Here is a 72,089-nt window from a genome sequence, read left to right as displayed (position 1 = left end):
CTTGGAACAGAACATCCTCTATAATCTTTCTGGTAACTGAATTGGTGATTGAATTCCGCAAAGAAATGCCAGTATCACCAAAGTAAAAACACAAGTGTTAGAGCAGAGAAACACTATAAGCACTCAGCATTCAGCAGACTAGAATCCAATTTTACTTTCAAAGCTCAAAAATAAACTAACTCTCTATGGCAATGTTTATATAAGTAGGCCTGTGTCTCATTCTCCCTTGTGTGTGGGTGGAAATAAAAAATAAACTCTCCGGAACAGACACCAGGAAGAATCATAATTTCTGTGCATACTATGACAATATTTTCTGTACCAAAAATTAGGTCATGTCAGCAATGACTTTTCAGAAAGAGTTAATAGGAACCGTCCATTGGATTGTAGAGAAACCAAGGGAGTTCCAGAAAAAATCTGCTTCAGCTTTATTGACTATGCTAAAGCCTTTGACTGTGTGGATCACAACAAGCTGAGGAAAATTCTTAAAGTGATGGAAATACCAGACCACCTTACCTGCCTCCTGAGAAACCTGTATGCAGGTCAAGAAGCAACAGTTAGAACTGGACATGGAAGAACTGACTGGCTCAAAATCGGGAAAGGAGTATATCAAGGCTGCATATTATCATCCTGCTTATTTAACTTATATGCAGAGTACATCATGTAAAATGACAGGCTGGATGATTCCCAAGCTGAAATCAAGGTTGCTGGGAGAAATATCAATTACCTCTGATATGCAAATGATACCACTCTAATGGCAGAAAGTGAAGAGGAACTAAAGAGCCTATTGATGAGGGTGAAAGAGGAGAGTGAAAAAGCTGGCTTAAAACTCAACATTCAAAAAACTAAGATCATGGCATCCGGTCTCATTACTTCATGGCAAATAGATGGGAGAAAAGTGGAAAGAGTGACAGATTTTATTTTCTTGGGCTCCAAAATCACTGCAGATGGTGACTGCAGCCATGAAATTAAAAGATGCTTGCTCCATGGAAGGAAAGTTATGACAAACCTGTATATTAGACAGTGTATTAAAAACCAAAGACATCACTTGGCCAGTGAAGGTCTATATATTCAAAACTATGGTTTTTCCAATAGTCATGTACAGATGTGAGAGTTGGACCATAAAGAAGGCTGAGTGACAAAGAACTGATGCTTTTGAATTGTGGTGATGGAGAAGACTCTTGAGAGTCCCTTGGACAGCAAGGAGATCAAACCAGTCAATCCTAAAGGAAATCAACCCTGAATATTCATTGGAAGGACTGATGCTGAAGCTCAATCTCCAATACTGTGGCCACCTGATGTGAAGAACCCACTCATTGGAAAAGACCCTGATGCTGGGAAAGACTGAGGACAGGAGGAGAAGGGGCCGACAGAGGATGAGATGGCTGTATGGCCTGACACAATGAGTAAGAGTTTGAGCGAACTCCAGGAGATAGTGAAGGACAGGATAGTTTGGCATTCTGCAGTCCATGAGGCCGCAAAGAGTCAGACAGGCCTGAGCAACTGAACAATAGCAACAGCAGCAATAGGAACTAGAGCTAATGATCGAGGTGTTATGAGAATTTGTGCCAATATTATGTTTCTACATAGGGAAAAACCAGGTATGATTCATGTGAGCTAAAAGTTCATTTAAAGTGCACAATTCAGTGGTTTTTAGTAATTCACAGTGCTGTGTAGCCATCACCACTATCTGATTCCAGAACATCTTCATCACCCTGCAAAGAAGCCCCTTACTTATCAGCAGACACTCTCCAGTTTTCATTCTCTCTAGTTCCTAGCAACCACTTATCTGTTTATACGGATTTGCCTATTCTGGGCATTTTGAAGAAATCGAATCTTGTAATATGCGGCCTTCTGATTCTGGCTTCTTTCACTTAGCATAATATTTTCAAGGTTTGTTAAAAAAAAAATAAGGTTTGTTTAAACTGTAGCATCTATCAGAATTTCTTTCCATTTTATGGCCAAGTAATACTTCATTTCAAAGGAGAAAAGGAAAGATATAAGCATCTGAACGCAGAGTTCCCAAGAATAACAAGGAGAGATAAGAAAGCCTTCCTCAGCGATCAATGCAAAGAAATAGAGGAAAACAACAGAATGGGAAAGCCAAGAGATCTCTTCAAGAAAATTAGAGATATCAAGGGAACATTTCACGCAAAGATGGGCTCGATAAAGGACAGAAATGACATGGACCTAACAGAAGCAGACAATATTAAGAAGAGGTGGCGAGAATACACAGAAGAACTGTACAAAAAAGATCTTCATGACCAAGATAATCACAATGGTGCAATCACTTACCTAGAGCCAGACATCTTGGAATGTGAATTCAAGTGGACTTTAGGAAGCATCACTATGAACAAAGCTAGTGGAGGTGATGGAATTCCAGTTGAGCTATTTCAAATCCTGAAAGATGATGCTGTGAAAGTGCTGTAATCATTATGCCAGCAAATTTGGAAAACTCAGCAGTGGCCACAGGACTGGAAAAGGTCAGTTTTCATTCTAATCCCTAAGAAAGGCAATGCCAAAGAATGCTCAAACTACTCCACAATGGCACTCATCTCACACACTAGTAGAGGCATGCTCAAAATTCTCCAAGCCAGGCTTCAGCAATATGTGAACCGTGAACTTCCAGATGTTCAAGCTGGTTTTAGAAAAAGCAGAGGCACCAGAGAGCAAATTGCCAACATCCGCTGGATCATGGAGAAAGCAAGAGAGTTCCAGAAAAACATCTATTTCTGCTTCATTGACTATGCCAAAGCCTTTGACTGTGTGGATCACAATAAACTGTGGAAAATTCTGAAAGAGATGGGAATACTAAACCACCTGACCTGCCTCTTGAGAAATCTGTATGCAGGTCAGGAAGCAGCAGTTAGAACTGGACATGGAACAACAGACTGGTTCCAAATAGGAAAAGGAGTACATCAAGGCTGTATATTGTCACCCCACTTATTTAACTTACATGCAGAGTACATCATGAGGAACGCTGGGCTGGAAGAAGCACAAGCTGGAATCAAGATTGCCGGGAGAAATATCAATAACCTCAGATAGCAGATGACACCACCCTTATGGCAGAAAGTGAAGAGGAACTCAAAAGCCTCTTGATTAAAGTGAAAGAGGAGAGTGAACAAGTTGGCTTGAAGCTCAACATTCAGAAAACAAGGATCATGGCATCTGGTCCCATCACTTCATGGGAAATAGATGGGGAAACAGTGGAAACAGTGTCAGACTTTATTTTTTTGGGCTCCAAAATCACTGCGGATGCTGATGCAGCCATGAAATTAAAAGACGCTTACTCCTTGGAAGGAAAGTTATGACCAACCTAGACAGCATATTAAAAAGCAGAGACATTACTTTGCCAACCAAGGTCCGTCTAGTCAAGGCTATAGTTTTTCCCGTGGTCATGTATGGATGTGAGAGTTGGACTGTGAAGAAAGCTGATCGCCGAAGAAGTGATGCTTTTGAAATGTGGCGCTGGAGAAGACTCTTGAGAGTCCCTTGGACTGAACGGAGATCCAACCAGTCCATCCTAAAGGAGATCAGTCCTGAGTGTTCATTGACAAGACTGATGTTGAAGCTGAAACTCCAATACTTTGGCCACCTCATGCAAAGAATTGACTCACTGGAAAAGACTCTGATGCTGGGAGGGATTGGGGGCAGGAGGAGAAGGGGACGACAGAGAATGAGATGGTTGGATGGCATCACTGACTCGATGGACATGAGTTCGAGTCAACTCTGGGAGTTGGTGATGGACAGGGAGGCCTGGCGTGCTGTGATTCATGGGGTCGCAAAGAGTCAGACACAACTGAGCGACTGAACTGAACTGAATACTTCATTATATGGATATGCCACATTTTATTTATCTAGATTTTATTTATCATGTCCTAGCATTTCTATCGGAGAAGGCAATGGCAAGCCACTCAAGTACTCTTGCCTAGAAAATCCCATGGATGGAGCAGCCTGGTAGGCTGCAGCCCATGGGGTCACTAAGGGTTGGACACGACTGAGCGACTTCACTTTCACACATTGGAGAAGGAAATGGCAACCCACTCCAGTGTTCTTGCCTGGAGAATCCCAGGGATGGGGGAGCCTGATGGGCTTCCGTCTGTGGTGTCATACAGAGTCGGACACGACTGAAGTGACTTAGCAGCAGCAGCAGCAGCATTTCTATATGAATTTTAAAGTCAACTTATTAATTACTACAAACATTCTGTTAGGATTATGATTGTCATTGTTTCAATCTATAGATCAATTTGGGGAGAAATGAGAACTTAATAAAATTAACTCTTCCAATTTATGAATATAGGATTGTTGTTTAGTTCCTCAATCGTGTCTGACTCTTTTGCAACCCTGCGGACCGTAGCTTGTCATGCTCCACTGTCCCTGGGAATTCCCAGGCAAGAATACTGGAGTGGATTGCCATTTTCTTCTCCAGGGGATCGTCCCAACTGAGGGTTCAAACCTAAGTCTTTTGCATTGCAGGTGGGTTCTTTACTGCTGAGCCACCAGGGAAGCCTGAACATGGGATTGCTCTCCAATTATTTCAGTCTCTAATGTCTCAGTTTTCAACATAGAGATAATATGTGTTATTTATTACATTTATCCTTAGGTAGTTTAATATTGTTTGTTATTGTACATAGTATTGTTTTAAAATGTATTTCTAGGTTCTTGTTGCTGGTGTAAATAAATATATTTGATTTTGGTGTATTGACAATGTACCCTACAACATTACTAAATTCACTGAGTCATTTTAACATTTTCTATATATTTATTAGAATTTTGTACATACTCAGTCCTGTTGTCTGTGAATAAAAACAGTTACACCTTTTTCTTTCCAGACTTTTTGCCTTGTATTTTGTTCTGTTACTTTATTGAGCTGGCTAGAATTTCCAGTATAGTGTGAGCGGAGGAACAGGATTAGGTGTCCTTGCTTCATTCCTGATCTTAGGAGGAAAGATTTGATTCTTTCACCATTAAATACCATGTTACATGTAGATTTTTCATACATGTTCTTTATCAAAATGAGATATTCTTTTCTATTTCATTTTGTTGAGAGTTTTAAATTACGGAGTCACACTGAAATTTGTTAAAAGTTTTTTCTACATCTATTGAGATGGTCATGTGGTTTAGCTTTGCTTTTAATGTAGTCAATTAAATTTGATTTTTACATGCATGTTTATGAGGGATACTGATCTTTGGTTTTCCTATAATGCTTTTGTCAGATCTTGGTATCCGGTTCTACAGATCATAGATCAGTAGTGTTTTCATCTCCTCTATTTCCCATGAGTGTACAAGATTGTTATTATTTCCTCCTTAAATGTTAGAAGTCATCAGTAAGGCAGGTTGGAATCTCTGAAACAAAGGTGAGCTGGAGTTTGAGTGTGAAAGATATTTGCTGGTGCTTAACACCTCTATTGGGAGAAGGCAATGGCTCCCCACTCCAGGGTTCTTGCCTGGAGAATCCCAGGGGTGGGGGGGCCTAGTGGGCTGCCGTCTATGGGGTCACACAGAGTCGGACACAACTGAAGCGACTTAGCAGCAGCAGCAACAGCAACACCTCTACTGGGAGAGTGAGAAGTATGGGGTGAAACTAGAAGTTAAACTTCAACAAATACTCTGCGAACTTCAACTGGCAGGCAGGGGTCTTTGGAGCCAGTGCTGCTTGTTAGGATGTTAGGCCAAATATTTTTACCTTTCCTTGAAGGTTGCTTTGAGAAGATCATGACAATTGGTGGGGAGTGCTTTGCAGACAGGTGGGCCCCCTCAGTGCCAGCCAGTCAGTATCTGCATGGTGTCCTCAGCTCTCTGAGATAACCAGTGTCCATGAGCCTTCTGCCTCTTGCTCCTCAGTCCAGCAAGTGCTGGGCTGGTGGTGGGGCTCATGTCCTTTGCTTCCCTCTACTCTGGGATCATAATCCTGCGTTCTTAAAGTCAAAGAAACTCAGTGGCTTGTATTCCTTTATCAGTTTTATTGTTGTTTTCAATAGGAGAGTTGGTTTAAGGCCAATCCTCCAACAGGTTAGGAAGAAAAAAGATCTTAGTTTAGCTTTTGATAACCAGTTTCAAAGACATTTATTTTCATTATCTTTATTAGAGATTTATTTTTAACACTATTTTATCATTTTAAGGTATATTTTTCCTTAGTTGACTACAAAAGCTTAACAAACTTGGAAATTACAAAAGGCAGCTATAAACCTAGATCACCGTTCAGAATGTTGGGTAACGTAGGTCTCTTTTCAGATGTGCACTCCTCCCCCTCCCATCCCTATAATATCCCTTTTCAAAAAGTTGAATTAATCACATACACCAGTTTCATGGCAGCTTTCCTGACAGATCAGCGAAAACAGAAGAGCTTCATGATATCTTCCTGCACAAACCAGTTCTGCTCACAAACCTCAGTGGTGTTTGCATATTTGCATAGTGGGGCTCTGGTGGTCCACTCTGGGAACTCTCAGGATTCTTTATACCTACACATTCTTGCGGGTGGTGTGGGCTGGAAAGTCAAATTTGGGAAAGCTTCTAAGGTACTGTTTTTCAAGAAAGCATTTTTGGGATAAAAATTGGCTTTCTCAAATGAAAGGAAGCAGGAACTGGTATAGAGATGGGAGGAGGTCTTGATGTATTTCATTTTCGTGAAATTTTTGTACACTTACATTTTTGTACAGTGTACAGGGTACATTTTTGTACAATGCTAGGTATACAGAGAGTTGCCCTTGTGGTTCAGATAGTAAAGAATCTGCCTGCAGTGCAGGAGACCTCGGTTCCATCCCTGGGTTGGGAAGATCCCTTGGACAAGGGAATGGCTGCCCACTTCAGTATTCTTGACTGGGAAATCCCATAGACAGAGAACGCTGGCAGGCTACAGTCCATAGGGTTGCAAAGAGTTGGACACAACTGAGCGGTGAACACTTTCACTTCACTTTCAACATTCAGCATAACTGGTACTTTTCCTTTATTAACAGTCATCTCATTTTCAGCCCTACATTTCCCTGTGGAAGGAATCATTGCTTTATTTTGGAACTTTTGAAATAATGGCAGACATTTTGAATGCAGGAGCAGTAGCAATGGAATAAAAAAGAATTATCAGCAAGTGAGATTTCTAGTGTGGGTGTTGAAAACTAATGAAATGCTATATTATTCTGTGTTCTGCCTAAGAGAATTTGTAATATTCTTCTTTAGTTAAATTTGACTCTATTACTTATTATCATTGCAGAAATGTGAAGAATAAAAAGTTCAGAAGCCATTTGTGTTCAAATAGAGTGCAGTTAAAACGTCCCAGGCAAGCATTATAAGCTCATAAACAAGAGAGCTAGCAAGACGAAGAAATTCACGAAGCCAATGCTGTTATCACCTGCCAGATATGAGAAAGGCAACAGAAGATCAAAAAGAGAAGAAAAGTAAAAGAACAGTGTGACCATTAATTAGCAAATGGAAAAAGATAATTAGAGGCCCCACAGAAGCTGAATTACGGAAAATGCTTCTTCAGTTTTAACAAAGAAATTCCAGGCAGTGACAAGCTTTTAAACTTACAGTGAGGATTGATGAATAGAAAAGAACCGGTATTGGAATATTTCAGGGAACAAAGAAAAACGAGTCCAAGCTACAGGATGGAAACAGGCTCCTGGGCTGAGCAATTTCTGCTAAAGGGACAAGATGTCACTGTACTCTCTGCCCTCCTTTGTGCTTCCACAACTGTTTTGATTCTTCCATTTAGGGTGGGTAAATGTTTTTCTGGGAGAGAAAAACATTGCTGGTTTTTTTTTGCTGGTTGTTGGGTCACTGCCATCTGCCATAACCACATCCTCAAAAGATACACAAGCAAACAGATACCTTATAAATTCCCATTTTAAGATGCTTCTAATTGATCTTGCAATGATCTCGATTGAGGTCTAATGATTACTGTTACTATGAGCTCTGAACAAAGACCACAAAGCAAAGGAGAATGTCTTTTGGCCAGAACTGATTAAAGAAACATGAACAAAGCAAACTGTTCCTGACAGTAAAAATAGCTACCATTTCTTACGTGCCTAGCACAGGCAAGTCCTACACAAGTAATGTCTGATTTAATCATCATAACACTCTTACAATGTTTTATAATGATCCTTATTTAGTGGATGAGGAAACTACAGTTCAGAGAGACTGAATAGCTTGCTCAAGACCTCCTAGCTGATAAGTGGCAGAACTGGACTTGGCCGAGCTTCTACTGACACCAAACCCCACGCTCTTACGGGACACAACGTTCCTACTATTTGTGAGTCCCTTTACAACTTTCAGTGCTTTCACATAAGAAATGACAGCTAGAGAAATCTGATGACACATTGAAAAAGTTGCTACGATAAGAGAGAAAACAAAAGAGTGGAAATGAATCTTAAATCAGAGGTTAGATTCCAAAGTCCATGAGAAACACAAAAATAACTTATAGACAAAATTAACTTTGAGTGACTGTAATGGATTAAGCATGCTTTACACTATCTCCCTGATTGCAGCTTTAGACAGAATGTATAAAGCTATCTGAGAATGCTGAAGAGAAAATAACAGCATGCATATGGGGAGAAAAATTAAATCTTGAAGAATGACTGATACAGGGGTAGATTTTATTTTTTACTTTCTAGTTGGTGCAGTAAGACAAGAAAAAGACTTAAAGGCATACAGACTGAAAGGAAAGAAATAAAACTGATTTCATTCACAGATGACAAGACTATCCAAGTGGAAAATTCCAAAGGTGCTACCAAAAGGCTCCTAGGACTAATAAGTCAGTTTAGAATGGTTGCAAGATAGATGATCAATGTCCAAAATCAATTGTATCTCTCTCTACATAGCTTCAGAGAAGGCAATGGCAAGCCACTCCAGTACTATTGCCTAGAAAATCCCATGGATGGAGGAGCCTGGTAGGCTGCAGTCCATGGGGTCGCTAAGGGTCGGACACGACTGAGCGACTTCACTTTCACTTTTCACTTTCACACATTGGAGAAGGAAATGGCAATCCACTCCAGTGTTCTTGCCTGGAGAATCCCAGGGATGGGGGAACCTGGTGGGCTTCCGTCTATGGGGTCACACAGAGTCGGACACGACTGAAGTGACTTAGCAGCAGCAGCAGCAGCTACATAGCTTGAACAACTGGAAAGAGACATTTTTATTTTTTTAGACTCCGCATATAAATGACGTCACATGATGTTGACCCAACAGGTCAACACTGGAACCCAGCTTATGCAGAAGAAAAGGCTCCAATCAGTTTAGGATTCAGAAGGCAGATTTTTTTTTTCCATTAAAGAGGAAAATTTTTTTTCAGTTGATATTCACAGCTGTTCTCTTTGTTTTCTCTTTTGTGAATTTTTAATCTATTACTTAGTAATCTTTCAATATAGTTGGCCTGAGGAACAAATGCCATTTTTGGCAAAGGACACATGTCCCTGATCCTGTGCAAAAATGGATCATTTTTGGCCACTTATTTGGGGAAATAAAAGGTCATAAGATAAATGGGTTATTAAGAAAATGACTAACAGAGAGAACCTTTCAGACTAGTCGTCATTGCTGCAATCTGAAACCTCTCTTTACTCTGATTAAGGCCTCAGAAGAAGGAACGTGGGGCTCCTTCTAGGCTGATGGATGAGTTAGTTAGTGGAGACGTCAAGTGTTCAGTCGTCTACCATATATGTGGGTCTGGGTAGTTGCTGGCCACCATGACAGCTGGCTTCCACTATCAGATGAAGATACACAAAGTAAGATGACGTGAGAACGTTGTCAACTCTGAAAGCTCTTTTCTTGCAAAGGGACACGTTTTGTGACAGGGGATAGCACAGTCCTGAAAGAGAATGGTTGCACTAATTGTTCTGCCGCAGCAGTTTAAAATTTCTCACACATGGAATCGGTCCCCAGCAGAAGCATTCTTTTGGCCAGTGTAGAGATAAAAAACAGTTTCTCGATGTAGCTCAGTCTTTCTGCAGTGTGATCCACTTTCTTGGAATGTGACACTAAAGTTTTTGAGAATATTCTACTCATTTAAGGATAAATGTGATGTGCTATCTTGAAGCTTCATAGAAGTCACTGGGATGGTTTTAGTCTCTCCTTATCCCGAGTGGTCTTGTGCTCAGTGCTTAAACCCACAAGGTCAACAGTTCTTGGTCTTTTACTTGGAAAACCAGAAACCAGCTGTATCTCATCTTGGGCAGCATAACTGACTGAAAGGAAAATTCCAAAGATTCTACAAAAAGGCTCCTAGGCCTAACAAGTCAGTTTAGAATGGTTGCAAGACAGATGATCTATGTGCAAAGTCAAATGTATCTCTCTCCACATAGCTTGAACAACTGAAAGGATACATTTTCACAGATTCTTCTCCAAGTGTTCCTTCCATTTGAAGACGTGGTTCTAATCATCTACATAAGAGCAGAGGTGTTTCTGATGGTCCTGTGTTAGTTTACCTTGTGCTTTGAATTTCACCTGTTCTTTTCAGGGAAAATTTCCTTGGGAGTCATAAGGTAATGTGAAAAAGCAACAGATCTACATTGAAGAGTGAATGTTAAATAGAGAGAAACTGAACTTGATGCAGAGTATATGTTAGAGCCAAGTGAATGATGACTGTAAATGAGGGCATTTTCATGGCTCTCATATAAATTCTAAATCACTGATAAGAATTATTACAAAAGAAGCAGTTGATTGACCTACTTTCATGCTATAAAAATGGAATGAGTATATACAGCAAATTTTTTCTTTCGTATATCATTTTTATTAATTTTTAATGTAATCAGTGGTTATATCTGTACCATATATAAATGTTATTAGTGTCATAACTTGCGTGCACCATACACCTTCTTTTCCAGGATGCATGAGGCAGCCCTGGAACACACATGTGATCGTGTATGTACATATGTGTTAGATTTGCTTCTATCCTCATATGTAGCCATTCTCAAACACCTCAATATTATGAAACTACTCCCTTAATAGATGGAAAAACAGTGGAAACAGTGTCAGACTTTATTTTTTTGGGCTCCAAAATCACTGCAGATGCTGATTGCAGCCAGGAAATTAATAGACGCTTATTCCTTGGAAGGAAAGTTATGATCAACCTTGATAGCATATTAAAAAGCAAAGACATTACTTTGCCAACAAAGGTCCGTCTAGTTAAGGCTATGGTTTTTCCCGTGGTCATGTATGGATGTGAGAGTTGGACTGTGAAGAAAGCTGATTGCCGAAGAATTGATGCTTTTGAATTGTGGTGTTGGAGAAGACTCTTGAGAGTCCCTTATACTGCAAGGAGATCCAACCAGTCCATTCTAAGGGAGATCGATCCTGGGTGTTCATTGGAAGGACTGATGCTAAAGCTGAAACTGCAATACTTTGGCCACCTCATGCGACGAGTTGACTCACTGGAAAAGACTCTGATGCTGGGAAGGGTTGGGGGCAGAAGGAGAAGGGGATGACCGAGAATTAGATGGCTGGATGGCATCACCGACTCTGTGGACATGAGTTTGAGTGAACTCCAGGTGTTGGTGGTGGTCAGGGATGCCTGGCGTGCTGTGATTCATGGGGTCGCAGAGAGTCGGACACGACTGAGCGACTGAACTGAACTGAACTGAACTGAACTCCCTTAACGAAAGATACAGCTGCTGTGAACAGAATAGTATTATTTTAGTTGACTGGTGCTTCTTGGCTAAATTAATTGAATTAGATGTTTAAATAGGTGTAATTTTCGCTCTTCCAGACTAAATTGTCAAATCTGAATCTAATATCTTTCCATAAGTAAAAGTAACTTTTAAAAAATGAAGGAGGAAATGGCCTTTGCTATTTTAGAAATATAGCAATTGTATTTTGATAATCTTGAGCCAAAGAAAATGTATTCTTTTATATGTTCTAAGAGTCTGTTCTTTTCTTTAATTTTTAAATAGGCAGCTCAATTAGTGTAAGACCATCTTAAGGGGGAAAATTAACAAGTAATTGTACATTTAACAAAACAGAAATTCACTTTGGGGAGTATGATAGTTTTAGTTTTTCTGTGACTATGTTTTTTTTGGAAAGCAAGTAGAAAATTGAGAATAATTTCCTTTTACATGTCTCAATTGAACTGAGATTTTTATGAACAGTTAAGGTTGAGAGAGGTGATAAAATATTCTAATGAGATTAAAAAATACATGATGGTTAGATTGTCTATAAAATTTTTCTCTTTCATTTTGTAGACATGTAATTTTCAAATTTGAATAAAAGAAATTATAAAAGATTAAAAATCTTAATTGATATGTACGTTTTAACAGATCAAAAGATTAAAAGCAGTCTAGGTATTAGAAGAAGAAATTAAGGAAGTAATATAGGTTGTCATTTCTCTGGATTTGTATTATTGAAATGATCATCTTGGAAATTTATTTAGGTTATCTAATACAAGACATCTGTGTATAGAATATGACACCTAGCTGTCACAGTAAATCTTGTTTTCAAGATATTATATGATACTAGAAGTTTAAGGACATCAAGTGAAGAAGAACTAAAGAGCCTCATGATGAAAGTAAAAGAGGAGAGTGAAAAAGTTGGCTTAAAGCTCAACATTCAGAAAACTAAGATCATGGCATCCAGTCCCATCACGTCACAGCAAATAGATGGGGAAACAGTGGAAACAGTGGCAGACTTTATTTTGGGGGGCTCTAAAATCACTGCAGATGGTGACTGCAGCCATGAAATTAAAAGACGCTTACTCCTTGGAAGAAAAGTTATGAGCAACCTAAATAGCATATTAAAAAGCAGAGACATTACTTTGCCAACAAAGGTCAGTCTAGTCAAGGCTATGGTTTTTCCAATAGTCTTGTATGGATGTGAGAGTTGGACTATAAAGAAAACTGAGCACCAAAGAATTGATGCTTTTGAACTGTGGTGTTGGAGAAAACTCTTGAGAGTCCCTTGGACTGCAAGGAGATGCAACCAGTCCATCCTAAAAGAGATCAATCCTGAGTGTTCATTGGAAGGACTGATGCTGAAGCTGAAACTCCAACACTTTGGCCAGCTGATGCAAAGAACTGACTCATTTGAAAGGACCCTGATGCTGGGAAAGATTGAAGGCAGGAGGAAAAGGGGACAACAGAGGATGAGATGGTTGGATGGCATCACCGACTCAATGGACATGAGTTTGGGTAAACTCTGGGAGTTGGTGATGGACAGGAAATCCTGGCGTGGTACAGTCCATGGGGTTGCAAAGAGTTGGACATGACTAAGCGACTGAACTGAAAGACATCAACTGAGCATATGCAATCACCATACACTCTGACTTTATAAAAGTGTTCTAAATTCTCTTTATTTTAAAAAGCTAATCAAAATGTTACCTTTTTATTCTCTTAAGCTGGACACAAATGTGCACATTTTTTTCCCTTATTATTTGCAAATGGAGCCTGAAGTTGGTAACAGTTCAGATGCTTTGACTGAGGGAATGTTTGACTACTCATAATCAGGGAGTTTGTGAAAGTCATTTTTATATTACTTAACATTTTGTTATGAAAGTTTAAAAATGTATAGAAAAAATGAATTTTACAGCAATCCCCCAAATATTCACCACTTAGATTCTACAATTAACATTTTACTATACTGGATTTGGTTTGCAGGTGGTTTAGTGGTAAATAATCTGCCTGTCAAGCAGGGGACATGGGTTCCATCGCTGGGTCAGGAAGGTCCCCTGGAGAAGGAAATGGCAACCCACTCCAGTATTCTTGTTTTGGGAATCTCATGGACAGAGAAGCCTGAGGTCACAAAGAATCGGATACAACTTACTGGCTAAACAGCAACAGCATACTGGATTTATCACATTTCCATCTATCTAGCCAATGCCCTATCCATCCATCAATCCATTTTATTTTTTGCTGCATTTCAAAGAGTTGCAGACATCAATATATTTCCCCTCAAGCACTTCAGAATGCTAACATTAACTGGAGCTGTGAAAATCTTTTAACAGCAAAAGAATTAAAAATCATTTGTCTGGAGAGGAACATAAAGTCCTTGAATCCTTGGGGGACAAAAGATAAATTACAGTTTGGACACTTGGATGAATTTCAGTGTTTAATAGCTAAGGCCTAGAAAAATAAAGACAAATTGATGACACAACTTATGATAATGGTAAAAAAACAAACCTGTAAACCGTTAAAACTTTCACCAGCAGGAAGATGCCTTCAAAAGTCATTCATTCCCCAAGAGAGGCATTTTGTGCCAAGCCCAGCTCTGACAGGCCTGTAGAGGTTCCTTCTCCTACCCTACTCCCCCACATGTGGACAAATCTTGACAAAGGCAGAGAAATAGAAGAGCGCTTTCTACCTGCAAAAACAGAAGGTTGCTAGCTGACCTGGCTGTTGTTTCAGCATTAAGGATAATCTACTAACTAGTCAATTAACTCCTTAGTGAGTGGCAAGCTGCTACAGGCTAGTTCTAGTAACTTCTAGAAATGAAGCGCTGAAGAATGTAGAGTTCTTAGCTCCTGCAGTACCAAAATGCAAAGCAAAAGTGACTACATGACACAGAATTAGTTGATCTGGGCTCTCTGCATTCTAAACACATCGGGACCAGTCTGCGTTTAGGAGAAGATATTTTGTAAGCTTTGAGAATGCTAAGAGGCAAGTCATCCTGGGTATCAGTGTTGCTAATCCAGTGTCTGATTAACTGCATGCACAGAATTTTCACAGTGGATTTAACATTCAAAGAATTTCACAGAAATTCCATTTTGCAGTGTGCCGTGACCGACTCCTTTTAGTGTTGAAGATGGTCTCACAGAATTTTCCCTCTCTGATTGGTGCTTGATTTATAAAGTCTTGCCTTTTTTGGCCATGTCCAGGCAAGTCAAGAAGGTTCTCTTAAGCCCTAGCCTCCACTTGGAGCTCTTTTGGAAGCTGAGGGTGCAGAGCAGTGGTTCCTGCCTCAAACTGTTCCCTAAAGTGCTCCCCCTACCTCCTCCCACCTTTCCATCTCATCGTCCTAGCACCATGACAAGGATTTTAGCTCCTGATGACCTAGTTCAGGAAGGCCAGAGCGTGGCCACGGCAACTGTCTCTAACGGATCGGAGAAAGGGGCCTCTTCATCTCCAAGGTAACTGTCACTAAAGGGGGCTCTTGAGGCCATGGTGGACCACCTTCTGGAGGCATGGGGCCAAGGGAGGAACATTTGAATCAACAGTGGAGAGAGAGGGCCCCCGAGAAGTTTCCATCCTCTGCTGTACAGCCCTGCCCCCAGTATTTGCAAGGCCCACAGCCAGATACAAATGGAGGTTTGTATACCTTACGTCTAAACATCTAGAAGGTATTTTAAACAAAATGTGAACTCCTCTGAGTTTGACAAATATACCATTAGAAAGACCTGAAAGGCCGGGTTTGAATTCAGAATTCCTGGACTCCTCTGAGATCTGAGCTTGAACATGGCAGCACAGAAAGATAGATCCCTGGCCACACCCTGCAAGCTTCTCCTCTCTCCCTCCCTCCCACTCCCATCCTGTCCCACATGCCCTGGCCTCACTGTCCCAGCTCTACGCATGTGCCTACAAACTGTGGCCCCACGGTCACGTGTTAGGTCCAGGGAGCATGCGTACTGGGTGTGGTCCATTTTCTGGAACATAGACTCCAGGGGCACATCGGCTTAGCCCACTCATTCCTCACCTAGTGGGCAAGGATGCTACCCAGTGTTGGCCAGAGCAGGACACTTTAAAGCATGGGGCCCTCTTGCCTGGTCCAGTTTATAGGAGCTCTCGTGTATTGTTAGATGAAGCTTAGGGAATGGGAGGTGGGGAGGACCAGGCTCTACTTGGAGCTCATTAGTTCAGCGAACTGATATTTCTATGAGTGTGTTCTATATGCTTGTGATACAACTGCAAACAAGACAGGTGGAGTCACTCCCCTTGAATGGCTTTCAGCCTGAAGGTAGAGACATTACACAGTTAATCGTGTCAGTACTTTGATCACAAATGTATTGAGGGCTGTGGGGGAGAAACACGTGGAATCAAGAGAGTTTTCAACAAGAGGACTTGACTTGGTCTAGGAGGCAATCAGAGGAGGTTTTCTTAGGGAAGTGATGTTGAAAAGACACAGAGGATGAGTAAGTTATTCAAGAGGAGACCCGGGAGTGGGCGGGGGAAGGGTTTCATACAGAAGGAGCTCATAGGCAGGCAGCACTGAAGCAGGCATCTTCAAGCTGTGCTGTCAGTCAGGCAGGAGGGGGGGTGAACCTCAAGAGAAGGAAATGCCTGATGGGTAGCTCATCAGCAAACAGGAATGTGGCGAGAACTAAAGTGAGCTGTTTCTACCTGGACCAGACTCTGTGATCAACACACGGCATCTCCATTATCACTGAACATGACTGTGGCTCAGAGGGTCAGGCACTGTTGTCCTACGTTCATAGGGGAAAGATGATGTTCCGGGGCTAAGTAGTTTTCCCAAAGATGCACTTGTATTCAGGAATGGGACTGTATGCTCTGCAAGTACTTAAAAAAAAAACAAGTAACTCACTGAATTGGCTTTTGGTGAATTCTTCCTTCTTTCTTTAACAAAGGTAGAGATTGAGGCTCTGTTGAAAATAAATATCAGGGCAGTATGACAGTATGTTACAGGATATATGTTTATTGGGTTTTCTTTTTGCGTAACGAGACTCCTTTTAACACATCATTACCAAATTATTTGTAACCTGGAGATGAGGTATCAGTGTCTTGGGTGGTCCAGGAGCTATTTCCAAGGGTTTTTGGGTGATGTTTAAAAAGAAAGAAGAGCTATTCTCAGAAAGTGTGTTTTCTGACTTGAAAAGGTAAGTCAGGAGAGATGCAGGAAAGAGGGAAGAAAGAGAAAAAAAAATATCCTATTGACTTTTGTGTTTACAGATACACCCACATCCACACATGCACTCATAGAAATTTATGAGTTCTTCAGATTAGACCTTGAAATTGTGATCCATTTCTGGAACCTAGTGGGGCATGGTGCCAGCAGTAGCCCAGTTTCAGTACAGTTAATGTGGGTGTGAGTGTGGGGCAATCAGAACAGTGTAGAATGACTCTGATGGAGCATGGGGTCTTCAGTCAGACCACCTGTTTGAAACCTCACCCTGCTGCTGCTGCTGCTAAGTCGCTTCAGTCATGTCTGACTCTGTGCGACCCCATAGATGGCAGCCCACTAGGCTCACCCATCCCTGGGATTCTCCAGGCAAGAACACTGGAGTGGGTTGCCATTTCCTTCTCCAATGTGTGAAAGTGAAAAGTGAAGTCACTCAGTCGTGCCTGACTCTTAGTGACCCCATGGACTGTAGCCTACCAGGCTCCTCCGTCCATGGGATTTTCTAGTACTCTAGAGTACTGGAGTGGTTTGCCTTTGCCTTCTCCGGAAACCTCACCCTACCACTTGCCTTTTGAATGACTGTGGGCAAGGGATTTAACTTTGCCTAAATTCCTTGTCTGTAAAATGAAGTTAATTTACTTACTGCACAGGATTGTAGTAAAGTTTAAACGAAAGGAAATCATTCACATATAGTAGATTCCCTTGGATGCCTATTCAATCATTCTCTATTTCTTCCTTGCTGACAGATTACGGTTTTGTTTGGGGATTTGCAGAAGCGCAGGCTCAAGAAAGCTGAACTCCATCTCTGGGGCCCAGGAAGGCCAATTAAAATGATTTTTCTCCATTTGTTAGAGGTATATAGGAACTGATTCCTTCTGCTGTTTCTTCTGTGCCATGATGTTGGGAGCTGAGGGAGCCATTCTGAAATCATGAAGAGAATTAGCTAAGGACAAGCCAACCCATGGAGAATGGCAGACTAGAAAGGAGAGAAGAACCTGGTTGGTCAATGATACTGTTTAGCCCCTGAAGACATTTGATTTCTGGTCTTTTTGCACATAATACATGTCTGATTGAGATAATAAATGTCTTTGTTGTTTAGACATTTGATTTCTGGTCTTTTTGCACATAATACATGTCTGATTGAGATAATAAATGTCTTTGTTGTTTAGGCCAGTTTAAACTGGATTATGTATAAATGTTGCCCAAAGCACCCCAAGGGAACACCCCTGCATAGATCCCCTTAATGCATAGTGAAGATGTAGTTGTGAAGCACAGCCAATGAAAACTGCATCAGACTTGGAGACAGGAGACTTAGTTCTGGCTGTTCCTCACGACTGTTGCTAACATTAGTTCTCTCATCCTCTGAGCCCTTGAGTCTTCCTTGCCTAGACCTGTGGTACTGACCAGATTCTTCCTATCTGAGCTGATTTCACTCAAATCTGGGCATCTTCTCTGCCCAGATTCTTTCCTGAGGTGTTACCAGTTGAATCTCTTCCCCAGACATCTCCCCCACCCACCCTGCCCTAGAATTTCATCCCTTACCCGTGGTCTGCACAGTTCCTTCTCGATCAGCACTGCCCGCCTCCCACATCTGTGCCCTTTGCACCAGCTTTGCCTGTTTGGTTTATGTCTGAGTAAACAAAAAGGCAGAATTGCATTTTTAAACTACACAAAACTAAACATGAATGTGGGGAGCTAAGAAGTCACTCCCAATATTTGTAGCCTCTAGAATAAGATCCTCAAGTTGGGGAGAGGAGGGCTATTTTGTCAATGAAAGGACACTGTAGTGTCTGGAGGCACTTTGGTTGTTATAACTGGAGCACGCTACTGGCATGTACCGGGTCGAGGCCAGGGAGGCTATTAAACATCCCACAGTGCAGAGGACAGCCTCCCATGACAAAGAATTATCTGGTCCAAAATGTCAACAGTGCTGAGGCTGAGAATGCTTGCTCTAAAAAAATGAAAATTAAACAACAACAACATTACATTCCAAGGCTTTCACAGCTTTGAGCATTCCCACCCTCCTTCCTCCAATAGCAGAGACTCTGCACCCTCATGCTGAATGACTCTCTTGTATTCTATGTTACTCAGAAACTAGAGGAGGCATCCCAGACTCGAATATTACTTATCCAACTGGGCTTCCTCTGCATCCTTCTGGCTTTTAGAAAAGAACTGTATGAGTAATGAACGCTTACTTTGGGGACAAGAGCCTTTGATCTTCCAGGCCTTTTCCTGTTTCCCGAAGGATTTTACTCTCTCCTTCCTCCTCTTCAGCATAATTCTAAAATCATTTAACTTTGTCCTTAATCAAACTCTGTTTGTAATGTTAATAGACTCTAGCCTTAGGAAACTAGACCGTATCTTAGATTGATGCTGCCTCTGTTAAGGTTCAAACTTACAGTCTGCTTTGCTGTTGTGGAAATCTAACATCTTAACAGTGGGGGTGGCCTTCATCCATCATTTCCGTGAAACTTTATTTTTACAGAATTTCCTTTCAAGATGGTAGATTACTATACATTCTGGGGCGGAAGGTGAGAGAGGAAAGTCCATCATTGATGGAGAAAGGAAATGGCAGGCCTGATCTCTATGGTATAAGAGGTCAGATCAGGTCATTGAATTTTTTTTGAGTTGCTGGATTAACTCAGAATTATTTATTAAATGACCTCCAAGTCTTGAAACTTCCCAGCTCTGAAAGATGCTCCAAAACAGAAAGAAACACCAGTTTGTGCCATGAAGGACTATGGAGCTGTGGGACCAGAAAATCAAAATTTGGAGTTTCATTTCTACGTTTGGTAAAATGGGAAGGTGCATTTGTAATTTGCTTACTTGCTTAGTTGCTCAGTCGTATCCAACTCTTTGTGACGCTTTGGACTGTAGCCCGCCAGGCTCCTCTGTCCATGGGATTTTTACAGGCAAGAATACTGGAGTGGGTTTCCATTTCCTTCTCTGTGAGATTTTCCCAACCCAGGGATTGAACCTGCATCTCCTGTGTCTCCTGCATTGCAGACTTTACCTGATAACTATGACCTTAGATCTTACAGTGACTTTGAATTTCCCAGAGATTTCACCTGCATCATGATTTCCTTTGCCTCCTCTTCAGGGGTTCCCTGGTAGCTCAATTGGTAAAGAATCCACCTGCAATGCAGGAGACCCCAGTTCCATTCCTGGGTTGGGAAGATCCACTGGAGAAGGGATAGTCTACCCACTCCAGTATTCTTGGGCTTCCCTGGTGGTTCAGCTGGTGAAGAATCCGCCTGCAATGTGAGAGACCTGGGTTGAATCCCTGAGTTGGGAAGATCCCCTGGAGAAGGGAACAGCTACCCACCTCAGTATTCCAGCCTGGAGAATTCCATGGACTACATTCCACCGGGTCGCAAAGAGTCGGACATGACTGAGCAACTTTCACTTTTCACTCTTCAAAGCGATCCCGTGTGGCAGGCAGGTCAAGAGTTATTACTCTCACTGGGCCAAGGGAATGAGGTTAAATGACTTACTTAAGATCAACAGAACTTAAAGCTGTGTTCACTGACTGAGAGATAATGCATGGCTTCTAAATATAACCAGATGTTTCAGATCTTCCCCAGGACAGATAAGATTAAAAACAATCTGCTCTTTATTCTGGGCTTCCCAGGTGGCGGGAGTGGTAAAAAATTTGAACACTGCAATGTTAAGACAGGCAGGTTCGATCCCTGGGCTGAGAAGATTCCCTGGAGTGAAAGTGAAAGTCACTCAGTCATATTCGACGCTTTGTGACCCCATGGACTATACAGTGCATGGAATTCTCCAGGCCAGAATACTGGAGTGGATAGCCATTCCCGCATGGCAACCCATTCTGGTATTCTTGCCTGGAGAATCCCAAGGATGGAGGAGTCTAGTGGGCTACAGTCCATGTGATCAAAAAGACTTGGACACGACGGAAACGACTTAGGACGCACTCACGTTCTTTATCCTGATACATTCCTTTCTCAGATAACATGTCATAGCTTTTTATTCAGGATATACAGTCACTGGCACACTGAGCTGGGATGCTCAGAAAGGATCCCTTCATCTGTTTGTGTAGCTTTCCTTGATGACGGTGCATGTGTTATGTGTGAAGTTTCGTATCAGGAACCGGAGTGGGAGAAGGGAGACAGTGACAAACACGCCATAAACTGTGATTTTTGCCCTCAGGTCGCTCAAAGTCTTCTAGAGGATGCTAAGGTGTGAAACACCAGCAGACACAAAGGCAGAAGAAGCTTTGGGGCAGAAGCCACAGTTTTAGAACTAGAGTGGAAGGAGCATTCGTTCTGCCTGTGAGAGAAGAGAAGCTTTGGGGGGAAAGAGTCAGCATATAAGCTGGGCCTCCAAAGAGCAGGATTCTGAAAATCTGAGAAGATAAGCATATCACAGAGTAGCAAGGAATATTCACTCCTGACATTCCTGGAGAAAGTTTACCCACAGTTTTACATGTAACATCAACTTGCTGCTGCAGTCATGTCCGACTCTTTGTGACCCCATGGACTGTAGTCCACCAGGCTCCTCTGTCCATGGGATTCTCCAGGCAAGAATACTGGAGTGGGTTGCCATGCCCTCCTCCAGGGGATCTTGCTGACCCAGGGATCGAACCGGAGTCTCCCACGTTGCAGGCAGAGTCCTTACCATGAGAGCTACCTGGGAAGCCTGTAACATCAACTTCAGTTCAGTTCAGTTCAGTTCAGTCGCTCAGTCGTGTCCGACTCTCTGCGACCCCATGAATCACAGCACGCCAGGCCTCCCTGTCCATCACCAACTCCCGGAGCTCACTCAAACCCATGTCCACAGAGTCGGTGATGCCATCCAGCCATCTCATTCTCGGTCGTCCCCTTCTTCTCCCGCCCCCAACCTTTCCCAGCATCAGAGTCTTTTCCAGTGAGTCAACTCGTCGCATGAGGTGGCCAAAGTATTGCAGTTTCAGCTTCAGCATCAGTCCCTCCAATGAACACCCAGGATCGATCTCCCTTAGAATGGACTGGTTGGATCTCCTTGTGGTACAAGGGACTCTCAAGAGTCTTCTCCAACACCACAGTTCAAAAGCATCAATTTTTCAGCTTTCAATTCATTATTTGACAGTGTCCAAGACTATAAATCTTCTGTCTTGTTCTTATGAGGAAAGTATTCTTTATCTTTTCCTTCTCAGAATTGAGTGGCCTCTAGTTAAGGGCACAGACTAAATGGAATTTTCAAAAGGGAAAGTCATCTCCTCTCTCATTCCAGTTTTCAAGGTCACTGCCACCTTGATCATTTGCCTTTTCTGTATCTCTTCCTTGCATAACCTGGTAAAAGCGTATGTACATGGACATAGACATACATGTAGATAGAGATATGACGTATGTATGGATACACACAGAATTTTTTTCTATGTATCAGGCACTGTGAACATATGATTACTCAATCTTCACAGGTCTGTGAGTTAGGTGGGGTCATTATTCCCATTTTGTAGTTAAGGAAATGGAGGTTCACTGAAGTAGAATAATATGTTCACAAACACACAGACATCAAGTGAGAGACATGGGATTGTGAGGTGTCTGTTTTGCTCCAAAGCCCTGCTCTTTGCCTCTAATCCTATAAAAGAGAATCCATACTGTGTCAGAGACTGATCATTGTTCCCCAGGACCCAGTCTCCTCTTTTTTTTCTTCTAATGATAGAATTGACTCCCACCCACCGCCAGTCTCAGAAGAGCCTGCGGCTTCCCAGCTGTGGCTCACATAGCCACTTGTGACCTTGGGATTTTCTTCTCCCCAGAATAAACCAGTGAGTGGGGTAACTGTGTGCAACCTGCATAGCACACCCTTAAAGGAAGACCACTTCCTTTCTTTTTCCCTCCTGTAGCCTGGAATATGGGAGCAGCCCTGGGGGTCCTCCCTAATACAGTATATCAACTAGTTTTGGAACAAGAGTCCCTGGACAACTTGAGCTTAGACCAACCACCTGCCTCTCTGGGCAGTGAGTCAGAGAGAGATTTCTATTTTACTTGAATCACTGTAGTTTTTGTAGCCTAAATTGCTCCCTAGCTAATATAATTTTTGTGATGCAAGAGCACTAGTCACAGTTTCCTAAGGTATCAGAGCTGGCCCACTCCAGATACATAAAAATTGCAAGTTGTGATGGGTTGCTAATTTAAAAGCCCTGTTACTTTAAAAATTTGCTGCAGCCTTCAGGATGGCAAACCACATCTTGCACACACCTAACATTGTTACCAAAGGTGGGATTGATTACAAGTGATTTATCCTAAGAAATAGTGTTACTTAGATTGATACATACACACTGCTATATATAAAATAGGTTACTAATAAAGAGATACTCTATAGCACAGTGGAGAAGGCAATGGCACCCCACTCCAGTACTCTTGCCTGGAAAATCCCATGGACGAAGGAGCCTGGTAGGTTGCAGTCCGTGGGGCCGCTAAGAGTCGGACACAACTGAGCGACTTCACTTTCACTTTTCACTTTCATGTACTGGAGAAGGAAATGGCAACTCACTCCTGTGTTCTTACCTGGAGAATCCCAGGGACGGGGGAGCCTGGTGGGCTGCAGTCTATGGGGTTGCACAGAGTCGGACACGACTGAAGTGATTTAGCAGCAGCGGCAGCAGCTATAACGCAGGGAACTCTGCTCAGTACTGTGTAATGGCCTATGTGGGAAAAGAATCTAAAGAGTAGATATATGTATATTTGTAAAAACTAAAAAAAAAAAAAAAAAAAAGAAATGGTGTTGCTTGGTGGGTCTGTTCCATAAGACTTAGCTTGTGAGTTCTAACACTTCATGGCCTTCTGGTTTGCTCTGTTTCTTCTCCAGACCATGTCCCTTGTCCTGACTGGTTGGCCACTCCAGTAAGAAACTGCCCCTCCTTCATCTCTAGGTGACCCTGAATGGATCACAGAATGTCTATCGTCTCTGTGTGTGTGTGCTCAGTCGTGTTCGACTCTTTGAGATCCCATGGACTGTAGTCCACCAGGTTTCTCAGTCCATGGAATTTTCCAGGCAAGAAGACTGGAGTGGATTGCCATTTCCTACTCCATTATTTTCTCTAGATAATGAGAAACCATGAATGGGAAGATTTATGATCACTGGGAGCTAACCTCTTTGATTAGCTGATGAAATCTGCAGAAAAAAATGCGTGTTTGTACCTAATTTTGCACATTTCAAGACTGTCCATAGAACTCCATGAAGCCCATTCATGAATACCCAGGTTTATAACACTTGTATCCATGCCTGGTTGATATTAGCACGTTTGCATAAAAACATGTCATAATATTCAATACTGTCATGTTTGAAATTCATTAAGGACAAGGGTTATAATATGTTGGTCTGTACAGTCCTACGTAGGTGTTTAATGAGATGTATAAAGGACCAAGCATCAGAAATTGGTCTAAAAATAAATTCCATTTGGTCTAAAGATTTACAGTCAAAATGCTCTATTTTTAGAACTACTCAGAAAATGAGGTGAGAGAGAAAGAGTGACGAACATGGTAGGGACTCGATGTCCAGGAACTCTCAGTTCCATCCATGTGTAAATCATTTAATAGCTTATGAATGATTTAGCAGCTGGTCACTGGTCAGAGAATAAATCTTTTAATAGGCAAGATGCCTGCCTCATTGTCATTGTTATAAGATCCAGCCTAAAATTGATGTAATACTTTGAGCTGTCTAATTTTGCTTAATGATATAAAAATTTATAACTTGATCTCAATGAAAAAATTCTCCACTATTTTCTTGCTCTCTGTGGCAGAGACTGTTAGTTTCCCCCAATATTTATTTCCTCCTTCCCCAGTAGAGAACCCTGGGATGCTGGAGGGACATGTGACTGCCCAGAATAAAGAGAACACTTCCCAGTCATCCTTGCAGCTGGAGGTAGCTCTCTGACTAAATTCTGGCTTATGGGAGGTAATTGATTTATATAAGTGTAACGAAATGTAATTAAATAATGGTGAGGAGGGTTGTTTTTCTCATTCCTTTCCTCTTTCCTATTGGCTGGAATGTAGACGTAAGGAAGGGTACGCCCACAGGGACCAGGTGTGCGTTGAAGATAGCAAACCACAGGTAGCGGGAACCCAGGTCCCTATCATTGTGGGTTGCCCCAGCAGTCCAGAGTGGTTTTGGCTCCCCAACACCACCCCCACTCTTGGAGAGTTCTTAGAAGGACTCTCAGGACTCAGCATATGAATATGCTCATGGCTAAGATTTATCACAACCACAGCAAAAGGATACACCGCCCAATCATAAGCGAGAAAAGCGGAAGTGGAGTCTGGAAGAACCCATGTGCTGGCTTCTCTGTGCATTCTGCCTCCCATGAGGGGACACACAGAACTTTTCTTCCCTCGGCAATGAAAGTGCTGCAACATGCATGTGATGTCTGCACAGGAAAGCTCAGCTGAGACTCAGCACCCAGTTGGGAGCTAGTCCTGTCAGGCGCCATCTGCCTGGCATGTACCAAAATTCCAAACTGTCACGGGGAAGTGGACAGATAATTGAGGCACAGGCTTAGTGGAATAAGGTTCATTTTAAAATGATTTTATTTGTCTTTTGGCTGTGCTGGTCTTCGTTGACGCACGGGCTCTTCTCTGGTTGCAGAGAGCAGGCCCTACTCTATAGCTGTGGTGTGCAGATTTTCTCTGAGGTGGCTTCTCTTGTTGTGGGGCGTGGGTTCTAGGGCACACAGGTTTCAGTAGTTATGGCCCGTGGAGGGCTCAGTAGTTGTGGCTCCTGGGTTCTACAGCACAGGATCAGTAGTTATGGTACATGGGCATAGTTGTTGTGAGGCGTGTGGAATCTTCCCAGATCAGAGATCAAACCCATATCTTCCGTACTGGCAGGTAGATTCTTTCCCACTGAGTCACCAGGGAAGCCCAGTGGGATAAGATCCTTGATCTCAATTTTAAAAAAAGAATCCTCCACTATTTCCTTGTCTTTTGTGCCAGGGATGGCTATTGCTCCATAACATCAGTTCACGGTTGACTTGGACACCTAAGAGCCAAGTTTCCAGATGCCAGCTAAGGGATAACCTTGCAAGCATGTCTTTCTAAGGAGAGGGGTTTCAGGACTACTACACTATCTCTTCTGCACAGGCATAATCTATACATTTACCTGAAAGAGAAATCAACTCTCAAATTTGTTTGAGTCAATGTTTCTCTGTGGGGTTTTTTTTTTTTTTTTTTGGTCTCTTTTAGCCAAATCTAATTCTAACAAATACTCTTCCTTCTTCATCTATTTGAAAACTAGGTGGAAATAAATCTTGGTGTCAAGTTAACAGTGGATGTGGATACTGAAGGCTGGTTTGGATTTTCTCATCCCAGGATGGGTATTTTCTTATCTCCACATTCTGCTTGGATAGCATTAATTTACAGAAGAACCTGTGTTCCCAAGGTTCATTTGTAAATTGCACAAATCAGCTCATGAAAGACAGCCATGGCAAGACTGTGGTGGGGCTGGAGGGATCAGGTTGCCATGAGGAGACTGCAACTTGCTTCTTCCTATTTCCTGGAGCCCTACAGTGGTGCAGGCAATGACCATGTGCTGTGAGTGCCTGGAGAATGGCCTTCCTCTGGCTTCCGATAGATCTGATAAACCACAAAGCACCTTAAACATTTCAGCTTCCTATGGTAGTTCCCACTAACAAACAGTGCAGTTTATAGAGTTTCTATATCAACATTCAAGCTCCAGAGGTTTTGTTTTTTTATTATGTATTTGTTTTGGAACTGGAGATGTTCTAATTCATTTCTTCACTTTACACAGGTGGAAGGTAACCCATCTCACAAGATCCAGCACGTTGGTCAAAAGTGGAAATAGAAACCTGTGTCCTGATCCGCACCCACATACCGCTCCTGAATAATAATCATCTGGATCCCCTGTGAAGACAGATCTGGACAATGGACCGCTCCTAACCATTGACTCACTGACTTTCTGTATTGCCACTGACTCACCTTCAAGCTGTGTGGAGCTTTCAGAGGCAGGAAGAAAAGTCTCCTAGTAGAGGCATGTGGGGAGACAGAAAGCACCTCAGCCTATGACAATGAGTCACGCTATGACGGTGAGTCAATAGAGATTGTCCATAGGAGTGGTCCATTGTCCAGATCTGTTTTCACAGAGGATCCAGATGATTATTATTCAGGAGGGGTATGTGGATGGGTATCAGGACACAGGTTTCTATTTCCACTTTTGACTAATGTGCTGGATCTTGTGAGATGGTGCCTGTGGGAGAGCAAAAAGTATCCTAGAACACAGGAAGTAATCAGTGCCTCCATGCTGATTATAATCACAGGACTTCCCTTCGGGCGGCTTTAGACACTTATTTGACAACTTCTTTTGAGGTGCTCCTGAGACACGTGTTATTAACATGGAAGGCACTAATTAATCTGCATGCACAGCAAACAATACTGCAGTTTTCACATGGCTGTGTGGGCCCTTGATAAATATTATTCGAGGATGCTAATATCTATTCATCAAACCAAAAGACATTTCCCAGCTCCTGAATAATAACTTTTAAAGAAAAGTATATATTGAATGTGAAAACCCTGGTCTTAAGAATCAAATGACTCAGTGGATTTTCTGGGTATTATTTGGAGCCAGTATTGGGCATTCTCTTTCTGCCCACTTATTTGAGATGTCTGTGTGCTGACCGGAGTCTAAGGCAGCTTAATAACTGGGTGGAGAATAACCATCAAATTGCTGAGGGCTGCTTTTTGTCACATAATGGCTATGCTGAGTTAAAAATACAAGTCCCCCATGTACTCTCTGCTATATTTAAAATGGATAACCAACAAGGGCCTACTATAGAGTACTTGGAATTCTGCTCAATGTCATGTGGCAGCCTGGATGGGAAGAGGGCTGGGGGGAGAATGGATACGTGCACATGTATGGCTGAGTCCTTTCTCTGTTCACCTGAAACTGTGACAACATTGTTAATCAGCTTTGTGCTCCAATACAAAATAAAAAGTTTAGAATAAAAAAAAAATCATAAAAAGAAGTCCCTATACTCACAAAGTGGAAAAACACACACAACCCCCGAATATCACTCACTTTACCTAGAAGCAGTGGGAATGGTGGCAAAAGCATGGCCTTGGGGTGAATCTGAGATTAGCTTCCATGAGGCTCAGATCTGTGTAAGAGTGTGGCAAGCATATTGAGCTGCTAGGACTGCTGGGAAGATACAAATGAGAATACTTATGTAAATATCTGTGGAGTTCTGGGGAAGACTCAAAGAGGCCGATTTCATCCCTTCCATCTCCCCAGAAAAACAAAAACATTTTTCTTGCTATTGAAGACATGATTAGACTCTTAAAAGTGTGAGACATCAGCTATGTAAATTGGAAGGCATATGTCAAGGTTCTGTTTCTTTTTGTTTTTTTCAGATAGGAAAGAAATACTCACTTGTACTTTTCCACAGATGCAAGCGCCTCAGTCCTGCCATCACTTCCCAGATGGCGTTCCATGTGCCTGACTGTGACAATTTGTTTATTTATATGGGCATTTACAAAGCTTGTGGTATCAAAGTTCTTTCCTCTTTCGGTTTCTCTGACCTCTTCACCATGAAGTATTTAAATGATCATTGATGGTTTCTTCCTTGCAAATGGTACTTTTTTAAAAAGTTGAAACAGAGATATTTTTACCAAGCACCTGTCCCCACCTCTGAGTGGCCTAGCCATGTGATCAGACCCTGCCCAGTTATTGCTCACCTTCCCTCTTGCCTCTCCTCTCGTCACTGCCTCCTCCCTTGAATGTCCATCATTCCTAAGATACAGGAGTCCCCAGTATTCCAGGTGTGCAGAAACAATCTTTCCAGGGAACATTGTCTCCAAACTGTGGGGTATGATTTAGCTGATTGCAGGTGACGCATTGATGCTCCGTGATGTCACATTTTATCACAGACTGATAATTCTCTTTCATGCTTTTGATTTCACAGAGGGAAGGGTCTGTGCTTTGGCACTATTATGCTTTTAACACATCTCTAATGCTTTCATTCTTCATTTTTAACAAAGAAAGAGCAGCTTTCAGGGTCAGAGTCTTGGGCACATTAAGATTTAACTATAAAGTCTTATATTATTTACTACCATTTCCAGTTAATTTAAAAAATAGACCGTTTTTCATTCAGAGTAATAACTTTTTTTAAGAACAAATTTCCCATGAAAAATAATAAATAAAATTGCTTTTAAACAACAGTCCTTGAATTTTTAAAAAATAAGTGATTTACAGAAGAAAACATGAATATAACTCACGAATATGTCAAAACTCTGAAGGTGACACTCATATGGCTTCATTTTGCCCATTTGTCCAGGATCATCGAGAGAAGTTAAATGTGCCTGGGAGGGTGGAGTAGGTGCTACTCATAACATATTGTTTCTCTAAAGAAACACAGAGGCCATTGCTTTCTCTTCTCCCACCGATACCCACCAGCCCCGTCACTACCACCATCACTACCAAGATTGTCAACATTCCCTCCATCATCACTTGAGCCATTACCTCATCACCATTATTAATCCATGTCAATATCTCTCCACCTTCATCACCATCACCTCCATCCCCACTTACAACCCAGGTCCTTACCGCCTTGGGCCTCTATTACTGCAACATTCTCCTACCTGGGGTCCATGATTCCAGTCCGTCTTAATACCAGTTAATCCCTCACATACACACAAAACCCACTTTTATTCTACCAGTTTCTTACTGTGGCGCTGACAATGCTTCTGACTTAACTACCTTGTTAAGTCTGAATTCTTCTGTTTATCACGACTCCCCCATCTCTCTTCCATCTTTCTTCTTCTCCATTTTTTTTTTCTAGAGAATGGTAAACTGAATAAAGTAAAAAAGAAAATATTTCAATTGGGATATGTATACATTTCAATATAAAAAATAGAATAGAGAATATTCCCCATTTACCATGACTGACTCCCAAGTACCTCATCTACAGAGAGAAAATATTCTTACTTTTAAAATGTTATCATCACAGAGAAGAGTTAATTGAATGGGGTCAATATGTTTTTAGCTCACTAATTATTATGTTAATTGTGCATTGCAACACCAATGCTCAGTGACTCACAATCACACAAAATCTCAATGGCATTTGACAGTAAATGTTTACTATTCACATGTCTGGGGTGGTCAACCAGGGGCTCGGCTGATCCTGGCTGGTCTTGCATCATTGTTGTCTACTTGCTCACTGATTAAGTCTGGCCTCAGCTGGCACAACCTCTGCTCTGCAGCTAGGTCCCTTATTTCCTAGCCAGCAGCCTGTGTATGTTCTTATGACAACAGCTGTTCAGGACTCTGCTTGCATCACATTTGTTATCATCCCAATGGTCTAAGGAAGTAGTATGGCTGGGCCTAGAGTCAAAGTGGAAAGGGATAGCAAATTACCTGCCAAAGAATGTGGATACAGTGAGAGACGGTGAACTGGGGCTATTTTGCAATGTACTGAAACCTTAAGATACATTTTTGAAAAATATTTCAGATTGATTTTTTTGAAAATTTAAAGTCACATTGGAATAAATACATCCTTTAAAAATACTAGTGATATGATATTAGATGTACAAAGAGACAGAGTAAGGTATGTTAATATGTACCAAAGCATAAGTAGGTGCCAAAATAGTCATTGTTTGTGGTATTTTTAAATGATCACATAATCAACATAAAAAAGTTTCTTATGTTGTTTTAATATACAAAAATAGATATTATTTTTTGTTTAAAAACTATTTTAAAAATTTTGAAGATAAGTTTTAGACCTATTTTATAGGCTTACCAGTATAATAAAACCCACTGATCAGTTAACAAATGACTATTTCAAAGCTTACATAATTTTAATAACTTTTGGTACCCCCTTTTATTTTAAAAATATTTCAGTTTGGATAATAAATTATATGGACACCACCCATATCCCCATCAATAGATAGAGCCACTTTTAACAGTTGGATAATAGATTCTTAATGATCACTATTATACCTAATTGTGTTTCTTAAAACTGAGGATGACTTGATTTTAACAGTAAATATGATACCACACAATTGTACTCCTCTCACACGCTAGTAATGTAATCCTCAAAATTCTCGAAGACAGGCTTCAGCAATACATGAACCATGAACTTCCAGGTGTTCAAGCTGGTTTTAGAAAAGGCAGAGGAACCAGAGATTAAATTGCCAACATCCATCCGCTGGATCATGGAAAAAGCAAGAGAGTTCCAGAAAAACATCTAGTTCTGCTTTATTGACTATGCCAAAGCCTTTGACTGTGTGGATCACAATAAACTGGAAAATTCTGAAGGAGATGAGAATAACAGACCACCTGACCTGCCTCTTGAGAAATCTGTATGCAGGTCAGGAAGCAGCAGTTAGAACTGGACATGGAACAACAAACTGATTCCAAATAGGAAAAGGAGTCCATTAAGGCTCTATACTGTCACCCTGCATATTTAACTTATAGGCAGAGTACATCATGAGAAATGCTGGGCTGGAGGAAGCACAAGCTGGAATCAAGATTGCCGGGAGAAATATCAATAACCTCAGATATGCAGATGACAGCACCTTTATGGCAGAAAGTAAAGAAGAACTAAAGAGCCTCTTGATAAAAGGGAAAGAGGAGAGTGAAAAAGTTGGCTTAAAGCTCAACATTCAGAAAACTAAGATCATGGCATCCGGTCCCATCACTTCATGGCAGATAGATGGGGAAGCAGTGGAAACAGTGGCTGACTTTATTTTTCTGGGCTCCAAAATCACTGCAGATGGTGATTGCAGCCATGAAATTAAAAGACGCTTACTCCTTGGAAGGAAAGTTATGACCAACCTAGACAGCATATTAAAAAGCAGAGACATTACTTTGTCAACAAAGGTCTGTCTAGTCGAGGCTATGGTTTTTCCAGTAGTCATGTCAGGTATGGATGTGACAGTTGGACTATAAAAAAGCTGAGCGCTGAAGAATTGATGCTTTGATTTGTGGTGTTGGAGAAGACTTGAGAGTCCCTTGGACTGCAAGGAGATCCAACCAGTCCATCCTAAAAGAGATCAGTGTTGGGTGTTCAATGGAAGGACTGATGTTGAAGCTGAAACTCCAATACTTTGGCCACCTGACGTGAAGAGCTGACTCATTTGAAAAGACCCTGATGCTGGGAAAGATTGAGGGCAGGAGGAGAAGAGGACAACACAGGATGAGATGGTTGGATTGCCTCACCGACTCAATGAACATGGGTTTGGGTAGACTCCAGCAGTTGATGATGGACAGGGAGGCCTGGCATGCTGCAGTTCATGGGGTCGCTAAGAGTCGGACACAACTGAGCACCTGAACTGAACTGAACTGATGATTTATCACGAACATTTTTCTATGCCATTAGATATTTCTCTAAAAGCCCCAAATTTCTAATATCTCCAAAGTATGTATTTATGGATGTTCCATGATGCGTTTATCCAACCCCTTGTTGTTAGCTGTTTTTGCTGTTTGTGTTTTTTCATGTATTGAACACTGCTACAATGAAAATTCTTATACACAAGCAGACTTCACCCCATTGATCATCTCTTTCTCTTTTCCTCACTTTGCAGGCAATTAAACAGTTACTGCTCCAGCCTAAGAGATAGCAAGGGCATTCCAAAAGGTCACTTTAAAAGGGAGCCTTGAATTGTTGGGGAAAAAAAACCCAACTTTGACTCGGATGATCTTGTTTCCTTTTCTAAGCAGAGAGCAAAGAGAAATGGAACAGCAGCAAGAGGACACAACTCTGCCCTTTCAGAATCTGGGAGATATTTATTTCTGAGGTCTCGTGAATGCTATGATTATGATTGGAAAGCTTTCAGCTCCCTGCTTGACCCCAGTAGCCTGAGGCTACAGGTCAATCGCTTGATGAAGTGACAGCCTCTGGTCCCAACTATCTGCACCAGTGGTGACTGGAAACATGACCCGGGACTGCTTAGGAGAAGTTACTTATTTTGTTTGCTAGGAAGCTGGGGCAAGGGTGGTGAGAAGACTTTGCCCTAAATATGATATAATCCAGCTGTCCAAACACATATAATTCAATACGGCCAGCCAGCCATTCCCCCAAATCCAGATGTTTGCCATCACACAATCTTAGATTATCTTTCCTTTTATCAGACGTGATTTGTCCTAATCATGTTTGTCAAAGACTTGCATTTGCTTTTAATTAGAAAACATCTATTTTGGTTCAGCTGGGACCTCCTCATCTCCACATAGGGACACAGCCTCCACTATTAATAAGCTTGAAATCAAAACTGCCCTCTGCCTTCTGACAAACCACTGAGGTTTTTATTCCATTTGAGAGTTCAATTATAAGAATCTCACAACTACTCTAACACTAAATATTTGCTGATTACTACTATTATTTGAGTATAGGCAATACTATTTCATCTATACCTTCTCTAACCACCGAGTTCTCACGGTGGCAGTGGTCTCTTAATATTTGTCTCCTTGTGTTTAGAAATTTCCAACAATTATGTCTCATCATTACACATGCTTTCAAAGCCTGACCAGATGTATGGTCTTGCCTAGATCATCAGCAATGTCTCTGAGCTTAATTTCATTCTCTGCAAGTTAGAGGATTATACAGTGTTATTGTGAGGATTAAATATCATAAGATATTGCAAACACCCAGCAGAATGCTTAATACATAGAGTGTGTGTGCATGCTAAGTCACTTCATTCATGTCCAACTCTTTGTGACTCTATGGACTACAGCCCATCAGGCTGCTCTGTCCATGGGGATTCTCCAGGTGAGAATACTGGAGTGGGTTGCCAGGCCCTCCTCCAGGGGATCCTCCCAACCTAGGGATCAAATCCGTGTCTCTTATGTCTCCTGTATTAACAGGTGGGTTCTTTACTACCAGCACCACCTGGGAAGCCCCTTAATATGTATTATGTAAGCAAATACCAGTTGAACCCTCCATTTCCTTAAAAATCTCTGGATGGGAGTCTGACTTTTCCAGTAATAAATCCCTATTGGCCCTGCTCCTAGGAGGCTGAAGTAAACTTTCAATAGGTCAATTTCTTTAGTTCTTGATGAAGTAACTGACTCTGGTCCCAACTATCTGCACCAATGGAGATTGGAAACATGATCCGGGACTGCTTTGGAGAAATAGCTTTAGTTCTTTAGTCTGAGAGACAGTGAGCAAGAAAAGTAAGGGGAAAACCCTCTATGGGCATTCTGAATATTCTGGAAGCAAGTGAAGACCATTCTATAATGGGTTCCTTCCTTGTGAAATTGTTTCTATCCTTTCATCCAGTGCTTTGATTACTAAGAGGAGTCCTCTGATTGCTGATTTTACTTCTCAAAATATATCAATACTAGTTACTAGTGGCGGAGAAGGCAATGGCAAGCCACTCCAGTACTCTTGGCTAGAAAATCCCATGGATGGAGGAGCCTGGTAGGCTGCAGTCCATGGGGTCGCTAAGGGTCGGACACGACTGAGCAACTTCACTTTCACTTTTCACTTTTACACATTGGAGAAGGAAATGGCAATCCACTGCAGTGTTCTTGCCTGGAGAATCCCAGGGACAGCGGAGGCTGGTCAGCTGCCGTCTGTGGGGTCACACAGAGTTGGACACGACTGAAGCGACTTAGCAGCAGCAGCAGCAGCAGTCTTACATCCAGGCTTCTCTGGTGGTGGGCTATAGTCCATGGGTCACAAAAGAGTAGGACACAAATTAGAGACTAAACAACAACAGCAATAAAGTCTTATGTCCACTTAGAACCAAGAAGGAGGGACAACGTAGTTCTTAACTAGGCAGCCCCTTGTCGGTTGCACCTTTGCGCAATGGAGAGTAGATCTGACTGTACATTTGATTTCCTTTGCCAAACATATACAGGCCCCAGAATGGAGGTGAGAGGCAATGGTGAGAAGAGGGCACAATTATACTTTGCTTGACTACAATCAACAGTCTATAATAGCAGCACCGTGTGATACCTTCACGTGTTCCCCAAATCTCTACCACACAACTCATTGAGCAACCCTGGCTGCGCAGAAGGGAAGCCAAAGCAAAGCAATGTTCACTGAATGAAATCTATGTGTCAGGCATCATGCTAGGCTATTTCCATATAACCCACACAACATGGGTTCTCTCTGGTTCTCTCTGAACCACAGCAAAAGCTGTTTCTTTCTGTTTACAAAATTTGGGTTCACTGTGGGAAAAACATAGTACTTGGGCATCTTTTAAAAGGAGTAAATTGGCATAAGTGCCAGACATGATGCTCAGTCTTAGGAACACAGAGATGGTAAAGGCTCCATGTCTAATTTTCAGGAGCTTAGTTTTCTCCAAAATACAATCACAGTGCAATGTGATGAATGTTATAGTGGGAATGTTCTCTGCCTAGAGGGACAGGGTGGGCTGTGAGGAAGGAATCAGAGGTGTCACAAGGGGAATGTCTAGCATTTGAATAGGATCTTCAAGGATGATTAAGAAGTTGCCAGAAAGAAGGGAGGAGAGTGACTATGAGCAGAGAGACTCACATATAAGGGTCAAGTATCATGGACCACCCAGATAGTGGTGGCTGATCCATGGGGCACCCCAGGAAAGGGAGGTTAGAAAGGAGACATGGTGGGTAGGAGGAAAGGGAGGATGGGAGCTATCACTAGCCCTTGGGTGACTTCCTGGGAGAGTCTGAGTGTCAGGCTACCTGCCCGTTCTAACCCGTTTATCCCACAGTCACTTCCCTCACCAGCAATTTTAGCTTCCTCAGACAATGAAGTGCACAGCTTCCTCCAGACCAGGGTTTCTCTACCTCAGGCCTACTGACATTTGGGGCCAGATCATATTTTGTCGTGGGGCTGTCCTGTGCACTCTCGGACATGTAGCAGCATCCCTGGCCTCCACCCTCTAGAGGCTGGTATCACTGCCCACAGTGTGACAACTGAGAATGCCTCCTTAGGACCTCCATGATGGTCCAGTGGCTCAAAGTCCACTTGCCAATGCAGGGGACACGGATTCGATCTCTGGCCCAGGAAGATCCCACATGCCCAGAGTAGCTAAGGCCCGGGCACCACAACTCCTGAGGCCCGTGTGTTCTAGAGGGTGTGCTCTGCAGCAGGAGAAGCCACTACAATGAGAAGCCCATGCGTAACAGCTAGAGCGCAGCCCCAGCTTGCCGCAACTTGAGAATGCCTGCGTGCAGCAACAAAGACCCAGGGCAGCCAAAAAGAGATACATAAAGTTAAAGAAAAAAAGAAAACGTCCCTCTCAGTTCAGTTCAGTTCAGTCGCTCAGTCGTGTCCGACTCTTTGCGACCCCATGAATCACAGCATGCCAGGCCTCCCCGTCCATCACCAACTCCTGAAGTTCACTCAAACTCATGTCCATTGAGCCGGTGATGCCATCCAGCCATCTCATTCTGTCGTCCCCGTCTCCTCCCACCCCCAATCCCTCCTAGCATCAGACTCTTTTCTAGTGAGTCAACTCGTCGCATGAGGTGGCCAAAGTATTGGAGTTTCAGCTTTAGCATCAGTCCTTCCAATGAATACCCAGGAATGATCTCCTTTAGGATGGACTGGTTGGAACGTCCCTCTAGATGTTCCTAAATGCCCTCTGGTGGGCAGAATGGTCTGGTTGAGAAACACCGCTTTAGACAGATGTCAGGTTTCTCTTATCATCTATCATAGAATTAAGTATGGTGTTTTGCACATAGCAGATCTATGTGTGATTTGAGGACAGCTCTCCTTTGAGCTGGAGAAGGCAATGGCACCCCACTCCGGTACTCTTGCCTGGGAAATCCCATGGACGGAGGAGCCTGGTAGGCTACAGTCCAAGGGGTCGCTTAGAGTCGGACATGACTAAGCGACTTCACTTTCACTTTTCATGCATTGGAGAAGGAAATGGCAACCCACTCCAGTGTTCTTGCCTGGAGAATCCCAGGGACAGAGGAACCTGGTGGGCTGCCGTGTATGGGGTCGCACAGAGTCGGACATGACTGAAGCGACTTAGCAGCAGCAGCAGCAGCAGCTCCTTTGAGCCAAAGCGCCTTATTTCTACTGCTTCCATCCAGCAGCCTTGGTCTGGCTCAGAATAGCATTATGAGGAGCAACCAATATACAATACTCACTCTCTCCTTTATATTCTGGTTGCCTTGAAAATGTCTGTTTACTGAAGGAACTCAAAAGCTAGCCTAGTAAGCATTCAGTGGATGTTTCTTAAGTGGATGGGTAGGTCACCTTTTGAAAATAAACTGATGGAGATGCAAGCAGATTAAAGATGATTTTTGAATCCCCTTTCTATCTTTTGTGGGAGAATGATCTCTCTGTGCTTTATGACCCTAAAAAATAATACTTCATTCACTTGTAGACAACCCTGCCGTCCATCTGGGGGAAATATCAGCCAGGCTCTTACATTTTCTCAAATAGCTGTTGACTTCCCTGCCTGCACAACTGGCATCTGTAATGTATGGCTCACTCTTTAATCAAGAGCCCAGGATATCATCACTTTAAGCACCTGTCAGAAAATCCATCCAAGAATTGATTGCAGTTCAGTTTTTGCCAAGAGAGTGATGGAGACATCTGATTTTTCAGATGGTTTAAATAGTATATTAACTCCCATTCCTCTTCATTCTTGAAGTTTTATCCCAGTACAAATTTGAATCATTAGAAAAACAACAGGTCTGGGCTCTATTATTCCAGCTTTTCACGAAAGTGCTTTTGGTGGGGAAAAAGTTGTGATTTCACTTTTTTTTTGGTAGAGAGAAATATAAAAAATATCCATCTGTGGGGAAAATCTGTCTTTTTGCAAAACCATAGTTAAAATTCCTGCCAGTTGTAATCCAGTGTCTGCTTCCTAAGAGTGAGCTGAGTTCTGTCTCCGGCAATGAGGCAGGAAAAGCTCGAATATGCCTTTGGACTGAACGCAGGCTGGTTTCAAGCCCAGGACCAGGAATGGCCAGAGGGTAATGTCCTTGTCTCCCCAGACTGCTGGGATGTCAATGACAACTGCATACAGAAGAATGAAGCATGTTCTGGGGTAACATATCACACTAGGGGGCTAGAGTTGGGGTAGAGACATCTTTCATGCCTTCAGAATTAGTTGTTTGGACACAAGGGAGCCCTCAGGGGAATCCTAGGAGGAAAGGAAAACATTTTCATTCTAAGTGAGATGAGGAACCTGGGACACTTAATTTCAGTTGGGAGACAATATACAAATGGACAATGGCCAGATCATTTATAATAACAGAACTCTGACCCACACCTGCAGCAACTTGCTCAGGAAACCAACTCATTATTGAGACTCACCAGCCCAGGAAGCCAGCCTGCTGTAAGTCAGGCTTGTAGAAAGTCAGATGGTTATCTCTAGGAACAACCCAGAAAGCCAAACAGTAACTCCTGTGACAATCTGCCCTGATAGGCTTGATTAATAACTGATAGCTCCCTTGATTTTTGTCCCCACTTCCAACTTAGGACCAATCAGAAAAAACTGGATATGTGCTGCCAACCAATCACAGAGGATGCCTGCTTTCTTAGTCCACCTCCAGCTTCCCCTGATGCCAACAGCTTCCAATCAGGGCACACTTGAAGCCTTCCCTTTCCCCACTACAAAACTTTCCTACTCTTCTGCCTTTGAGTCTTTGCCAAAACCTAAGTGACGGTGGCTGACTCCCTTTCTAAAGCAAACTCTGAATAAATATGTTCTCATTTAATTGGTTTTCATTTATTTCCACAGAATGTTGAAAATTATATCACCTAATTTTGAATCCAAAGCTAGTCAAATGAGATAGTTGCAATACTCATGGAAGGGCATGAGCGTAGCAGGTTCCACTTCCTCTGTACCTTCCTCCGACTGGAATGGTCCCATCCCTGCTCTTCTCCCCATAGAAATCCCATACATCCTCCTGAGTCCAGCGTAAGTGTCCCTGCATCTGAAGAGCCTTCTCTGCCTATCATCAGTAACATCTTAGGAATTCTGTTCTTCCTCCATGTTAGAATGACCACAGGAGCGCAATGATCAGTGTCAATGGGAGCGCAATGATCAATGTCAATGGGAAACAAACTAATATTTCCCAAGTAGTATTTATTTCCTGGGTGTTTCTTACATGTGTCACTTCACTAAATCCTCTCTTAACTTTGTGAATTAGCAATTGCTCTCTCCACAGATGATGAAAGCAAGGTCTTAGCTCATAAAAGTGATGTGTCTGTCTTTCCCAATGAGGTTTTGAGTTCTTGATAAGATTATTTCGTACACATTTTAATTCTTTAGGAGGAGCAAATGCTGGACACATGAAAGATGAATGAATGAATAACTACAGAGCAGGAAAAATGAATTTGTTTGCAAGCCTAATTTGGCCTAAAGAACTAATTATTCAAAGCATGGACCATATGATTCCTTAAGATAAAGGAATATAAGTCAAAATTTTCTTTCTCCAAGACTCAGTTTCTCTGGACAGGAAATCAATCATTGTAAAATTCCTGGTAGAGGCTGCAAGTGTTTCTAGCTCTGACTACCTTGATTTGGGGTCTTTGATGTTTGAGTCACGTGCTGAAGATTGAAGACAGCAGTAGTCCTGCCTCAGTGAGGAGATGCATGTCAGCAGGTGATCTGCAACCATGCCTAAGCAATGGAGGAGGAATTTTCTCTTATAAGCAGTGTGTGTGAGAGTGCATCATTTTGCCCACACTTAGGGAGTTCACATCTTTGGTGCCTCTGGTGTACTTACTTATTTTAAACATTTTTGTTGAAAAGTTGTCATGGCAACAGCATGGACAAATATTTTGAAGGACAAATTCGATTTCTAGCACCCTCAATAATGTTTCATTTTTCCCATTATCTACCCATGCTCATCCACTCATAAACATTTTATTTACTTACAACCACAGAGCAACATCTATTTTGTATTCTGCTGTTTCATTTAACATCACATCAAAAACATTTTCTATGTTGCCAAAGCCTTCATGTTTAAAATTTTCAATAGCTGCACAATATCCCGTGACTTAATAAACATTCCCACATTGCTGTGCAAGTTCACTTTTCACATTTTCACTTTCTTTTAAGTAATGTTAGAATATTCTTGCATATAGTTTTTGCCTTCTGATTAACATTTTCTTAGAAGAAATTCTTAGGAATAGAATTCTTGACATCTTTGTGGTTTCTGCCACATAATATGACCTTGCTCTTCAAAAGCCCTTGTGCTAATTTAGAGAACCAGATGGGAGCTTGAGGAGAATGCTCTGCTACAAACCCTGTGCAGACTTCTTCTCAGGGTGAGGGGCTGAACAACTGGCGGGTTCAGCCTCTCCTTAAAATGAATTAAATGGCATTTCATAAGGTACCCATGTGGGCTGCCCAGGTAGGAAAAATTAACTCCAAGGCTGTCTTGATTAGAATTTTTTGAAGCAAAACTCTTGCTCTGGATATGTGAACGCTCATCATGATAATAGAGGGATTTCCTTTTTCCCGTTCTAAATTTTGCATCTCATATAGTTAGGTGTGATTATAAAACCAGAGACTGGTTTTTAATAAACAAACTGGAATTCTCACATGCAAACAGGGACAACTTTCAATAGTCTTTCCATTAGAACATCATATTCAATTCCTAAAAACATGAAAGTGTCCTTAAAATATTGCATTCGTATTTAAACTACGAAAGGAAATTTAGACTCCTTTCATCTTTTTTCTGTCCTGCAAGAGGTTATCACCTAGCTTGATGACCAAGCAGTGAAAAATAGGCTGGATGGACAAGTCAACTTCATGATCATAATCACACCTGCCAACCCAGGAGCACTCACTGTGTGACAAGCTCAGAGCTCAGTCTCATTGAATCCACACAACTAATGCTGAGAAAGAGGTGTTTCTAACACACCCATGTTCTAGTTCAGGAAGCTGAGGGTTGAGAGTATGAGAGAAGTGCTCTGTTATATAGCAGCTTGATGGCCAGTGTTGATTCTGAAGTTGGAGAGCTTAACCACTCATCAAAGGGTGAGGTGAATTACACCCTGTTAGTTCCTTAACAGCAGAACTGGGCAGTGGAAGAGTTTTCTGAAATAAAGGCAATGGTTCAGTCCTAGGGACTAGGGCATGTGGGCACGGGAAGAACAGGGACTCAGAGCCCAGCATTTGGGCAGGGAATCCTGAGTCATAGGTTTGGAGGAATAACTTGGTTATTCTCACCTCCTCACCACAAACCTTTGCTGGGGAACCCTAGAAGTACAAAAACCTTCCAGATGATGCCTACTTTCCATTACTATGTTCCATCTTCTGTTGGAATCCACCATTTCTTCCTGAAAGCTCGCTGGAGCCCATCATAAAAACCTTATACTTCTTGCCTTGTCCTTGGACACTGGGCATTACTTCCTAGATACTAACTGATTGCCCTCTCCTACTAGCCATGCCTTAATTCAGGTCCAGGCTTCCTCCTGTCCATATGCCCCCTCACACCCCTATAGGAGGCATCATCATTTATTTCCAAGAGACGACAGGGCACCAAGTCTTTATATGACTTGTCTAACTGGTTATCTGTCTTTCATCAATCATACCTGCACCCAAGCTCCCAGTTGTTCTGGTAGACAAAGATCCTTGTACTAGATCCTGGCTCCTCCCTTCTCACCTGCCCCACATTGGCTCTCTCCCCCAATAACCTCATCTTCACACCCCAGTCCTGAGATATGGCGCAAGAAACTGGGAAAACAAATTGGAGACAAAAAACTAGGACACAGCCAGGGAGAGAATGCTTACAGTGTACTTGCCAGTTTCTCATATACTCCCCTCTAAAGCCTCACAGCAATCATGAGATGAAAGAAACTACTTGTCTTTTCTATCTTGTGAATAGGGGAACTGACGTTCAGAAAACTTAAGCAATTTTCCCAAAGTCACACAGCCAGGAAATGGCAGACCCAAATACGAGGGCAGAATTCTATCTCTGTAACCCACACAGTAGTACATCTGTGGGTAGAAGTTAATGACGAGGAAGGAGTGGGACAGACCTAGACACCAGAGTGTAGAGGTCCTTGGGAGCAACCTAAGTGTCCACCAACAGATGAATGGATACGCAAGACGTGGTACATATACACAGTAGAATACAACTAAGCCATAAAAAAGAATGAAATAATGCCATTTGCAGCAAAATGGATGGACCTTGAGCTTATCATACTAAGTGAAATCAGTCAGAAAGAGAAAGACAAATATCATGTGATGTCACTTATATGTGAAATCTAAAAAAAAAAAGAAAGATATAAATGAACTTATTTATAAAACAGAAATAGACTCACCAACTTTAGAAAATGTTTAGATACGATTACCAAACGGGAAGGAATGGGGAGGGATACACTGAGAACTTGGCATTAGCACATATACACTAGTATATAAAATAGAACTATATTCAATATCTTATAATAACCTGTAATGGAAAAGAATCTGAAAAGGAATAGATATATATGTATGCATGGATAGCTGAACCACTTTGCTGTTCACCTGAAACACGCAAGTCAACCATACTTCAATTTAAAAAAAGAATGTGGAGGTCCTAGTTTTTAAATAAGGGTTATACAAGGGAGGGGAGAAGGCAATGGCACCCCACTCCAGTACTCTTGCCTGGAAAATCCCATGGATGGAGGAGCCTGGTGGGCTGCAGTCCATGGGGTTGCGAAGTCGGATCCGACTGAGGGACTTCACTTTCACTTTTCACTTTCATGCATTGGAGAAGGAAATGGCAACCCACTGCAGTGTTCTTGCCTGGAGAATCCCAGGGACGGGGGAGCCTGGTGGGCTGCCGTCTATGGGGTCACACAGAGTTGGACATGACTGAAGTGACTTAGCAGCAGCATACAAGGGAGGGGGATAAAATTTGGGAAAAATGGGACACGTCAAACATGTTGAAAATGAACTCTAGATATCACTCCCCCAAACCCAATTATCCTTGTCTTTCTCAGCTCAGTCGGTGACAATCCATCCTTCCATTTGTTCAAGTTAAAAACCTGAGAGCCCTCCTTGACTCTTTCCTAGAGTTCATTCCTCAGAAAATCCCACTGGCTCCATCTTCAAAGTGCAGACTGCAACCATTTCTAATACCTCCACCATTGCTCCTTGGGCTCGGCCACTGTCATGTCTCATCTGAATCACTCCAACAGCCTCCTAACAATGGCCCTGCTTCACCCTCGCCTCCCCGACTCCATAGTCTAGTCCCCATGGGTTCACCAGAGTGGACTTCTTAGAACACAAGTTAGATCAGAGCACTCCTTTCCTCAAAACCCACCGATGGCTCCCATCTTCCTCAGAGTTCAAACCCAAGTCCCTTCAGGAGTCAGGTCCTCACCCCCTCCCAGCTCATTATCCTCCTTTCATCTCCTCACTCACTTTCCTCTAGCCACATTGAACCCCTGGCGATTCCTCAAACGTGCCAGGCGTGGTCCGACCTCAAGGCCAATGAGGTGTGAGCTGTGTATTGCATATGCTTAAATGTTATGTGTTCCCCACCTCTAAACAATGGGAACCAAACAATGCTCCTGAACTCTGACAGCAGACCACACTTGCTAGTTTCATCCTGTAAGTTTTCATGCAGATAGTTATTCACTCAGCCATGTCCCAACTCTTTGTGACCCCATGGACGGTATCCCACCTGGCTCCTCTGTCCGTGGATTTCTCCAGGCAAGAATACTAGTGTGGGTAGCCATTCTCTCCTCCAGGGGATCTTCCCAACCCAGGGACTGAACCCAGGTGTCCTGCGTTGCAGGCAGATTTTTTTTTTTTACCATCTAAGCTACTAGGGTCAGATAGACTTTCCAAAAAAAAATTAGTGACGTTGGTTAACAATGACATGTGATTGGGAAATTTGGGGGATAGATATATATTTTACTTATTAATTAAATAAATATTTTCCCCAATAGTCTTGACCAAAGGATAAGTTGGCTAACTGATGGAGCCATGCCTTTGCCTCTTTCTGGCATCGCAGGAATTCCCAGGTATGGGCAGGGCATATGCAACATTCTCCAATTCATGGTTTAAGGAGGGAATTGGCAACATTTTTCTGTAAATGTCTAGACAGTAAATATTTTATGCTTTTGCAGATCATTCTAGTGTGAAAGGATCTTTAGATAATACACAAATCAATCACCATGGTTACATTTCAATAAGATTTTATTTACAAAACGTGGTGGTGGCCAGATTTGGTTCATTAAGTTGCCAAACCTTAATCTCGGGGCACATGTAGGAGCCCAACCCAACAAATGGGAGCACAGGTCAGGCAGGATATTTCCATGGGAGCTCTTGACCAGAATATAAACCACATTTTTTTTTCTTTCACTTTCAGTGTCTAGCACCTCACGTGGTACATAGTAGACAGCCATACAACTTGCTTGGAAGAAATTGCAGAATGAAGTATAGTTAGGAGTGGATGGATCTTTTCCTACACTTATAGAGAAATCTTGTTCATTTGGACATGTATTAGACAGACATTTACTCAGTGCCCCCATGTGCCAGTACATGGCCTATGGGCTGAGCAAAAGGATGGGAATTGTGTCAGACCTCACAGAGTGTATCTGAGAGCACAAATGTTTGAGAAGGAATATCAGTTGAGTGTGAAACATGGTAACGGGACGTTCAGGGGGCTTTGGAGACACTTTAGGGGTGAAAAGAACACTCTCAGATGTGTTCCAGGAACAAACGACGATGTTTTCACAGTTGTCGATCAAAGCAGGATTGAGTTTGGCTAGAGGGCAAAGGTACAAGCCCACATGAGAGGACCAGACCTTACCAAGTGATGGCCTTGGTTGTTTTTGTAAACACTGATAAACTGTTTGGCTGCAAGGACCTGTCTTCAATAAGGGAGGCTCAAACTGGTTCATAACAGGGCTTTCCAACTGTTAATCAAGGGTAAATCATTCTGCTATGAGACTGCTTTAGAAACTTTGAGCACCATTTTCTCTCTCTTCAAGGCTTTTTGAGAAAGTATTATGTTCAAAGCCAGCCCTTTAACAAAGCATTATATTTAATCTTTTTCCACTTTGATCTGTTTCACTAAAAATTATTTCCATTATTCCAAGCTTCATTTTTCCTTTTCTGTAACTCCTTTATAAAATTTTCTTTAAAAGATAAAGAGTCCATTAAATGTTGTGAAGTCCCAATTCTCCTTTAATAAAGAAAGAAATATGGGAGCCCTAACAGAAGGTCACTGCATTGTGAGAGAAATGGGTTCACAGGATGTGGATTTGGGGGGATTTTTGTGTGTGTGTGTGCACATGCTAGAGGCAGCATATGTCTGTGACTGTAAGAAAAATGGTAAACTCCAACCGTGCGATTTATCAGAATAACATTACTTATACACAAGATAGACTATAACAAAAGATCTAACACTCATGTCTTTAGAGCCTCAAAAAGAGAGGAAAAAGAAGGTATGGCTGAAAAAGTACATAAAGTATTGTAATAATGGCTGAAAAGTTCCCAAATATGGCAAACAATACTCATGCAAAGATGGGCACAATAAAGGACAGAAATGGTATGGATGTAACAGAAGCAGAAGATATTAAGAAGAGGTGGCAAGAATACACAGAAGAACTATACAAAAAAGATCTTCATGACCCAGATAACCATGATGGTGTGATCATCACCTAGAGTCAGACATCCTGAAATGCAAACTCAGGGGCCTTAGGAAGCATCACTACGAACAAAGCTAGTGGAGGTGATGGAATTCCAGTTGAGCTATTTCAAATCCTGAAAGATGATGCTGTGAAAGTGCTGTAATCATTATGCCAGCAAATTTGGAAAACTCAGCAGTGGCCACAGGACTGGAAAATGTCAGTTTTCATTCTAATCCCAAAGAAAGGCAATGCCAAAGAATGCTCAAACTACTGCACAATGGCACTCATCTCACACTCTAGTAAAGTAATGCTCAGAATTCTCCAAGCCAGGCTTCAGTAATACGTGAACTGTGAACTTCCAGATGTTCAAGCTGGTTTTAGAAAAGGCAGAGGAACCAGAGATCAGATTGCCAACATCTGCTGGATCATGGAAAAAGCAAGAGAGTTCCAGAAAAACATCTATTTCTGCTTCAATGACTATGCCAAAGCCTTTGACTGTGTGGATCACAATAAACTGTGGAAAATTCTGAAAGAGATGGGAATACCAGACCACCTGACCTGCCTCTTGAGAAATCTGTATGCAGGTCAAGAAGCAACAGTTAGAACTGGACATGGAACAATAGACTGGTTCCAAATAGGAAAAGGAGTACGTCAAGGCTGTATATTGTCACCCTGCTTATTTAACTTATATGCAGAGTACATCATGAGAAACGCTGGGCTGGAGGAAGCACAAGCTGGAATCAAGATTGCTGGGAGAAATAGCAATAACCTCAGATATGCAGATGACACCATCCTTATGCCAGAAAGTGAAGAAGAACTAAAGAGCCTCTTGATGAAAGTGAAAGAGGAGAGTGAAAAAGTTGGCTTAAAGCCCAACATTCAGAAAACAAAGATCATGGCATCTGGTCCCATCACTTCATGGCAAATAGATGGGGAAACACTGGAAACAGTGACAGACTTTATTTTGGGGGGCTCCAAAATCACTGCAGATGATTATTGCAGCCATGAAATTAAAAGATGCTTGCTCCTTGGAAGAAAAGTTATGACCAATGTAGACAGCATATTAAAAAGCAGAGACATTACTTTGCCAACAAAGGTGTGTCAAGTCAAAGCTATGGTTTTTCCAGTAGTCATGTATGGATGTGAGAGTTGGACTATAAAGAAAGCTGAGTGCCAAAGAATTGATGCTTTTTAACTGTGGTGGTGGAAAAGACTCTTGAGAGTCCCTTGGACAGCAAGGAGATCCAACCAGCCAATCCTAAAGGAAATCAATCCTGAATAATCATTGGAAGGACTGATGCTGAGGCTGAAACTCCAATACTTGGTCACCTGATGCGAAGAGCTGACTCATTTGAAGAGACCCGGATGCTGGGAAAGATTGAAGACAGGAAAAGAAGGGGACAACAGAGGATGAGATGGTTGGATGGCATCACCAACTCAATGGAGATAAGTCTGAGTAAACTCTGGGAGTTGGTGATGGACAGGGAAGCTTGGCATGCTGCAGTCCATGGAGTCGCAAAGAGTCAGACACAACAGAGCGACTGAACTGAACTGAATAAGTTCACAGATACAAGAAGCTGGGTGAATGCCAAACATAATCCAATTTAAAAAATTAATTCCAAGACATACTGTAATCAAACTTCTGAGAAGACAGGGAGTATCTGAAAAGTGATAAGGTAGCACATATGGTAAAGAATCTGCATGCAATACAGGAGACCCGGTTTCAATCCCTGGGTCAGGAAGATCCCCTGGAGGAAGGCATGGCAACCCACTCCAGCATTCTGGCCTTGGAGAATTCCATGGGCAGAGGAGCCTGGCAGGCTATGGGGTCACAGAGAGTCGACACGACTGAATGACTAACACAATGAGAAGGAAGCAGAAGCTTATTTAAAGGAGAAAAACAAACGGAATGGCATTGGATTTCTCCTCAGAAACCACGGAGGCATTTTCCAAATGTTGAAAGAAAAGAACTATCAACCCAGAATCCTATTCCTCTGGAGATATCTTTCAGGAATGAAAGAGGAATCAAATAGTCTCGGCTGAAGGAACTAAGAGAATATGTCACTAGCATGCTGCTGCTGCTAAGTCACTTCAGTCGTGTCTGACTCTGTGTGACCCCATAGACAGAAGCCCACCAGGCTCCCCCGTCCCTGGGATTCTCCAGGCAAGAACACTGGAGTGGGTTGCCATTTCCTTCTCCAATGCATCAAAGTGAAAAGTGAAAGTGAAGTCGCTCAGTCATGTCTGACTCTTAGCGACCCCATGGACTGCAGCCCACCAGGCTCCTCCATCCATGGGATTTTCCAGGCAAGAGTACTGGAGTGGCTTGCCATTGCCTTCTCTGTGTCACTAGCATACCTACCCTAAAGGAATGGCTGACTAAAGTTCTCGCAGCAGAAAGAGAACAATAAAGGAAAAAACCTTGGATCATTAAGAAGGAAGAAAGAATACAGCAAAAATACAGATAAATACAACAGGATTTATTTCTCCTCTTGAGTTCTCTAAATTATATGTTGGTAGAAGTAAAAGGATATTGTCTGCTTTGGTTCTAAGTGTATGTAGAAAAAATACAATAATTACATTATAAATGGGGAAAAGTAAAGTAAAAAGAAAAGCAAAGGGATATTAAGAAAGTTAAATTTTCTTTTCTGGTCACATGGCATGCAGGATCTTAGTTCCCCAACTAAGGATGGAACCTGAAGTGTGGACTCTTAACCACTGGACAGCCAAGGAAGTCCCAAGAAAAGTAAGTTTTCTATACTTGATTCAAACTGGTGAAATGACAACACCAGTAGACTGTGTTGTGTACATATAAGATAATATTTACAACAACCACTAAAATATAAAAATAATACATATAAGTATTTGCAAATTAATAGAAATATATACAAAATAATATACAATATATAATATTTTACAATAAAAAATATCACAGATAAGTCAGAAGTGGAATTCTAAAAAATGTTCCCATAATCCACAGAAGGGAAGGAAAAGAAAACAGAGAAATGAAAAAGCACCTTCTTAAATCCTCAAAAATCATGAACAAACTTCAGATAAAATTGTTCCTTTGAATCCCTTCATGGTAATGGCTGTAACTTCACACCAAGCAAAGTCAGTGCTTTTTATGATCTTGTAGATGTTATTGTCCTTTCAAAATTGTTGCAAGGTTGTTCCTGATTCATCACTTCCCTTTACGGCTTGACAAAAATGTGATGTAAATAATATTTCTTGAAAGTCACTGTCATTGCATGGTAATATTCAGGGGCAGAAGCAATACTTTGATGTTGGGGTGAAAGTCATCCATGAATGGGGATGGCCCAGAGCATTGCCTAGGAACAAAAGAATGTCGAATGGGACCTCTTTCTCCAAGTAATATTTCCCTAACTCCAGGATAAAGTGGAAAAACCAGCTCTGGAATAAGAGCTACGTAACTCAGGCTTTGGTGTTACTCTTCCACACAACAAGAAAAGAGCCCTTGGCTCTGTTTTCAAGGGCTCTTGGGTTCTCTGAATGACAAACTAAGAGAGGCTTCAGCCTCTGGTGATAACCAGAAGCATTGCCACCAAACAACAGAGTTAGCCTATCCTTTGCTGCCTGGCATCAACTTTCCCTCCTTATTGAGGTAACTTCAGTCTGGCATCCTCTTCTAGTACAGCCCTGTCTCATCCACATTAAAAGCCTGCTCGGGTAGATATGTGCCATCATCAAAAATTTCTGGAAGTGTTTCAGGAAATTCCCAGGCAGCTACTATATCTGTACTCACTGCCTCGCCACACTTTTGCGTTGTGAAGTTTGGCACTAGCTTTGAACTGGTGAAACCAGTCATGACTGGCATTAAAAGGTGCACCCACCGATTCTTCACCATACTTCTTCAAGTCTTCAAAAAGGCCTTTAGCTTTCTCTTGAATCAGCATTAAGCTGAGCGGAACTTGACACTGATGCTGATCCTGCATCCACACGCTGAGAATTTCTCTACCTCCTCCATCTCTTTCCCATGCTTCTTCAATGTTATTGTTGATGTCATTGGCACAGCAAACTTCACACGGTCCTCGATCTTGTCCTTGCTCTTTAGAATCATGTTGATGGTTGAATGATTCATGTTATAAGAACACTCTTGTGTTCACCATCTTTTCATCTTGTTCTACTCTCTCAATCATTTTCCTTTTTGTTTCCATCGTTATCACTTGGTGCTTCTTAGCAGTAACAGTTACATCACCACTGCTTTTATGCTCGCTTTTGGATATCATGGGCTGGAAATAAAGATACTGTACTACTGAGCTATCTACAGTACTGTACATAAAGTACCCAGAATCACAGCCACTTGTAGAGGATGCATGCGTGAGGCAAGGCACACTAGACATATGAACTAACTTGCATGATTGGACATGACAACACATGCTCGCATCTTTGAAAGTTCACAACCTGGAGGTTCGCATCTTTGAAAGTTCACAACCTGGAGGTTCGTATATAGGGGACTTACTGTAATGAGAGGCTTCAGAAAAAATCTGAATCAGGAGATATCTACTGAGCATGTACCATAGCCAGAAACCATTTTAGGAGCAAAGGAGACATCAAGGAATCAGACTACGTTCCTGATTTCATGGGCTTTACAGTCTAGTGTAGGAGAGAGAGAATGAACAAAGAAGTTGACTTATAATGTAATGTTCAATGTTGGCAAGTGCTTTTATAAAAATGAAACAGTTTAAGGAAACAGTGACTGGGGGAAAGAGTAGGAGGATCTTTTAGATAAAGTGATTCAGGAAGGCACTTCAGGCACCTGTGTGGAGATTTAAGAGCTTGGTTTGGGACATGCTGCGTCGAGATGCCACTGGATTACATAGATATCAGGCAGAGACATCCAGAAGGTAGAAATAAAGACACAAATTTTTGGAATCATTTTCACGGGAATGAATATTATAGTCAGGGGAGTAAATGAGATAACGAAGGGTGGCAGTGTAGAGGGAGGGTAGAAGGAACCAAGGACAATCTTCATGAGTCGATACTAACATTCTTTTCCCTCCTCGTGAATCCTGTGTTGGACATGCTCAGTTTTCTTCCTGAGTTTCTCCTCTGCTTCTAGCCCTCCTAATATTGGAGCTTATCAGTTCCTAGTCCTCGAATTTCTTCTCTTCTCACTCTCCATCACTCCATTAGAGCTCTCAGCCATCTGAACCCTCCTCCTAAGCTCTGCACTCTTCAACTGCCCCTCTCCAATCCATTTGAGTAGCAAGCTAGTTATCTGGAATTGAATTTGAGAATGTAGATATAAACAGAGCAGAAAAGCAGGAAATTTCAGCAGGTCCTAAATTTCAGTATCTTGTTTTCACAGGAGCTGGGGAATCCTGGCCCAATTTTTTTTATGGTGTATCTTTTTATATTAAAAATAGACATTTGTATATGGACACACAAAAAACCAGGAGAATATAAGAACAACAAAATTAAACAGTGATAAGGTTGGCCCAAATTTTTAACAAGAGGTTTTTCTCTAGGTTTCCTTCAGAGGTATTCTATTCTTATTGGCACAAATATTATACACTTTACCTGTGGTCTATGTTTTACAACTACTCTAGAGCAAAGACCATGATAGCAATTAAAAATGAAGTAACTGAAATGGTTGGGATGATCTTATTATCTCCTTTTCTCATTTTATTTGCAGTGCTTCCATTAACAAAGATGAGTTTTACAAAGGCAGATGTAAGCTGAAATAATTTCTAATCCAGGCTCCAGACACCTTTTTTTACTGAAATATATGCATATTTTCAAGTTCTTAATGAACTGTTTCCAAACAGTCCGAAATATCTCAAATAATTAAAAGTCCTTCCAAGTCACTTTAACTTATGGTTAGTTTCATGAATCTTATCTATTTAGGCTAAAAGGCCAAATTACATTATTATTATGTTATCATTGTGTTTTGTACACAGATACAATAAAGGCTCAGACAGTAAAGAATCTGCCTACAATGCAAGAGAACTGGGTACAATCCCTGGGTCAGGAAGATATCCTGGAGAAGGGAATGGCTACCCACGTCTGTATTCTTGCCTGGGAAATCTCACAGACAGAGGAGCCTGGTGGGCTATCGTCCATGGGGTCGCAGAGTTGGACACGACTGAGGGACTAATGCATGACATGACATGACGTGATCCAGTGAGGGCAGGTACCACATTCTGTGAAAATTGCTTTCATGTCTTAAGAAAAAGACCAATGTATTTTTTTCATTTGTATCTTTGGTACCAGGAAAGTGGGTATTGATCATGTCTCTGTGTAACAAACTACCCCAAAACTTGGTGGATTGAAGCATCAACATTTATTGTCTCCCAGTTTCTGTGGATCAGAGATCAGGGCGTGGCTTGGCTGGGTCCTCTGAATCAAGGTCTCTTGAAGCTGGGGTGAAGATGTCACCCTGGGAGGCAGTTAATGCAAGGCTAGGCTAGACCATGCTTCTGAGCTCACCCACCGAGTTCACAGCATTCAGTTCCTTGTCTTAGGAGCCTCTCAACAGATCAGCTCACAGTTCAGCCACTTACTTCAGCAGATAGAGTCAGCAAGTGAGACGAGGCCAGAGGGAAAGAGAGACAGACAGACAGAGAATGAGAACAAGACAAAAGTCACGGTCTCCTGTAACCCACTCTTGCAGGTTATAGTCCATGACTTTTTCTGCATTCTTTTTATCAGAAGCAAGTCAGTAAGCCTAGCCCATATTCAACATTCATATTTAAGGGTAATTATGAGTTTGAGTGTACTCCGGGAGTTGGTGATGGATAGGGAGGCCTGGCGTGCTGTGATTCATGGGGTCGCGGAGAGTCGGACACGACTGAGCAACTGAACTAAACTGAACTGATACATGCATAGTTCCAGGAGGCAGAGATGGTTGAGAAATATTTCAGGAGCTGTGTACCACATGATGCTTGTATATTTGTTGAATGAATGGATAGATTCGATACATGAGGTTATGTAGTCTGATGTCAGGTCTTATGAAAGAACAAACTATATGATACCCTTGATAAAGTCAGTCCATCTGATTGAGCACTTCTGGGTCAAAGCACATTTCATTTAAGGTCCATTCTTGGAAAGCTCTGTTAGTTAGATATTTCTCCAGCTTTGTTGAGTCAGTGGGACATGGAATGGGCACTTCCTTAAAATGTTTATTTGTGTCAGGCTAGAATCTGCCAGTCTGGTTGTGGAAAATAAATATTTCCATACAGCTGTCACTGACTCACTCAAGAAGATTCAGGCTTATAAAAATAGTGGACATGTAAAAATTTCCTTAATTAAACCAAAATGGACTGTTATCATCACAAGAAAAAAAAAAACGCCCTTTTAGAGTCAGTGAAATGGCCCAACCGAGACACAAGAAAGACTTCAGACTAGTAAATGAGTGACAATATCAGACATCAAAGGACCGGTGTAGTTTTCTGTCTCAGTGCATCCAGTGTGGACTCACAATGCAGGAACCATGCTCCTGGCTGTTCCAGCCACTGTGCCCAAACCAGCCCTGAGGTAAGAGCCACTGGCAACAAGAAATATTCCTATAAAAGTCTGCAGCACGATTCTCAGAATATTCCAGTTGTCTTCCCTCAGGATTTGTGACTGTTGATTGTGCACAATTTCCAAAACAAAACCAGGGCTAGCTCCACCAGCATGAGGTTAGGTGGTCACCACTGGATGGCAGCGGAGGCTGAGGAATCATGGCCCTGCTCAAATGTCCTCCAAACCCCCTTGCCCTCATTGGTCTCAGGTTCCTGTGCCACCGAGAAACCAAAGCAGAATCTGAGTAGGACGTATCCCTTTAAATGTATCTCATCCAGGAGGAGACACACAACAACTCATAAAGTTCAATATATCAGATTCCAAGCTGGTAAGTTGGCAAGCAGAGATCCTGAGAGTAAATTTTAGGGCAAAGCAGTTGGAACACGCTGGGAGGTCTGGCCAAGTGCCTGCAAACGGGAGAGAGAAGCCCCCACCACAGCTCTGCCAACTTGCCTACCGTTTTATACCAACTGTATCAAGCATGTGATCTCTGACCCATTTCACAATTCCACTGAGGATTATCGCTACCATCTTACAGATGAGAAAGCAAGGTTCGGGGACAAAGGGACAGGAGGAAGTATAGCCAGGATTTGAGAGTAACATTGTCTAGTTTTATTTAACGTAAGTACTATTAGGGTTCTGTGGGTTTAGGAGTGTCCCCTATTATTATATCCATCCAGAACCTCAAAAAATATGATCTTATTTGGAAATATGGTCTTTGCAGATGTAATCAGTTACCTTAAAAAAAGATCATGTTAACTAGACTGGGCCCTAAAGCCAACGGCTGGTGTCTCCTTTATAAGAGGACGGAGCGGGAGAGTCGCACGTACAGGCATGTGTACACGTGAAAGAAGGCGCATGAAGACGGAGGCAGAGCTGGAGTAATGCAACTGCAAGCCACGGGTCTCCAAGGAACGCCAGAGCCACTGGAGGCTGGGAAGAGGAAGGGAACAATACTTCCCTAGAGACGTCAGAGCGGACATGGCCCTGCCAACACTTCATTTATGACTTCTGGCCATCAGAATTGTGAGAGAATAACTCTGTTGTTATAAGCCACTCAGTTTGTGGCATTTTGATATGGTGGCACTAGGAAGCTAATAAGATTCCCTAAAATGGATATAAGCACAAATGTTCTAAACCATTGTTTCCAGGACTTATAATTACAACATTATAGCCTATGACCACAGATAAATAGTTCCTAAGAAGAACCCTCCCACTGGAATCATTTCCTTTCCTGTTTCCCCTTTACACTCTTCTTTTGGATCCAGTTTTTTTCTTTTTTTAAATCAGGGCTCACATTTTTACCTACCTCAAGGGTGCTTGGGCCAGTGAGAAATTCAGTACTGGACCACAATGCATGGCTACCTGATCTCACTCGCTTTCCAGCATCCTTTATTTCTTTTCACCTGATAAGGTAAATCCTACTTAAGATGCCCCATGCTGGGTGTCATATATCCCAGCCACTCAGATACTCTTGGCTAGTGAGACACATGTTTCCAGTTCATCGTGGCATGAAGATAATTTGTGGGATTTTATTCAAAGGGAACATTTTCCCCTCTTATCTATGGAATATTTCCTAAAGAGCATTCATATCACCAAGTCTGTGGACATCACTGCAGAGAACCAGATTCTTTCAAAATTTCTGCTGGGCTGCCTTCTCCCATAAAGCTTAAAAAAAAAAAAAGGCAGTCTGGCTATTGTCCTTGGTAAATCTTGTTCCAGCAAGTTCTGCATCCACTTAACTTTATGAATTTGGGTTCTGTGGTTTGGATTCCATCCTTGTTCCCCTCACCGCCCTCTTCCTGATCGAAATCCAGGATTTCAGACAAAGTTGGGGGCTGGGGAAGCCGAAAAGAACATCAGATTTACTGTCTCTTGCTGCCCCCTGCTGGGAAAATCATTGCTTGTATTCTTTCCTTTTTCTTTCTCTTTCTTATCTAAGGAAATATGGGCGGGTTCCTGGGACTGGATGGGTGAGGGAGAAGCAAAATGTCTTAGAGGGCGATAGAGGGCCAGAGAATTTCCATTACTTGAGATTCTTAGTTTACTTTTTTTTTTTAATGAAGAAATGAAATTTATAGTATTTAAAACATGTTTATATTTATCTGATTAGCATTTTTAAACAGACACAAATACAGCATAGTATAATAGTGCTTCCATAATAGTGCTTTCAGATTAGATTTGTGAAAGTGTTGATTGAAGGACTTCCCTGGTGGTCCAGTGCTTTAGAAGCCTCCTCCCAATGCAGGAGCTACAGGTTCAGTCCCTGATCAGGGAACTAAGTTCCCACATGCCAAGGGTAGGGGAGGCAGCAACTAAGCCCATACTCCACAACTGAGCCTGTGTGCCAAAAACAGAGTCCTTGTGCCATAATGAAAGATCCCGAGAGCCCCAACCAAGACCTGATGCCGCCAAAGAGAAAAAAAAATGTTTGAAAGTACACTGCTGGCAGTTTGGCCTAGGGATGGAACATCAGAGTAGTTTTCTTCATTAATCCATCTTGGTCCTTGACCACATCCAGCACCACTTTGGGATTTTCTGCATGCTGAGATGAGGCTCATGGCCTCCCACCCTCCCAGGGACAGTATTGAGGAGACTGGCACTCAGACGGCCTTCAGTGAGGGGCGATGGGGGATGCAAGGGTAGGCACAAGCTGGGGACTATACAGTCCCTGGCCAGTGCCCAACACCCCTACCACCAAGTGAAAGACGGTATGACCCTCTTTCCTAGGACGACATTGTTATTAGAAAAGCTGAGGGTAGGAAGGCCTCTTAGGAGCCTCTGTTCACAGCTTCTCTGGGCTGGCCCAGACTGAATGCCTTCCTGAGAGCGTGGGGCCAGACTCGGATGTCAGAACTTGGAGGTAAGAGCAGAGGGAAGGCAACGGAGACAGCCACAGCACCTCCAGGGCTGACTGCCCGAAAGGAGAAAGCCAGGGCCTGCCTCTGCTTCCTGATGCTAATAAACAGGGATTTCTGCTCAGGATTCAGATCACTGACCTCATTTGAAGAGTCAAGGCCTTTTGGGAGAAAGCAGTTTCCTGCCAGCAGGAGTAAGTTCCCCATGCTGTGTATACTAAGGGTCTGCTGCCTCTGGGTCTGTCCCACCCACTTCCCTTCTTAGTGCCCCAACATAATTCATTAGCACTATTGTTTCTGTTTCTCACTGTAAAATCAGTTCAAACTGACTTTATCATCTAAATTAGTTTATCTAAAATGCTGAGGCAGTGAATCAGAGGCAGATTTAAGTTTATTTGAAGGAACTAATGAAACTCCAATACTTTGGCCACCTCATGCGACGAGTTGACTCACTGGAAAAGACTGATGCTGGCAGGGATTGGGGGCAGGAGGAGAAGGGGACGACAGAGAATGAGATGGCTGGATGGCATCACTGACTCGGTGGACATGAGTTTGAGTGAACTCCGGGCGTTGGTGATGGACAGGGAGGCCTGGCGTGCTGCGATTCATGGGGTCGCGGAGAGTCGGACGCGACTGAGCGACTGAACTGAACTGAACTGAACGGAGATGACCAGGCACGTCACTCCTCCCACCTGAATCTGTGTACGCTCGAACACACCTACTTGCTTGTCCTGACGTCTCTTGTGTTCCACCAGGCACCCCACAACCCGCATCTCCAACATGGAAACTTCCTCTAGGTCTGCTTCTGTCTCATACTCCTCCCTAGTTTTGAGTCATTGAGAACAAAGGTTTAAAAACTTCGGTTGCAATTTGCCACTGCTGCAACATGGCCACGCAATGCACTGATCTCCTAGACTGGAGTAGAACACTCAGGTACTGACAGGCTCAAGTGGTGGGCCTCACGTGGTGTGTGAGTGAACAAATTGTGGCCATTAGAACTACATATTGATTTAAGCCAAAGTGGGAGAAATTCCAGCCCTGCACCACAGATAGTTGGAGAAGCATGGGAGAAACATCCTCCCCTCCGGCTCCCCACACCTCTCACCTGAAGGGAGGGTACTGTGGCCTCTGTGTATGTGGAGACTTACTTGATTTGTTTCCTCCACTGAAATGTGAGTTCCAGGAGAACATGGCTCTTGCTGCCTTGTTTCCCACAGCACCCAATGCCAGAGTGATGATGAGTACACAGCAATGAATCGCTTGACAAATACTTGTTAATGTTCCCTCTGCCCATGATCAGGAACTACCCAAACCTAGCACTTTTTCCTATGTTGCAGTCAGAACAATCTTCCTAAAACTTAAATATGGTCAAGACCCTTCCCTATTTAAGGCCCTTCAATGACTCCTTGGGCGTCCCTGGTCGCTTGGATGGTAAAGAATCTGTCTGCAACGTGGGAGACCATGGGTTCGATCCCTTGGTTGGGAAGATCCCCTGGAGAAGGGAATGGCAATCCACTCCAGGATTCTTGCCTGGTGACGCCTTAGTTGTCAGTGTCGAGTCAAAATCTCTTAAGGAACCTAATAAAGGCCTTGACCTGCATTCCAGCCATGCTGAACTTCTGAATCTTGCTAAAGGGCCAATCTTACAGCTTCAGGTCTCATCTAGGCTCGTCCCTCTGCCTGGGATTCTCTGTGCCCTCCTCAGCCAGTGAAAACTCCTTCAGCTCTCAGTTCAGCTATGACTCCCAATAAGACCCCAGGATGACACTGATCCTATCCAACTACCGTTATTTTCCTGCATACCTACTTGAAGATGGTCTGTGCCTGTATTGGTCACCATTATTTCACTCAAAAACAAGACAGTACTTGTTCCATAATTGAGAAGCAATAAAGACAATGGTGTCTGTAGAACAGAGTTGAGCAGGACCCCAGAGATTTTAATTAAGAGGTGGGATGGGGATGGAAGTCTCACTCTCTGACTGGTCTCCTGCTGCTGCTCCTGCTAAGTTGCTTCAGTCGTGTCCAACTCTGTGCGACCCCATAGACGGCAGCCCACCAGGCTCCCCCGTCCCTGGGATTCTCCAGGCAAGAGTACTGGAGTGGGGTGCCATTGCCTTCTCCACTCTGACTGGTCAGGTGTGGCAAATAGGTTCAGATTCAGATATTTGCCAGTTGTAGACCGTGTTTATCAGAGAAGGTGATGGCACCCCACTCCAGTACTCTTGCCTGGAGAATCCCAGGGACGGGGGAGCCTGGTGGGCTGCAGTCCATGGGGTCTCGAAGAGTCGAATACGACTGAGTGACTTCACTTTCAATTTCACTTTCATGCATTGGAGAAGGAAGTGGCAACCCACTCCAGTGTTCTTGCCTGGAGAATCCCAGGGATGGGGGAGCCTGGTGGGCTGCCGTCTATGGGGTCGCACCGAGTCAGACACGACTGAAGCGACTTAGCAGCAACAGCAGCAGACTGTGTTTATATAACTTCTGTGCCTCAGTGCCCACCTGTAACATGGGCTCATGATTGTGCCTGAATAAAGTGGGTGGGATCTCTTATCCCAGAGCCTGACAATGAATGCTTTATTTGCACTAATGAAGTGCTTAATATTGGTTGTGATTATCAACAATTACATCCCAGGCCCCTGGCTTTCTCTCCTTTTCTAAGCTGCTGCAACCTCCTCTACAGGCTTCAATGCACAAGATGTAATATATACACCTCTTCTTTTGCTGCTAGTCCGGAAACAGGTCCTTCATGGAAAGGTGTTGTTTTCAAAATAACTAATGTAACAGGGAGGCCTGGCGTGCTGTGATTCACGGAGTCGCAAAGAGTTGGACACAACTGAGCGACTGGACTGAACTGAACTGAACATAGAGAATAGACATCTTAGAACATTCTCAAATTGATTACTCACTTTCTTACATGATTTCCTGAAATCCAGTTCCTTTATTTTATTTTAAATGTTAGGAAGGGGGCCTAGTAGTCAGAATTGATTCAGATTTTCCTCTCTTTCAGGCTTTTTTGAAGTCTCTTCTTTTAGGATTAAACATAAAGATAAACTTGATGGGGAAGTCCTTCTCTGTGCTTGCAAGTCTCAAATGGGTGGTTGTATTGGAAGCACTCCCAGTGCCCACTGTCACATGATGATGCTAAGAGCAATAATAAAGTGAATAGCCATAAAATCATTGATTAATGGCACTTGTTACTACAGGAAGAACTTCACTTGTCATGTCACCGCTGGCAGAAGCTGGCTTTGAGAGCAAGTCCCATCTTCTGTTACAGAGAAGGTCACAGGATAAACCTTCGTCACCTAGGACTGCAGGATTTCACGGCAAGCAATGCAGTGTCTCGTGCAGGTCTCTCCTCGTCAACCACCAATTCTGTCCTGTCCCTTAGATCCAGGAGTGTTGCTCGGGACAGGCGACATTCTCCTCATGGGGCTGGTTGTGTGCATGTGAGAATCTGTGCGTGTGTGCAGATATGTGCATTTATGTGCATGCATGCATATGTGTGTTTGTTAGAGTTCGTGTCTCTGTGTTCTACATGCTAACCATCCCCCTTATTTTGTTTTCAGTTCAACCTTTCCAAATTAGGTAAACAAAGTCTGGTTGAATAGATACAATGAAATAGATATTTTACAGTTATTTTACACTTTAAAAAAAAATGGGTTCACTCAAAACTTGGGCAGTAAGAATGGTATTAGTTTGGAATCATACTGACTCTGGGATATGGAAAATTCTCTCTGTGAAGAAATTTTAATCCTGGTGTATTAACTGAAAGAATACAACTTTTTTTTTTGGCCACACCACATGGCATGTGGGATCTTAGTTCCCCAACCAGGGATGGAAGCCGTGCCCCCAGTAGTAAAAGCGTAGAGTCTTAACCACTAGACCACCAGGGAAGTCCCAATAAACATTTTCTTAAGCAGTGACCTGAAAGGGTAAGCTTTAAAAAGGCCTACATGACAGCCTGAGAGTGACTTTGTCTTAATCTTGAATGTACACGAGAACCACGAAGAGGGCGTATTAAGGCACAGATTGCTGCTGTGAGGCTGCACTCAGGCCCTAGAGTTGCTGACTCAGCAGGCCTGGGGTGCAGCTTGAGAATTGGCATTTCTCACAGGCTCCCAGGTGCTGCTGGTCTGGGGTGCACACTTTACCACTGATTAGACCACTGGTTCTGAGACTTGGCTACATAAAAATTAATGACGCCTTCACCCTGCCCCCAGTGACTCATTTAATTTGTATGGAGAATGACCTAGGCATAAGAGAGTCTTAAAAGCTCCCCAGGTGATTGTAATGTAATATGGGGGAAAAAAATCTCACTTGTTGATGGCCATTCAGGCCATTCCCTGGTGGCTCAGATGATAAAGAAACTGCCTGCCGTGTAGGAGGCCCGGGTACGATAGATCCCTGGGTCAGGGAGATCCCCTGGAGGAGGAAAGGGCTACCCACTCCAGTATTTCTGACTGAAACTAACACAACATTGTAAATCAACTGTTCAGTTCAGTTCAGTCGCTCAGTCGTTTCCGACTCTCCGCGACCCCATGAATCACAGCACGCCAGGCCTCCCTGTCCATCACCAACTCCTGGAGTTCACTCAAACTCATGTCCACAGAGTCGGTGATGCCATCCAGCCATCTCACTCTCGGTCGTCCCCTTCTCCTCCCGCCCTCAACCTTTCCCAGCATCAGAGTCTTTTCCAGTGAGTCAACTCGTCGCATGAGGTGGCCAAAGTATTACAGCTTCAGCTTTAGCATCATTCCTTCCAATGAACACCCAGGATTGATCTCCCTTAGAATGGACTGGCCAATATAAAATAAAAATTTTTTTTAATGTATAAGATTTTTAAAAATGAGGGTGTGGGAATCCCCAAGTGTGAAGTGGTATGCCATCCCCTTCAGATGAACATTGTTCTGGACAGTTACAAAGGGGCAGGCAAGGAGTGCACTTGTGCTCAAAGTCTCAAAGTGCCTAACTTGTTAGCAATAACTCTGGTCAGCAGTGATTCTCAGGCTCCTGGAAGGCTGAAAAAATTCCCTATTATTTTGCACTTTGTATCTCTCAGGGTTCTTAGTTTAATGCAAAGAAGTTCACTGGCAACTAGGTAAGAAGAGTTTGTAAGAAGATACTGGATGATTTGAGGCTGAACTTCCGGAAGTCGTGGATAAAATCAAGCTCAGAATGGCCTGATGAGGAAACTGAAATGGTTGCCCCCACCAGACACTTGAAAAACCACTGTAACCACTGCCCTACCAAGAACTTGACACCATAAACTTGTGGCACCTGGGAAGCCAGACACCCCCTGTGCCCTCATCAATAGACTTGGTCCCCCAAAGTATATGTCTCACTTGGGTGAGCCTGATTAGAAGAGCTTCTTCACATACTCTGTTTGGAAACCAAAGGATACAGGTTCTCACTGGACCTGGCCATCAGTTCAGTTCAGTCGCTCAGTCGTGTCCGACTCTCTGCGACTCCATGAATCAAAGAGATGTCTGGAAATTCCTCCAAGTCTCTTTCACAGACAGGGAAGATGACAGGCGAGATGTGTTTATTATTGCTCAGACTCATTGCTCCTGCATTTTTCCTTTCTGATCTTCCGTGACCTTCACCAGAGGTGTCCTCCACCTGACAGTTCAGTCACTCAGTCATGTCCAACTCTTTGCAACCCCATGAACCACAGCATGCCAAGCCTCCCTATCCATCACCAACTCCCGGAGTTTACCCAAACTCATGTCCATTGAGCCGGTGATGCCATCCAACCATCTCATCCTCTGTCGTTCCCTTCTCCTCCTGCTCTCAATCTTTCCCAGCATCAGTTCAGTTCAGTTCAGTTGCTCAGTCTTCTCCAACTCTTTGTGACCCCATGAACTGCAGCATTCCAGGCCTCCCTGTCCATCACCAACTCCCTGAGTTTAACCCAAACTCATGTCCATTGAGTTGGTGATGCCATCTAACTGTCTCATCCTCTGTCGTCCCCTTCTCCTCCTGCCTTCGATCTTTCCCAACATCAGGGTCTTTTCCAATGAGTCAGCTCTTCACATCAGGTGGCCAAAATATTGGAGTTTCAGCTTCAACATCAGTCCTTCCAATGAACACCCAGGACTGATCTCCTTTAGGATGGACTAGTTGGATCTCCTTGCTGTCCAAGGGACTCTCAAGAGTCTTCTCCAAACCACAGTTCAAAACCATCAAATCTTTGGCTCTCAGTTTTCTTTCTAGTCCAACTCTCACATGCATACATAACTACTGGAAAACCATAGCGTTGATTAGACAGACCTTTGTTAACAAAGTAATGTCTCTGCTTTTTAATATGCTGTCTAGGTTGGTCATAACTTTCCTTCCAAGGAGTAAGCGTCTTTTAATTTCATGGCTGCAATCAGCATCTGCAGTGATTTTGGAGCCCCCCAAAATAAAGTTAGCCACTGTTTCCCCATCTATCCGCCATGAAGTGATGGGACTGGATGCCATGATCTTAGTTTTCTGAATGCTGAGCTTTAAGCCAACTTTTTCACTCTCCTCTTTCACTTTCATCAAGAGGCTCTTTAGTTCTTCTTCACTTTCTGGCATAAGGGTGGTGTCATCTGCATATCTGAGGTTATTGATATTTCTCCCGGCAGTCTTGATTCCAGCTTGTGCTTCTTCCAGCCCAGCATTTCTCATGATGTTCTCTGCATATAAGTTAAATAAGCAGGGTGACAATATACAGCTTGACGTACTCCTTTTCCTATTTGGAACCAGTCTGTTGTTCCATGTCCAGTTCTAACTGTTGCTTCCTGACCTGCATACAGGTTTCTCAAGAGGCAGGTCAGGTGGTCTCGTATTCCCATCTCCTTCAGAATTTTCCACAGTTTATTGTGATCCACACAGTCAAAGGCTTTGGCATAGTCAATAAAGCAGAAATAGATGTTTTTCTGGAACTCTCTTGCTTTTTTGATGATCCAGCGGATGTTGGCAATTTGATCTCTGGTTCCTCTGCCTTTTCTAAAACCAGCTTGAACATCTGGAAGTTCACAGTTCACGTATTGCTGAAGCCTGGCTTGGAGAATTCTGAGTATTACATTACTAGCCTGTGAGATGAGTGCAATTCTGTGGTAGTTTGAGCATTCTTTGGCATTGCCTTTCTTTGGGATTGGAATGAAGACTGACCTTTTCCAGTCCTGTGGCTACCGCCGAGTTTTCCAAATTTGCTGGCATATTGAGTGCAGCACTTTCACACCATCATCTTTTAGGATTTGAAATAGCTCAACTGGAATTCCATCACCTCTACTAGCTTTGCTTGTAGTGATGCTTCCTAACGCCCACTTGACTTCACATTCCAGGATGTCTGGCTCTAGGTGAGTGATCACACCATCCTGATTATCTGGGTTATGAAGATTGTTTTTGTACAGTTTTTCTGTGTATTCTTGCCACCTCTTCTTAATATCTTCTGCTTCTGCTGTGTCCATACCATTTCTGTCCTTTATTGAGCCCATCTTTGCATGAAATGTTGGTGTCTCTAATTTTCTTGAAGAGATCTCTAGTCTTTCCCATTCTATTGTTTTCCTCTATTTCTTTGCACTGATCACTGAGGAAGGCTTTTTTATCTCTCCTTGCTATTCTTCGGAACTCTGCATTCAGATGGGTATACCTTTCCTTTTCTCCTTTGTTTTCACAGCAGTAAAACCAGTCTTCCCATTTGTTTCTATCACCTGCTCCTTTCACAAATGGATTTTACTCTCAATCACTGCTCTTTACAAAGAGCAAACTTGTGTTGTCAGCATTAAAGAAAAGAACTACTGTACTTGTTTTATGTGAAATGCCTCTTCTTCAGCCAGATTAAAGGAGACCAATAGATTAAACCTTCTGGAATGTTGTTCACACATAAAAGAAAGGCCAAGAGTGGAGCCATTTGGAACTGCTGCCTGGAGCTGTTTTGAATTCCTGATATAAAACAGAAATGAGGTTTTGACAATGCAAACTGGAGTAGAAACAAATCTAGCTGCCTGAGTTGGTGGTGGCCTGGCTTGCCTTGGAATTAGAGTCAATGGCAGGTCTTAGAGATGCAAATTTCATTTATTTCTTCAGGAGCCACCAGTTGTGAGCTCCATGAATGCAGGGTTCATCTTCCTATGACCTTCTTCCTCAGGCCTGTGAGAGTCAGGGTGACTCTGTGGTCAGGACTCTGCCTGTACACTACTCAGCTGTCACCTCCTTTCCAATCCCATAGCAGGTGCTTTCATAGGTCCCACTGCAGATAAGGAAGCCCAAGGTAGGGAGGATAAGAAACTTGCCTAAACTCAGATACACAGTGACTCACACCCAAACTGACTCCAGAGCCATCACTCTTTATTTCACAATAGAAATAATTTAATATCTTTTTTCTCATTACAGAACTGCATGTTACTTATCGTAAAAATGCAAACAACACAGGAAAATTTAAGAGAAGAGGTCAGGTTCACCTGAAATCCCATGGCTCTGAGATAACATTTATATTTTGGTAACTATTCTTCACACACACACACAGAGGCACATGCCATGTTGCACAAATGGAATCTTTATGCTAATATTGATTCAGAATGGTTGCTGCTGGTCAGTATAACTCAAACAAACCCTCTGTTTCCTTATTGAAGTTATGAAGTTTGATCCAAGCCAAACTCTTCACTGTGCATGGATCAGTCCATTGCACTCCATCCCCATAGAAGGGAGGGAGGGAGTGTGGCGTGGTTAAAGTGTGGAGTCAGACTGCAAAAGCGCCTTTACTTACTAGCATCTCACTTCCCCAGTTTGAAGCGAGGATAACAGTATCTACCTCATAGGTTGTTGTGAGAACTACATTAGAAAATACATGGAAATTTAGAACATTCCTTCATCTAGAGTAAAGGCTTAATGTGGATTGATAGATCCGCAGTGTGCAGAAATCCAGAAGGTAATCAAGTGAATTGTTCATTACCATAAAGGTATATGTGCTGTATTTAAAATTTCTTTCCTTGATACTAGTGATATTCACTGCTGTTTTTAGTCTCCCAAGTATGAGGTCTGTGGACAGTAACAGGTTTTTTAAAATTGTTATATTTTCTGAGGACATGAAAAACAAGAGCGCATGATGTTGGAGAGAGATAGTAATGACTTGAAGCTGGCGGTTTATTCGTTCACTTGCTCATTTACTTCTTTATTCATTTATTGATTAGTTGATAGTGCTAGGAAAGCAGTAAATATTTGTTCATTAAAAGAATTCATTGAAGTTACTGAATCAAACACTTTGTGAGTGCCTACTGTGTAGCAGTTACTAAATTAGAGACATAAGAGACACAGGATTTGGTAAAACAAGACCATACCCTCAAGTTGCTTACAGTCTTATGATTCCTTATGTTTCTTCATTGGAATCACACGTACGCACGGTTTAAGAAAGTGATTTTCCAATAGCAATAGTCTTCTGGTTCAATTGTTTCAAAATTTAAGCTGCAAAGTACAAATGGATGAAAATTAAAGCCCAGTCACATCCAAATTAACTGCACTTGTTTTTATCCTGTTTGGTTTATAAGGACAACAGAAAAAAATTTTTCAAAATTGAGTCCAAATGTCGGCCACCCAATTAGAGTGTAAGCTTCTCTCCAGAGTTAATAAATCATCCAGGTCCCACCAGGGGAAAGACACAGCCCTCTGAAATTGTCCTGAGGCAGGAAGAGACACCGCGACTGAGCAGAGGGAACTGCATTCTGCACGTGCGCCTTTGGAATACGTGTTGATTGCTCCTTCACGATGAAGAAAAAAATGCCTGATGGAGCAGAGCATGCTTCATTGTCAGCCAAACTCAATCCATTTTTTGGCGTGTTTACCTCGACAGACAAGGAAGAGGGTTAGCCAAGGGATATGCACAGGTTCCTGCTGCCGCTGCTGCTGCTAAGTCACTTCAGTCCTGTCTGACTCTGTGCGACCCCATAGACGGCAGCCCACCAGGCTCCCCCATCCCTGGGATTCTCAAGGCAAGAACACTGGAATGGGTTGCCATTTCCTTCTCCAATGCATGAAAGTGAAAATTGAAAGTGAAGTCGCTCAGTTGTGCCCGACTCTTCACGACCCCACGGACTGCAGCCTACCAGGCTCCTCCGTCCATGGGATTTTCCAGGCAAGAGTACTGGAGTGGGGTGCCATCACCTTCTCCGGCACAGGTGGATAATAAAACAGATGCTGAGGGTAGATGTTCTCTAGTGTAATTCACTGAAACATGCAAACTCCTTTAAGTACACCAAGAATATTTTAGTGGTTTCTATTCCCTCCTCCTCATCCCTCAGTGTCATTATTTGCCTTACGTTAATTACTTCTTACAGCAGATTCAGCAACAATTTCTGTTTTGTTGGCAGACACAACATTGAGTTTTACTTCTAACTTTGTGTGTTCGTTAATCAACCACCTTGGGGGAAAAACAGCAACATTAGACTAAATATTAGAGGTGTTTTCTCCTCTATTTTATTACTTACAGACACAAAACTTTATGGCAATTGGAAGAAATGTTTCTTCACTTTATTAAACTTGGCACTCCTTCAAGAAAATGTCAGTGAACAGAATAAAATCCATTATTGGTATGATGGCCTCGGCTGTTGTCTGGGAAAAGATCAAAATAGCAAAATGAACTATTAAAAACAGCGAGTTCGTTCAACTTACTTTTTTATTGTTGTCTAAGTGACTTCCATTATAACCAAAAAAGATGATGGAAAAACAGGATGTTTTCCTCTTTTTACCAATGCTTGGCGCTTGGGCTTCATTTGGGCTTTTTGGGGGCCTAAAGGAAGGTGCTCAGACTAACTGGTGAGAGTCACTTTGGCACTTTCTACATTTCATTGTGTTCCATTTGGCTGGGGGCCCAACCTAATACCTTATAAAATACAGCTTTCTCTGAAACATACATTAAATGCAAAGGAGTTTCACTTAAAGGAAGACATTTTACCAAAGCTGATTTTCTCTGAAGAGGCTTTATTTCCGAAAGTTTGTATTCACTGATTTCATCGAACAAAACAGTTGTCTTTGGCAGATTTTTTAAGTTTCTCAAGATACCATTGAGTCATTTTTTGATATATGAAATATTTAATGGACGTGAATTTCATTTTACAAACTTCAGTGTAAAAGAAATATAACTTTATACACTTTCCATAACTCAAATTCATTTATGGCTCTGAGCTCTTGCTCTGCTAGATTCAAGTGGGAAACAGTCTTAGCAGAGCCAAGAAGTGTGTGTGTGTCTGTGTGTATGTGGACTTGTTACTGATGAAAGTTTTGAAATTATGGTTCTATTTGCTTAACTTTGGATATAACTTGAAAATAAATATATTGAGCTTGCTGAAATTGCTTTAATCTCTCTTCTTCCATTCCTATCCACATGCCTCTGTGAAATTAGTTTCTCTACTAATTAGTATTATGAAAACAAAATATACAAACTATTTAGATATACAGTATCCTCTGTGAAGATCATTCACCATCAATCCTACCTGCTGCTGCTGCTGCTGCTAAGTCACTTCAGTCGTGTCCGACTCTGTGTGACCCCATAGATGGAAGCCCACCAGGCTCCCCCGCCCCTGGGATTCTCCAGGCAAGAACACTGGAGTGGGTTGCCATTTCCTTCTCCAATACATGAAAGGAAAAATGAAAGTGAAGTCGCTCAGTCGTGTCCGACCCTTAGCGACCCCACGGACTGCAGCCTACCAGGCTCCTCCATCCATGGGATTTTCTAAGCAATAGTACTGCAGTGGCTTGCCATTGCCTTCTCCGCAATCCTACCTAGATGATGTAAATCATTCAGCAAGAAGCTATTTGGTCACACTAAAACTTTAAAAATTGATATACATGGGGCTTGTTCTAAATATGCATATAAATATCTAAATGCAGGTTATTTCCTCCATGAATTCTTTATTAGTATACTTGAAAATAGAAATTTACAGGTGTAATTACAATTCTGTTTTAATCACCTATTACCTATTCTTTCAATGAACAACATTCGCAGTTTTAGTGATGTTTTTCTTTTCCCCTATGTTAGGTTTGTTCTGACTACATTTATTGAACTGTAACTTTTTGTCTGTTGACTCTAATAATTAAAAAATTAAAATGTTTAATCTTTAAAATTTGATCTTCCTAGTAATCCATTTTTACTGTATTTTACAAAAGTATTGGTCTGTGATGATTAAAATGTACAAAACAAACAAATCGAAACTGTCCATTACAAATAGTTTGAAAATTTACAAAGGACAGTACCCAAGTTGGGAAGAAGCTAGTATACATAAGTTTTATATGCAATCATTTTCTTCTTTTCTGAAAGAGCTGCAGCTTCAGAGACTTTTCTCAGAAATCTCTGGAAGCAGGGGTGGTGTCCTAGGTACTCAGCTGCCGTTTCTGATGCCCATCAGAGTTGATGAAGGCTGTGGGCAGGCCCCTGACTTCTATAAAGGTCTGTGTAACCCCAAAGACACTGCTTTTTCCAAGAGACTGCCCTGGCTCCTAAAGGAAGCAGAACTTATGAACCCAATACATGATTACTGAGCAACTATTATGTGCCCCACTTTTTCTGAGCATTGAAAGCCAGTAGTAATTAAAACAGAGAAAAATCCCTGCATCAGGGACTTTCCATTCTAGAGTAAGGTGGAGAACTTGATGTCTGGGTCATTACACCTGAAATTAGGCTTTGGTTGGGTGCTTGGGATTTAGCTCAGTGTTTTCCCGTTAGAAACAAGCGCATAATTGAGATGACCCTGAGGGATGGGATGGGGAGGGAGGTGGGAGCGGGCTTCAGGATGGGGAACACATGTATACCCATGGCTGATTCATGTCAGTGTATTGCAGAAACCACTACAATATTGTAAAGTAATTAGCTTCCAATTAAAATAAACAAAATAATTTTTTAAAAAACAAAACAAGTGCATAGTAGAGGTTTTGCCCAGTTAATGATACAATTAATTAAGAGGATGCACTGTCTCATGTGAAAGATATTGCCCAAATTATACTTAAAACTTCAAAAAATGTGGCAGTTGCTTAAGCAAAAAGTTATTTTGATATTTTAAGATGAATACATCAATATTTAAGATTATTTTATAAGGATCAAATCGTCATCAGGAGTTTCATCTCCAAGGACAAGTCTGAGAACTCCCAAACCATAGACAAAGAATAAGCTGCCATCTTTTCCCAAGGTCAAACTTAAAGACGAGTAAGCTTATTTCTGGTTCCAAATAGGAAAAGGAGTACGTCAAGGCTGTATATTGTCACCCTGCTTATTTAATTTATATGCAGAGTACATCATGAGGAATGCTGGGTTGGAGGAAGCACAAGCTGGAATCAAGATTGCCAGGAGAAATATCAATAACCTCAGATATGCAGATGACACCACCCTTATGGCAGAAAGTGAAGAGGAACTCAAAGGCCTCTTGATGAAAGTGAAAGAGGAGAGTGAAAAGTTTGGCTTGAAGCCCAACAATCAGAAAACGAAGATCATGGCATCTGGTCCCATCACTTCATGGGAAATAGATGGGGAAACAGTGGAAACAGTGTCAGATTTTATTTTTGGGGGCTCCAAAATCACTGCAGATGCTGATTGCAGCTAAGAAATTAGAAGACGCTTACTCCTTGGAAGGAAAGTTATGACCAACCTAGACAGCATATTAAAAAGCAGAGACATCGCTTTGCCAACCAAGGTCCGTCTAGGCTATGGTTTTTCCCGTGGTCATGTATGGATGTGAGAGTTGGACTGTGAAGAAAGCTGAGTGCCGAAGAATTGATGCTTTTGAACTGTGGTGTTGGAGAAGACTCTTGAGAGTCCCTTGGACTGCAAGGAGATCCAACCAGTCCATTCTAAAGGAGATCAATCCTGGGTGTTCATTGGAAGGACTGATGTTGAAATTGAAACTGCAATACTTTGGCCACCTCATGCGAAGAGTTGACTCACTGGAAAAGACTCTGATGCTAGGAGGGATTGGGGGTGGGAGGAGACGGGGACAACAGAGAATGAGATGGCTGGATGGCATCACCGACTCGATGGACATGAGTTTGAGTGAACTCCATGAGTTGGTGATCGACAGGGAGGCCTGGCGTGCTGTGATTCATGGGGTCGCAAAGAGTCAGACACGACTGAGCGACTGAACTGAACTGAACTGAAGCTTATTTCTAAAGGTCTGGTGAATTAATTCCTTTCAAATTTATAGAAATGTTTAGAGTTTTTTCAGAAACATGGGGAACTGACATCAGATAAAGAACCTATGGAACCCAATCTTTAAAAGATAGGAAGAAAACCATCATGAGAACACACACACACAAAGCTAACAAACATATTTTTAAACATCAATCTCTTTGACGATCGAAAAATGCAAATTAAGCAACAACTGTTGTTTAGTCTCTAAGTCACTTCCAGTTCTTTTTGTGACCACATAGACTGTAGCCAGCCAGGCTCCTCTTCCAAGGGATTTCCCAGGAGTGGGTTGCCATTTCCATCTCCAGGGGATCTTCCTGACTCAGGGACTGAACCCGTGTCACCTGCACTGCAGGCAGATTCTTTACCATGGAGCCACCAGGGAAGCCCTAAGCAACAATAAACAACCAGTTTTCACCTATCCAAAGGCAGAGCTTTAAAACAACACTGGAGATAAAGATGAAGTGCTTGCTCTTTTGCACTACTTTTGGAAATATAAAGTGGGCACAACTTTACAAAAGCACTTTCTCCACAATAGTTTTAAATATGTACATAATCATTGTTCTAATAAATGCATCTCTGGAAACCTACTGAAAACCAAAAAAATGTAGGAAAAGGGTCATGTACAAAAATATTCACTGCAGTACAACCTACATCAGCAATAACATGTAAAGAATCTAAATTTTTCACAGAAAGAAAATCTATATGTAAAATATGTTGCAATCGACATGATTTAATTATGTAGCCACGGTCACAAATTGTTCATAAAGTTAAGGGACAGAATAAAACTATAGCTGAATCTCAAACATCCATTAAATACAAAAGGGTATAAGACATAGTGACTGTAGTTGATGATACTGCTATTCTGTACTTAAAAGATGCTAAGAGAGTAGAACTTAAAAGTTTCCACCTCACAAAAAAGTAACAATGTGTCATGATAGATATATTAACTGTTTGTTGTAATAATTATCTTGCAATATACATGTATATTAAATCATCATTTTGTATACTTAGGCTTGAAAAGAACTGAAAGTGTTAGTCACTCAGCTCAGTTGTGTCCAATTCTTTGCAATCCCATCAACTGTAGCCCTCCAAGTTTCTCTGTCCACGGGATTCTCCAGGCAAGAAAACTGGAGTGGGTAGCCATTCCCTTCTCCAGAGGATCTTCTGGACCCAGGGATTGAACCCAGGTATCCTGCATTGCAGGCAGATTCTTTACTGTCTGAGCCACCAGCTTATACACGGTTATTTGTCAATTATATCTCAAAAAAGCTGGAAACAAAAGAATACAAAAGGAAACAGCATTAAGATTTTAATGTCATATTCTGTGGGTGGTGGGGGGCATTATGGGCAGTATTTTTTTTTTCTGTTTTTCTACATAATCCAAGTTTTCCATAATTATGATATATGACTTTGATTATCAAAACTCTTGAGAGGACAGTACAAGTATAAACCATTTTAGAGTATCGATTCAATAAAGATGTCCGTAGTTAAGTCCTTATGATTAAAGAAATTTTCACTCCAGAGCTGAAGAAAGAATCTATAAGAGGAAGCACACGCATACACACCCATGGGAAAACCTGGGAGTGCAAAGCTCTCCACCCACCAGTCACTCACTCCATGAGCAAACATCTCAGAGAGTGGAGCTGGAAATGCTGAGGTTAGGCTCACTGCTGGTGCAGCTTGTGTAAAGAGATAGTTTTCAGTTATACATTACTCTTCACATGGTACATTTATGCAAACACAGCACTGCACACAAAATCATATACACCAGGAGGGTTCATTCAATAGCAATGTGATTGCCATTTTGGAGCTGGTATTTCTTGTTGGGTGAGGCACGTGGGGGCAGGGGAGGAGGTCTCCCGTGTATAGTAGGGCTTTTAGCAGTATCTATGGTGTTCATTGGAAGGACTGATGCTAAAGCTGAAACTGCAATACTTTGGCCACCTCATGCGACGAGTTGACTCACTGGAAAAGACTCTGATGCTGGGAAAGGTTGGGGGCGGGAGGAGAAGGGGACGACAGAGAGTGAGATGGCTGGATGGCATCACCAACTCTGTGGACATGAGTTTGAGTGTACTCCAGGAGTTGGTGATAGACAGGGAGGCCTGGAGTGCTGTGGTTCATGGGGTCGCGGAGAGTCGGACACGACTGAGCGACTGAACTGAACTGATGGTTTCTAACCACTGGATGCAAGAAGCAGCCTCACCCCCAGTCATAACATCTCTCCAGACATTGCCTAATGTCCCCTAGAGTGGGTAGCAATGCTTTTTCCCAAATGAGAACCACACTCATGTGCAGGGGTGCCCTGTGCCATGCA

Source organism: Moschus berezovskii, chromosome 5 (assembly GCF_049115385.1).
Source record: "Moschus berezovskii isolate FMDL1 chromosome 5, NW_MosBer_1.0, whole genome shotgun sequence".
Taxonomy (NCBI): domain Eukaryota; kingdom Metazoa; phylum Chordata; class Mammalia; order Artiodactyla; family Moschidae; genus Moschus; species Moschus berezovskii.
The sequence above is the reverse complement of the archived record's forward strand: the minus strand, read 5'-3'. Positions refer to the sequence as shown.